This window comes from Carassius gibelio, chromosome B1 (genome assembly GCF_023724105.1).
Source record: "Carassius gibelio isolate Cgi1373 ecotype wild population from Czech Republic chromosome B1, carGib1.2-hapl.c, whole genome shotgun sequence".
In the NCBI taxonomy this organism is placed as follows: domain Eukaryota; kingdom Metazoa; phylum Chordata; class Actinopteri; order Cypriniformes; family Cyprinidae; genus Carassius; species Carassius gibelio.
The window spans coordinates 15808001-15868948 of NC_068396.1; the positions used below are offsets into that span (position 1 = coordinate 15808001).

A 60948-nucleotide genomic window follows, 5' to 3' on the forward strand; every position below is an offset into this window, starting at 1 on the left:
ATCCCAGAAAAAAAAAAATGTTTGTACAAAATAGTTTTGAGTTTGTACAGTCAAAGGTAGACACTGCTATTTTTTTGAACACACCCCTTTCAACTAATTGCCCAATTGCACAGCCTTAAGAGCGTGCATATCATGAATGCTGGGTCTTGTTTGTTTTCTGACAATCTACTGAACCTACTGGTAACTTGTTTGCCACGTAGCAATAAAAAATATACTAAAAACCTTGATTATTCTGGTTAGTCACATTGTACTGCTATTATTTTGAACAATACTGTATAAAGTTGGGGGTCAAAGTGTTATTACGATTCCCTGTCCCGCCCACTCCCGCTGACATTTTTTCCTGTCCCGTCCCAAACACGATTAATAGTGATTTTGTTTCCAATTCCTGTGACCCGCGGGAGTCCCAAAAAAAATGTCAGCCTCTAATACGTACCTCTCCCGTCTCAGTGCGTGCGTTGGTTGTATTGAATGAAGTTTGAAAGAGAGGGGGAGTTTTCAGGAGTAATGATATTACTGCACCGAGGTCGAAGTGCTATTAAGCGCTCTTCCACTATACATTATAGTCATTTTTATCCCCTTAGTAAATCTACACTGTTTTGTGTCACCATTCTTACTCATGTAACAATGCATGTAGCCATCTTTAAATAGGGAAAACATGGAAGTGTTTGGTGGCTTCTAAATTAATCTCTGTTTGGATCCTAAGGAATGAATGATGCTAAGCTAAACGCTATCATAGTGGCGCAGCACGCTACAGCGACTTGAGTGCACACAATGAGACAACTAGGCAGAGAAACATGTTAACCAATTCCTTTACTACTATAAACAGTCATATTGCTCTATAATTGCAATGCTGTAAAGACATTCTGACCACAATATAATTCATTTCATTTCAACATGCAGTTAAAATCTGTCAAATTAGCTGCTGCCAAAGTGAAGAGATGAACCATAAAGTCATTGGTTTCATAAAATTATAAATCAAAGTTTCTGTGAAGACAGTAGCGGTCCCTAGTTAAAAAAAAAGCCAATTGCAGAGAATAGGAATAAAACCTCTACAGGGGGGACAATTATGAACTGGATAAGTACATCAGAGCTGCCAACCAGGATTACTCTGAGACAGCTGAAAATATTGAATCTTCCTCTATCACTGAACCTGTTGTCACCTCATCCATAACTGTGATTAGCCAGACGTAAGTGTGTTATCTGATCAGCAGGATGATTCATTGGCTGTGGTCTATTAAGATCATCAGTGAATAACAACCTCCATATTTCAGTACATCCATGTACTGAATGGAACACCTATTCTCATTAAGTGTTGAATTTTTTATTCTACAGAACAGTCAACTGTTTTTTTTTTATGTTTTCTTGCTTGGTTATGAAGTTTCTTAGATTTTTTTATGCAATAAATAAGAACCAATGTTGTTTCACAATAGTTGATCACATTAGTGCTACAATTTATAATGTCTTACACTACATATATATTGCATATTTTAGAATGGCATTAGTCAAGGATAGAGATCAAGATATCACATATATGATTAAATCATATATATATTTTTTTTCAGTTTTAAATATGGATTGTCAATCCATAAATGGTATACTTTACAAGGAATTTAAAGCTTGTCTTTGATAACAATGAAAACTACAACCACTTAGTTTGTCTGAAAAGAGACTAAACATTTCTAGTTGTCTTCTAGTTGTCAGATTCAAAGTTTCTAAGTTTGAAAAACACATTTTACTATGCACAAGCATGTCAAAAAAAAAACTGAATGCCTTTTTTTGTGCATACAAATAAATAAGGCATTGCTCTTGCCATCTTCCCAAGGTCTAAAGAGTGATTTGGAGCACATCTGAAAATCATAGAGTTGGTGTTCCACATGTTTTTCATAAGGCCTGATGCAAACAACACAATGTGAAAAAAAGCTGAGGCATATTGTACAAAAATACATAAAAAACAGGATATTCATAGAGATTTAATGCATTCACAGTCCAATAAATAAATAAATAATAAAAAAGAAACTTTAGCTTTTACCTGTGTGGTAATCATACATGTATATTACGTATAAAAAAAAAGAAAAAAAAGGTGCTCATATATATATATATATATATATATATATATATATATATATATATATATATATATATATATATATTCCAAAACCCATTTATTTACAGTCTGTTTAGTTTGTAAATTTATTGTAGGATGACACACAAACCAAAAGATATGCAAATAGATAATAATAATAATAATTATTATTATTATTAATCATCATTATTATTGTTGTTATTTACACTCACCTAAATGATTATTAGGAACACCTGTTCAATTTCTCATTAATGCAATTATCTAATCAACCAATCACATGGTAGTTGCTAGTTCCTTCAATGCATAAAACACATTAAAAAAAATCAGGATATGCATGGAGATTTAATGCATTCACAGTCACAAAAAAATACAAAAAAACAAACAAACAAAAAAACTTTAGCTTTTACCTGTGTGGTAATCATAATACATGAATATTATGTACAAAAAAAAAAAAAAAAATGGGTTTACATATTTCATTTCAAATTGGTTTCTTGAACATGACAATGAGTTCACTGTACTAAAATGGCCCCCACAGTCACCAGATATCAACCCAATAGAGCATCGTTGGGATGTGGTGGAACGGGAGCTTCGTGCCCTGGATGTGCATTCCACAAATCTCCATCAACTGCAAGATGCTATCCTATCAATATGGGCCAACATTTCTAAAGAATGCTTTCAGGACCTTGTTGAATCAATGCCACGTAGAATTAAGGCTGTTCAGAAGGCGAAAGGGGGTCAAACATAGTATTAGTATGGTGTTCCTAATAATCCTTTAGGTGAGTGTATTGCCATGGCCGTAGATAGGCTTTAAAAGTTAGTGAGGTCCGGAGAGATGTTGGTGTTAAAGAATTGTGGGACCCATTTTATATTAAGTGGCCTTAACTACTATGTACTTACATTTTAATTAATAATGTAGTACAATGTACTTATTGTGTACATACATGTTTTTACATTGTACTTATATATAAAAAAAAGACATTTAATTACATCTGTATTTAATTTCTGTAATAACATTGATAATTACACTGTTGACCCATACTTTACACCTTAACCCACCCTTAAACTTACCCATACCTCCAACCCTCTCCCTAACCTTACCCCTATCCCACCTCAATAGCAACAAAAGTGTTTTACAATACAATATGAACACAATAAGTACATTGTACTTATTTTTTTATGTAAGTACATAGTAGTTAAGGCCACCTAATATAAAGTGGGACCGAATTGTGCTATAATACCCCCTACAAATACAACTCTTTATATACACTATAAACACCTTAAGAAGCCAAAATGTAGATGTTTATGAAAATTGATTTCTCTGTTTTGAAGGAATTATAATTTTTAAATCATACCCTATTTATTGCATCAAATTTTGTTAATATTTTACTATAGTTAGGGGTTAATAATTTTAGGTTATCAGCTGTTTATTATTCATGCAACAATACATATTACTGTTGTAGTTTTTATTAATAACCATTGCTATATAGCTGATAATTTTGTCTAGTGATCTTTTCAACATTTATAGCATGATTTTTGAAAATGTAACTACAACAATGAATGAAATAGCATAGACTTCTTCATGGCTAGTGTTTAACGTTACGTATTTAATTTAATTCTGTAACCTACTTGTTCAACCGATCTGTGTTAAACGATACTGTTTTTGATAACATTTCTGACAAATAATATCATGATATTTTTTGTATTTCCTGAATGTTGTATCCTGTCAGCAAACCTTTCCATGGTGCTTTTTTGTACTGACAATTTAAGTGCCGGCATTGCAGAGTTTCCAGATATTGCTAATAAAACAAACAGAAAACGAAAAACAAATAACCGAAATTACTTCAAATCTTTTACAAAAAATAAAATAAAATAAATAAAATAAGATAACGATATTGCTGACCATAAACCAAAACTATTAATTTATTATCTTTCTAAATTGTTAAATTTAGTGAAAAAGACTAGTCCAAAGACGTTTATAATAGCTGGATAGAAAACATGGAAACACCAAAGAAGCTTTAATATGTTGTTTAATAGACCACTGATGACTGCACAGAGTATCATTATAACGAATATAACTGATTGTATCTAGTATGATAAAACACACACACACACAAATGGGGGGATACCATAGGCGTAGTGGTTTTTATACTGTGCAAACTGTATATTCTATGGCCCTACACCAACCCTACACCTAACCCTAACTCTCACTGGAAACTGTGCATTTTTACTTTCTCAAAAAAACTAATTCAGTATGGTTTATAAGTGTTTTGAAAAATGGGGACATGATTTATGTCCTCATAAGTCACCCTCTCCACCCACCCTCACCACAAACCAAAAATTATTCAGACACCAGATATAATTTTTGATATATATAGCAAAACTGTAATAATGTGAGAACTGTTGAAGGTGTCTGAATAAATGTAGGTTTGATTGTATATTTCATTTTTACATTGAAGACTATCCAGTGCTATTTTACATTTAATTATTTGGTTTCTGTACCTTGACACCTTGGCACAAATAAATAAAAATAAACGAACATACAAATTAAAAAATTTCAAACAGGGCCCACTGGTACAACTTTCACCGGGTCCCGCTGACCCCAGCTACAGCCCTGCTCACACCTGTTTCACACATACTCCGTCTGCAGTGCATATGCAGTCCCTGTGCGTTACGTATGTGGTGCAGCACAGACTCTATATGTGACCAATCACAGAAAGTAGGGACACAAGTCGGTTCTGGGGCATTTTGAGTTATTCACAGATTCTGAAAGTGTAGTCTGCAAACTTTCCAACGATGTGTAACACATGGAAATCTGATAATATTTGGAGAAGTTGTGGCCATTTGAAGGTAGGCACTCAAAAAACCTCAAAAAGCAGAAAATAGCCTTTAAAGATTGTGCAGTTCTCACTCCTGCGAGTGACAATGGGGCTCATTTACATCTCATTTAGATAAGCCATACCCCCTGCATAGCAACGACAGACACAACGGGAAAAATCGGACCGCATACTATTAATAATAAAGGAGAATGTGCGTTGTAAATGTCAGTAATTTATCTTTTTTGACTTTTATAAAAATGAAATACTGAAATATGTGAGTTTTATCTTTTTATAAAAAATCTTTATCTTTAAAATGTGGCCATCATTCTTAATGTTTATGTAAACAAAAAGTACATATTGATGCTAATTTTATTAGTTATTTGGTGGTTTTCTACATAAAACTTGGTGAATTGATTTCATTGTGTAGCATTAGGACTTTTTTAACAGGAGTCTGTGATAACCGATGAGCTAGCTAATAACAATAGGTAGATATGGGAAGGTCTAAACATGGACTAAACATGAGATAACGTGTACGTGTTCTTAGAATGAACACAAAACGACAAACTTTGATGTTTATGAAAACTCACCCCATAAGAAACAGAAAAGTATTCTTGCAGATTCGAAGTTTGCACTGTGCGTCTGTTTGACTCTAAATGTTACGGATTTTCCCCATTTCTCTGTCTTTATCCCCATCAAATGTTACTATCGATATAGCCTCTGATTTCTTACGGTCCAACTCGTCTGACGCCAGTCCAATACATTCTTCCTCGTCGGTGTAACAGCCACGGTTCAGCTCGTCTGCGTTCATCTTTGCGATGTACATCTTCATTGAATTCTGATATCAGCTAGAGCTGGCCAGAGCGCTGCATACTAAGTAGCCACGAGTCTCTAGGAGGTCGGGGGCAATAACAAAAGAAACAAAAGCCGGCTTATCCAGTATGGAAATACAGACAGACAATGAAACGCCCCTACTGCGTGCTAGAATCTCCGACAAACTAGCTGATTTCAACCTCAAAATGTACGCTTTTAAATATACCAATACTGCTATCTCAAACACGAGAGGCTTCTTTGTGATATCAACTAACAGATTCTGCAAAAAAACGAAAATCACCAATTTTGAAAAAAAAAACCCGCTTCTTTCTCATTTTGCTCGAAAGTTGTGCTGCCGACTTGTGTCACTGGTTTCCGTGACGGGTCACATATGCTTTCACACAGGACGCATTTGCAGTTCGCTACTCAGTACGTAATCGATCGCTGCACTGCTGCAGATGCAAAGCTCCTGGAGCGCAAGTGGAATCCGTTAACATGGGTGCGTAAACAAATATGCAACGCATACGCACTGCAGACGGAGTATGTGTGAAACAGGCATAAGGTTGTTCGCACCTTGTGCAATGTGGAATTAGTTTACAGCTTTTTCAAGCACTTTGTGATGCATTTTGGAAACAGGAGATGAGCCCCTTTTCTAATGCATCACCTAGTTGATAAACCCCTTCTCAAAGACTTAGGCCCAATCCCAATTCTACCCCTTAGCCCTTCCCCTTTCCCTTTCCCCTTCCCCTCCGTTTCTCACGTTCACGTGAAGGGGAAGTGGTGCCTTGATTCTCTTTTGGTTGGAGAGGTAGGGGAAGGGGAAGGGCCAGATAGCCCTTCAAACGAAGATTTTTCAGGACCACACTTCAAACGAAGGGGTATGAATATTCTCGTAAACATGGCTGCTACAGCGAACAAAAAGACACATAAATGTAAGCTTTTTTGGCATAAATACAGATTTTAATGAAAAGTAATCGTTTGTTTTATGTTACATTCAATTGTAATTTCATATTAACATCATGTTACTCAAAGAAATGTTTGCAAAAAATCGTTAATATTTGCTAACGTCATATCATTACAGACTGCGTGATAGTGCCACAACATATGTCTGATCAGGGCGATAACTACATTAGACTAATCCCCCAAATAATTAGAAATCGATAAACCATTTTCTCAAATATTGCCTATGGAGGTTGTGTGTATTCGCGTATGTTTGTTTATCTTTTTAGAGTGAGTTTACTTAAAAACTGCGATTGTATCCTCTCGTCTCTGGAAAATATAATGTAGCGATTCAGTATTTGAACTGTATATAATAAAAGTCCTGGGGCAGTGTTGAAGTTTATTTTCTCCTGGATGTGTGAGCTGCGCGATTTGCGATATGTGTGTGTGTGTCAGTAAGCAGCTCATTAATACAGAACGATAATTAAAGCTCTAATGCACACCAGTACACCAGTATATGTGTGTATTGTAAGAGCTAGATGACGAATGATGGCGTGTGACATCATGGTAGTGGTGTACCAATCCTTAGGGGAATATTTTCTCCCCTACCCCTTGGCACTCTGTTTTAAGGGACAAGGGGAAGGGGTAGGAGGGGTAGGGGAAGGGGAATGGGTATAAAATAGAATTGGGATTGGGCCTAACTGTTTGTCAGTTTTATTTGGGTAACACACATATTCTGAATGCCCCCGGCAGAATTAGAATGAGCCATTTTAATGTATTTTAACGATGCCCGCATTTGGCATGTATGCCCCATAATACTAATCTTGTTGACCGTTATAATAGCATACATTTTCTGTAAAGATACGAATCAAAACAACTCACCTGTCGAGTAAAACACAAGAGAGATCGGCAATCTATTCTAGTTGAAGTTTGTTGTGAAGCTCTCTCCATCTAGAAAATGCATCACCGATATTGATCCTCACTCTTTCTCTCCTCTTTTCCCAAACTATTCTTGGGTCATTTGGTTGGCCCGTAGACTTACGTTTACGGGAGCTGTATTTGTCGACAGAACCATCGGCAGATGTTAAACATTCAATTCAATTCAATTCAAGTTTATTTGTATATCGCTTTTTACAATACAAATCGTTACAAAGCAACTTTACAGAAAATTATGTTTCTACAATATTTAGTAGTAGCTTATGGTGGTGACTCCATGTGCAAGTTTGACAGGATTTTTAGAAAAATTAATACAACACGTAGTCAGCCAGACAATGAACATTATTAATATTAATTAATAATTATTATATGATGCAGTCACACTTGTAGCAATATTTGTAAGTTCTGTTTGTTGATTCAAGGTTAGCATCATGAGGTCCTCTGAGGGTCAGAATCATCTCTTCTCAGATGTGCTGGATCCAGACTGGAGCTTGTGTAAATCCTAGTTACCACAGGATGTAAATCCCGTGGCAAAACATAGAAATAGAGACATCATTAGCATAGCTGCTGATCCAACAAAGTAAAATTAGTTTAACCCAAGCTAATTAATAAAAATGTACATTTGATTTACACACGAGATACATTATTCGAATGCTTGGCCAAAGAGATGCGTTTTTAATCTAGATTTAAACAGAGAGAGTGTGTCTGAACCCCGGACATTATCAGGAAGGCTATTCCACAGTTTGGTAGCCAAATGTGAGAAAGCTCTTCCTCCTTTCAGTGGACTTTGCTGTCCTAGGAACTACCAAAAGTCCAGCGTTTTGTGACCTTAGGGTGCGTGATGGGTTGTAGCGTGGTAGAAGGCTAGTTAGGTATGCAGGAGCTAAACCATTTAGGGCCTAATTGTCACGACCGGTAATACAAGGACACACGGTGAGAGATCCAATTGCAGGTAAGTCTTTATTTAAGGGGTAATCCAGAGAGTATAAACAGTCCAAGCAGGGGTCGATACCAGAAAAAAACAAACCAAACATAAACAAACAAGGACACAGGGCAAGAGCACGACAAGATGAAGGACATGAATTAACAAGGACTCTGTGACACATACTAAGACAGACCGGGTTAAATACACAAGAAGAGACAAACGCTAATGGATAATAGAAAGAGTGTAATCATTCGTAACTAGTGACAGCTGGGTGCAATAATTAAGCAGAGAACGTGAGGACTGTGGTTCATAAAGTGACAGACACCGTGGGGAAGGATGACATCTAGTGGATTCCCAGGGAACACAACCCAGACACTGTGACAATACCCTCCTCTACGAAGTGGCTCACAGACGCTCCACGACAAGACACAAAACAGACACCAGGAGGGAGGCGGACAGGTGGAGGCTCAGGGGGAGGGACGGAGGGCCAGAAAAGAAACATGGGAAACAGACACCAGAAGTGTAAGCACAAAACAGGGAGACCAGGAGGGAGGTGAACCAGAGGAGGTTCAAGGGGAGGGACATAAGGCCAGGCTAACAGAGGGGAACCAACAGAAAATACAACATAAAACAAAAAACACAAACCATGAAGTCCATGAAGGACATCACGTGGCGCACACCAGGGCGGAGCAGAAGACCACCACAACCGTTTGGTCAGGGCGGAAGCCCCCCATGGTGGAGCAGAAGACCACCACAACCGTTTGGACAGTGCAGAGCAGAAGACCACCACAACCGTGTGGTCAGGGCGGACGCTCCCCAGGGCGGAGCAGAAGACCACCACAACCGTATGGTCGGGACGGATGTCCCCCAGGGCGGAACAGAAGACCACCACCTCCTTGTGGTCGAGGACGGAGTCCTCCAGGGCGGAGCAGAAGACCACCACATCCTTGTGGTCAAAGCGGAAGTACCCCAGGGTGGAGCAGAAGACCACCACATCCTTGTGGTCGAGGCCGAAGGACTTGACTTGAAAATCACGGGTGACTTGACTTGACTCTGAAAGGTCAGCGGTGACTAGTCCTGACTCTGGAAGGTCAGCGGTGACTAGCCCGGACTCTGGAAGGTCATCGGTGACTAGCCCTGACTCTGGAGGGTCATCGGTGACTAGCCCTGAATCTGGAGGGTCATCGGTGACTAGCCCTGACTCTGAAGGGTCCACGAACACCTGACTCGACTGTGGAGAGTTCACTGGAACCTGACTTGACTCTGGGGGGTCAACAGGAACCTGACTCGACTCTGGAGAGTTCACTGGAACCTGACTCGACTCTGGAGAGTTCACTGGAACCTGACTCGACTCTGGAGAGTTCACTGGAACCTGACTCGACTCTGGAGAGTTCACTGGAACCTGACTCGACTCTGGAGGGTCAACTGGAACCTGACTCGACTCTGGAGAGTCAACTGGAACCTGACTCGACTCTGGAGAGTTCACTGGAACCTGACTCGACTCTGGAGGGTCAACAGGAACCTGACTCGACTCTGGAGAGTTCACTGGAACCTGACTCGACTCTGGAGGGTCAACTGGAACCTGACTCGACTCTGGAGAGTTCACTGGAACCTGACTCGATTCTGGAGGGTCAACTGGAACCTGACTCGACTCTGGAGGGTCAACAGGAACCTGACTCGACTCTGGAGGGTCAACTGGAACCTGACTCGACTCTAGAGGGTCAGCTGTGACTGTCATCTGATGCAGCAGCGCTGGGCAAGCAGCCATATTGGGCCATGACTCTGGACAGGTGGCCATCTTGTGCTGTTGCGCTTGACCGGTGGCCAATTTGGGTATTGGCGCTGGGTTAGCGGCCATCTTGTGCTGTGGCGCTGGGCTGACAGCCATCTTGTGCTGTGGCGCTCAAATGCGTCTAAATGAGCCATTTCGTCCTGAGGAACCGGGTCATCCAGCCCGCTGTTAAAGTATTCCTTTAGGGCCGCGTCATTATATCCCATGCCCTCAGCCAAGGACCAGAAAACCTGTGCCATGGCACCCACCTCATTGCCCTCTTGGTGGAGAGCGGTCAGCTTCAAATACTTAGCTCTCCGCTCCACCATCCTGGCTGGGGAACGGGAAACATCAAACAACATACCGCTGGATCTTGCTGTGACGGAGTCCTTCTGTCACGACCGGTGATACAAGGATACACGGTGAGAGATCCAATTGCAGGTAAGTCTTTATTTAAGGGGTAATCCAGAGAGAATAAACAGTCCAAGCAGGGGTCAATACCAGAAAAAAAAAAAAAACCAAACATAAACAAACAAGGACACAGGGCAAGAGCACGACAAGATGATGGACATGAATTAACAAGGACTCCGTGACACACACTAAGACAGACCGGGTTAAATACACAAGGACAAATGCTAATGGGAAATAGAAAATGATTGGTAACTAGTGACAGCTGGGTGCAATAATTAAGCAGAGAACGTGAGGACTGTGGTTCATAAAGTGACAGACACCGTGGGGAAGGATGACATCTAGTGGATTCCCAGGGAACACAACCCAGACACTGTGACACTTATAGGTAAGTCAATCAATCAATCAATCACCTTTATTTATATAGTGCTTTAAACAAAATACATTTCGTCAAAGCACTGAACAACATTCATTTGGAAAACAGTGTCTCAATAATGCAAAATGATAGTTAAAGGCAGTTCATCATTGAATTCAGTGATGTCATCTCTGTTCAGTTTAAATAGTGTCTGTGCATTTATTTGCAATCAAGTCAATGATATCGCTGTAGATGAAGTGACCCCAACTAAGCAAGCCAGAGGCGACAGCGGCAAAGAACCGAAACTCCATCGGTGACAGAATGGAGAAAAAATCCTTGGGAGAAACCAGGCTCAGTTGGGGGGCCAGTTCTCCTCTGACCAGACGAAACCAGTAGTTCAATTCCAGGCTGCAGCAAAGTCAAATTGTGCAGAAGAATCATCTGTTTCCTGTGGTCTTGTCCTGGTGGTCCTCTGAGACAAGCTATTTACAGGGGATCTGTATCTGGGGCTTCAGTTGTCCTGGTCTCTGCTGTCTTTCAGGGCAGTAGAGGTCCTTTCTAGGTGCTGATCCACCATCTGGTCTGGATACGTACTGGATCCAGGCGACTGCAGTGACCCTCTGATCTGGAAAAAGACTGGATCTGGTGGCCACGGTAACCTCGGAACAAGTGAGAAACAGACAAATATTAGCGTAGATGCCATTCTTCTAATGATGTAGAAAGTACGGAGTTATGTGAAGTGTTTCCGGTTTCGGTATACCTAATTAATGCAGCCTTAAAATCCAAACGGATTTGGATATTAAAAGCATATTAGTATGTTATGTGTATGCCAGGTTAAAGAGATGGATCTTTAATCTAGATTTAAACTGCAAGAGTGTGTCTGCCTCCCGAACAATGTTAGGTAGGTTATTCCAGAGTTTAGGCGCCAAATAGGAAAAGGATCTGCCGCCCGCAGTTGATTTTGATATTCTAGGTATTATCAAATTGCCTGAGTTTTGAGAACGTAGCGGACGTAGAGGAGTATAATGTAAAAGGAGCTCATTCAAATACTGAGGTGCTAAACCATTCAGGGCTTTATAAGTAATAAGCAATATTTTAAAATCTATACAATGTTTGATAGGGAGCCAGTGCAGTGTGGACAGGACCGGGCTAATATGGTCATACTTCCTGGTTCTAGTAAGAACTCTTGCTGCTGCATTTTGGACTAGCTGTAGTTTGTTTACTAAGCGTGCAGAACAACCACCCAATAAAGCATTACAATAGTCTAACCTTGAGGTCATAAATGCATGGATTAACGTTTCTGCATTTGACATTGAGAGCATAGGCCGTAATTTAGATATATTTTTGAGATGGAAAAATGCAGTTTTACAAATGCTAGAAACGTGGCTTTCTAAGGAAAGATTGCGATCAAGTAGCACACCTAGGTTCCTAGCTGATGACGAAGAATTGACAGAGCAACCATCAAGTCTTAGACAGTGTTCTAGGTTATTACAAGCAGAGTTTTTAGGCCCTATGATTAACACCTCTGTTTTTTTCTGAATTTAGCAGTAAGAAATTACTCGTCATCCAATTTTTTATATCGACTATGCATTCCATTAGTTTTTCAAATTGGTGTGTTTCACCGGGCTGCGAGGAAATATAGAGCTGAGTATCATCAGCATAACAGTGAAAGCTAACTCCATGTTTCCTGATGATATCTCCCAAGGGTAACATATAAAGCGTGAAGAGTAGCGGCCCTAGTACTGAGCCTTGAGGTACTCCATACTGCACTTGTGATCGATATGATACATCTTCATTCACTGCTACGAACTGATGGCGGTCATATAAGTACGATTTAAACCATGCTAATGCACTTTCACGGATGCCAACAAAGTGATCAAGTCTATGCAAAAGAATGTTGTGGTCAATTGTGTCAAACGCAGCACTAAGATCCAATAAAACTAATAGAGAGATACACCCACGATCAGATGATAAGAGCAGATCATTTGTAACTCTAAGGAGAGCAGTCTCAGTACTATGATACGGTCTAAATCCTGACTGGAAATCCTCACATATACCATTTTTCTCTAAGAAGGAATATAATTGTGAGGATACCGCCTTTTCTAGCATCTTGGACAGAAAAGGGAGATTCGAGATTGGTCTATAATTAACAAGTTCTCTGGGGTCAAGTTGTGGTTTTTTGATGAGAGGCTTAATAACAGCCAGTTTGAAGGTTTTGGGGACATATCCTAATGACAATGAGGAATTAATAATAGTCAGAAGAGGACCTATGACTTCTGGAAGCACCTCTTTTAGGAGCTTAGATGGTATAGGGTCTAACATACATGTTGTTGGTTTAGATGATTTAAGAAGTTTATACAATTCTTCCTCTCCTTTAGTAGAGAATGAGTGGAACTGTTCCTCAGGGGGTCTATAGTGCACTGTCTGATGTGATACTGTAGCTGACGGCTGAATGGTTGCAATTTTATCTCTAATAGTATCGATTTTAGAAGTAAAGTAGTTCATAAAGTCATTACTGTTGTGGTGTTGGGAAATGTCAACACTTTTTGAGGCTTTATTTTTCGTTAATTTAGCCACTGTATTGAATAAATACCTGGGGTTATGTTTGTTTTCTTCTAAAAGAGAAGAAAAGTAATCAGATCTAGCAGTTGTTAATGCTTTTCTATAGGATATGCTACTTTCCCGCCAAGCAATACGAAATACGTCTAGTTTTGTTTTCCTCCAGCTGCGCTCCATTTTTCGGGCTGCTCTCTTTAGGGTGCGAGTATGCTCATTATACCATGGTGTCAAACTGTTTTCCTTAACCTTCCTTAAGCGTAAAGGAGCAACTGTATTTAAAGTACTAGAAAAGAGAGAGTCCATAGTGATGGTTCTTCGATACTTGTAACAAGAAGTAGAATTTACAATTTTGGCTATATGAAGTTTACACAGAACTAAATAATGATCTGAGATATCATCACTTGGCTGAATAATTTCAACACTATCAACATCAATTCCATGTGACAGTATTAAATATAGAGTATGATTTCGGCAATGAGTAGGTCCTGAAACATGTTGTCTAACACCAATAGAGTTCAGAATGTCTATAAATGCTGATCCCAATGCATCTTTTTCATTATCGACATGGATATTAAAATCACCAACTATTAAAACTTTATCTGCAGCCAGAACTAACTCGGATGTAAAATCACCAAACTCTTTAATAAAGTCTGTATGGTGCCCTGGTGGCCTGTATACAGTAGCCAGTACAAACATAACAGGGGATTTATCATTAACATTGGCTTCTCTGGATAATGTTATATGAAGCACCATTACTTCAAACAAGTTATACTTGAAGCCTGCCCTCTGGGAAATCCTGAAAACGTTGTTATAAATTGAAGCAACTCCTCCCCCTTTGCCTTTTAGACACGGCTCATGTTTATAACAGTAATCTTGGGGGGTGGACTCATTTAAAATAATGTAATCATCAGGTTTTAGCCAAGTTTCTGTCAAACAGAGCACATCTATATTATGATCAGTTATCATATTATTTACAAAGAGTGTTTTAGTAGAAATGGATCTGATATTCAATAAGCCAATCTTTATCATTTGTTTATCCATATTGCATTTGTTTTTTATTTGTTGAACCTCAATTAAATTGTTAACCTTAACTTGGTTTGGACGTTTTTTGTATTTTCTAGTTCGGGGAACAGACACAGTCTCTATAGTGTGATATCTAGGTGAAAGAGTTTCTGTGTGCTGAGAATTAACTGACCTCTGTGACGGGAGGCAGCTAGCAGACGGTCGGTTTAGCCAGTCTGTCTGCTTCCTGACCTGGGCCCCAGTTAGTCAAGTATAAACACTAAGACTATGTGCCATATTTCTAGACAGAAGAGTGGCGCCACCCCAGGAGGGATGAAGACCATCTCTTTTAAACAGGTCAGGTCTGCCCCAAAAGCTCGTCCAATTGTCTATGAAACCTATGTTATTCTGTGGGCACCACTTAGACATCCAGCCATTGAGTGATGACAATCTGCTATGCATCTCGTCACCACGGTAAGCAGGGAGGGGACCAGAGCATATTACAGTGTCTGACATCGTGCTTGCAAGTTCACACACCTCTTTAAAGTTATTTTTAGTGATCTCCGACTGGCGAAGTCGAACATCATTAGCGCCGGCATGAATAACAATCTTACTGTATTTACGTTTAGCATTAACCAGCACTTTTAAATTTGGCAAGATGTCAGGCGCTCTGGCTCCCGGTAAACATTTGACTATGGTGGCTGGTGTCTCTATATTCACGTTCCGTACAATAGAATCACCAATAACTAGAGCACTTTCATCAGGTTTCTCAGTGGGTGCATCACTGAGTGGGGAGAACCTGTTTAATGTTTTGATCGGAACAGAAGAGCGGTGTTTTGACCCACGACTACACTGCCTCACCGTCACCCAGTTGCCCTGCTGCAGGGGCTCTGTTGCTGGAACCGGACAATGTACAGGAATCCCTGAGCTAGACGCATCCAAAGCCGTATCTAGAGCCCTAACATTCTTACTGTCCTCAATTAAAGTTTGGATGCGTGTCTCTAATTCTGAAATCTTCTCTGTCAGCCTAACTATTTCCCTGCATTTATCACATGTAAATCCCTCATCAGCGACAGAGATAGATAAACTGTACATGTGGCAAGAGGTGCAAATAACGATAGTAGGAGAAGCCATTACTCACCGTGCTTGATTAAATATTCTTACTGCGGTTGTTTGATGAACTTGTGAAAAACTGCAGCGTGAGAGAGGAGAGGAGAGGAGAAAAGAAAACGCTAATGACAAGCTAACGAGTGCTAACGCTTTGCAGGTGTACTGCAGTCACGGAAGAGTGAACGATCAAAGTTAATCTGATAAGATTGATCGATAATATCAGAAATATGGTGTGAATTAAGTTATATTTTACAACTTAAAAAATAAACAAACAAACAGACAGTGATAGTAAGAAAGATTAAAGTGAAAAAAATATAAAATAAAAACAGCTACACGGAGCTATGATTAGCTACAGAAGGCCAACAGGAAGTAGAGAAAACACTGTCCAACAGCGACACCAACAGGCAGGAGGTAGCCAGTTCCTTATAAGTAATGATAATTTGTAACTGATACGGAACTTAATAGGTAGCCAGTGCAGAGACTGTAAAATTGGGGTAATATGATCATATTTTCTTGACCTGGTAAGGACTCTAGCTGCTGAATTTTGGACTACCTGTAGCTTGTTTATTGAAGAAGCAGGACAACCACCTAGAAGTAAATTACAATAGTCCAGTCTAGAGGTCATAAATGCATGAACTAGCTTACATACGTAAACATCTCAGTTACCTATGTAACCTTGGTTCCCTGAATAGGGAATAAGATGCTGCGATGACGTATCGCTTTGGGAACAATATACCATAACGCCTGACGTACTTAAGATAGCTGGAAGACCAAGGAAAGAGTCTGCTCAAGCGGAAGAGACCCAGGAGCCAAGAGCCATCCTCACATCCAGACAAGTAGAACTCGATGAAAGTGCTAGGAGAGGACTAACCTGCCACAGCACAGGTATTTCCATACAAAGCTCTTTAAAGAGAGCCTGAAAAGAAGCCATTGCTCTTGTAAAACGAGCACGCACCTTAGAGGCGAAGTCACACCACACGCCTCATAGGCTAAAGATATAGCACTATCTGACCCTGCATAGCAAGGGAGAAAGCCTCCAACCACTTGCTAAAAGAGAACAGTGTTGAAGCAGCCTTAGGATATACTAGGCTTAGGAAGCAGTAAGACTTAACCGACCTTGGGGAAAAATCCATACAGGAGGAGCTGACAGAGCCTGCAGATCCTCATTCCTCTAATAGAGAATAGATGATTTCAAAAGTTATCTGACAAACCTAAATGGCTCAAATGGATGGCCTTCCAGCCCTTCCAATCGAAATAAATCCCAAAAAGGATCTGTGCTGGGTGGAAAGGCCTAAGCCGTCTCGTCCCTGCATAATGAAAAAACAGAGGGTGGCATCCTTCTGAAACACCTCTATGGGTAACGCTCAGCAGATATGGCAACCACATAAACCTGTGGCAGGTCCTTAAGGGTAATGGACTGGGTCCAGAATGTGCCTACTTAAGGGCATGCAGCGCCATGTACGAGTGGGCCAAAACGGCACAACCAAAAACAAATGTTCACTCAGACCAACCTTACTCTGAACAGAATCGTTTGGAAGCAACAGGTTGACTGGAAGGCAGAAGACTGGTCCTGTGCCATTTTTGGCTAGAGCGTCCACACCCAGAGGCGACGGAGGAGACAAGGAAACCAGAGCGGACAATACGCATTCTTGCAAAACAATCAAACAATCAACTTCCTCTCTGCCGAATTTTGCCATATGAGACTCACCCAACTGAGGGTGCAAGAGTATGTCCACTCCTGAGATCAGGTGACCCAGGACATGAACTGCTCTGATCGACAGAAACCTGGTCTGCGTCCAAAAAAGAACACGTCTCACCAACCTGACAAGGGGCGAGAGTGTAATCCTCTCTGACCAATGTATGAGACCACAGCAATGTTGTCAGTCCTTGACCTAATGTGACAGCCACTCAATTGCCATTTAAGGCCAGTTCAATGGAATAATAAAGTATTGGCAAACTTCATTCAAAAAGCAAACCTGAGGAGCATCCTGTGTCTCTTGACGATCTGGATGCAAGAGTACGCATCCTTAGACTGATGGTCAAAAACCTATCTCTGGTTCAGATAGAGACAGGATGAGCATCTGTGTCAGCATCTTGACATTGCTTAATCCAAGCACAAGGTTAGGTGACGCAAATCCAATCAACCCAAATAAGGTGGATGGTGTAACCATATGGGGGCCTGATCCTCCCTCATGAGGCCCTGAGACACCGGAGCTGCAGGAAAAACCTCTGAAACAGGAATGGATACTAAATCAGGCATGCCAGCACCAACCACAGAGTGGGGACTTGGATGTCAACATAGGCCCTGCATCAATGGCTTCAGGGCTATCCTCTCCATCTTCAAGCTAAAGGGCGGAGAACAGTAAAATCAGTCCAAAACGCAACAGCTGATAAAGGCGACAAACTTGTAGGTTGCCCACATTTATACAGAGTTCCAGCTCAATGCAACAGTGGAGCTGAAAAGAACAGAGGAATTAATCATGCAAACCACTGCATGAATCACCCAAAATCTCTAGTGCATAATAATGTATGTTGTAGTACATAATGTGGCCATTCCTGTGAAGCGAGTGTTGGTATCAAATGCGCTGCATCAATAACATGAAGTAGACTGACCATGGTGAGCATTAATAGTTTGCCATAAAAGATACTCTTACATATGAACTTGTTCACAAAGTAGCTCTGCTGAGAGTAACTCAGCTGGGATGAGAAGAATAATGATTAGACCAGTTAAGCAAATAATTTTGGTAGCTGAAGTGCCAAAAACCATTTTGCATGACAAATGTGTTGCAAAACTCCGCAGATCCAGCTCGTAGCACATACCACCATTTGTTCCAGCTCAAACAGCAGTGGAGCTGAAGAATTAGTATTAGCTGGAGAGTTTAGTGTTTGGTAGCATGAAGTGCCAAAAACCAAAGCGTACTGCAATGTCAGCTGTGGAATTCATGATAAAAACGTACACATGTAACTAAAGTTGGAAGCGTAAGTGCCAGATCAATGTACATGCATTAATGCAGTGCAGGAGTAGAGACAAGAAAACACCTGCTCACTCTGCAGATCGAGTCACTATGGCATTAGGTTATTCGTAAAAACAGCTTGCCATAGGAATCTACTCAGATGTGAGCTCCCCCACTGATTTGTTCCAGCTCAAGCATCAGTTGAGCTGAAAGAAAAATTAATAGCCGGGTAGACTAATGCTTGGTAGCACGAGGCAACCAAGGCCATAATGCAAGACAAACATCGGCTGCAGAATTCTTAGAGTCTGTGCCTAGAAGCAGTACACGAAATAAGAGCTGGAAGTGTAAGCACCAATTCAATGCACGTGCCTCCATCATTGCAGTGCAGAAGTAGAGATAGAGATAGGAAAACCCGTCTGCTCAACTCTACTACCTGAGCTATTATAACATTAATGTTACAACAGTTTGCCACTTAATATTTCAGCTCAACAGAGCAGCAGAGCTGAACAAATATTATATTACTCCGGCAGACCAACGATCAGTAGCATGAAGCGCCAAGACCATGGTGCACAACAAAATATCTGCTGCAGGGACTCCTCAGAGTCTGCATCTAAAAACAGTACACAAACAAGAGTTGGAAGCACAAGTGCCAAACCAAATGAACTGGTCTGAATTAGTACAGCAAAGCAGGTAACGTTAGGGAAAAGGGGAATTTTTAACCACCTTCTCACCATTATAGCTGGTTCTCTCATTTTTTATTTATTTATTTTTTAAATTTGAGAAAAAACTTTATCCAGGGAGGGAGTAGAGCAACTGTGGATTTTATATCAGTAAGCTTGCCCCTTAACCCATAGCTTATATCTACAGCTTGTGTTGCCTGCGAGCTCAAGAACCAGGTGCTGCTGTATATGCATCATCCAATCTGCAGCCAAAAGAATCGTTTACGAGCTTCCATAGTGGAAATAAGATATGACTAACACACGAGGTGTTCTTCTGTTGAGCGTGCGCGTTACGGGGAAGAGAGCGAGAGAAAAGGGGATTAATTCCATTCTCTCACTCACTGAATCGCCATCACCATCACCCCAAGTTCGAGCTTGTGTGGCGCCTCGGCAACCGCAGAACTAGAACAACGGGGGTTGAACAAACATCTCTCCTTCCTCAGAAAGAGTGCGAGCTTAGAGTGCAGCTTACTTATTTTCAATATTACAGATATCACGGATACAACAAAAGCGGTCTTCCTACCTGTTTCCTCGTGAGTCCGTGTAACATGCATCCATACATACCAGAAAACTCACTGTGTCCGACTTAGAGAAGTAAACTGATATAAATAGATGGCTTAGAACACAAGAATCTCTTTCCGGTGGGAAACAGATGTTTTGCTTCCTGAAAGAATTAAAATCTGATGAAATAGCACTCAGCACGCATATATAGCATACATACGCATGGGTGGTGCTAAGCGCTATTGGCCAATAAATTGGCGTGATGGTATAAGGGCTTCAAACATTCGTCACACCAGAGGTGTTCCCAAAGTGACACGTCATCTTTGAGTCTCGTTCAGCAAAATGAAGTAATCTTTTCTCTTCCCGTGTCTATGGGACTGACAGGAAGAATAAAAGACTCGGACCTCACCTGTCGATTCTACGTAAGTTGTAAGCGGCCATGCATTATAATTTTTTTTCTTCTTGTTTTCTCGTTATAACGACTTAATTTTCTCATTATCTCGACATAACGAAGGGCGTTTTCTCGTTATAACGACTTAATTTTCTCGTTATCTCGACATAAAGTTCGTTTTCTCATTATAACGACTTAATTTTCTCTAAGAAGTTACAAAACTGCGCCAACAGGTGGCAGTCTAGACCTGAATATAACTGATGGGGTGTTGTATACTATCCACTTTACTGTACGCGGACATTCCTCGTGATTGCTATAATTTGTGCAGTCTTGTTTATTACTGACATTTAATTAATTCATAAATGTTAAAAGCTTGAATATGAATATTTTGTGTATTAAGTTCCTGCTAGATGCATGAGTTTCACCAACACGTTCTGTTTCATAAAATAACTGCTTATCAAAACCAAGGTTGACATCACTGTATTCTGTTTGCACCTATATCTTTTATTTGTGCTTCTTTTAGGCACATGATAGGTAGTTAATAATCGGAGATGTTCTGTTTATCTACAGTAGGACGGGATTTAACGATGTAGGCTGATGTGCTTCTTTTCCTTATTACTAATCTTGTTAACCATATTGATGAGAAATGTGATGTATATGTAAAATCCATAGGCTAATCTAATTAAGTTTTGTTCTATAATGTTGTAATCGTTTTTTTTTTCTACAAACACACACACTGCCTGTCAAAGTTGAGTTCGTTACTATAGCAACAGTAAAACTGTCATGTCGTTATAACGAGAAAACAAACTTTCGTCATGTCGAGATAACAAGAAAAATAAATCGTTATAACGAGAAAACGACTTTTGTTATGTCGAGATAACGGAAAAATTAAGTCGTTATAACGAGAAAACAAAAAGGAAAAAAATTATAATGGATGGCCGCTTAGAACTTCTGTACGATTCAGAACCCATATGTTGTGTAATCCACATGTGCAGTCAACACAAAATGAACGAATCACTCCCTGAGTCAACTCGGTAGTCCTGAGTCATATTAAAGATTCGTTCAAAATTAACTGCACGCAACAGACTCCATCAATATTCAAAAATGGATATCAGACAATTAGTAATAATAATAATAACGTTCGTTATTTTGAATAGAAATCATCACTCATAGCAGCCATGCATCTCATCTCCGGTTTATTTGTCTTCGTATACCCACGATCCGCCAGGGCTAGTCCAATGGTGCGCACATTTGAAGAGATAATAATTTTATGACATGTTTGTAAAATATTTCATCATACAGAATAACATTTCTATTAATTTTACACTGATTTATGCGATCTGAAGAACTAAAACAGTTAACAGAGATAGCGATTACTCTCCTCTTTTTGATTCGCGTCATCTATATATCAGTGCAATATCATTAGTTTGTAAAGGTGTCAATCATCTCACGTGAACCACGTGACCAAAAGGATGTCCTTCTGCAATGAAGCTGTCTGTGTCATTGCAGTCTGTGTCATTGATCAAATATATGAAAGACAAAAGTAAAAAAAAAATATTTGATTCCAGCTTGTTAAATGTGAATATGTTCTAGTGTCTTCTCTCCTCTGTGACAGTAAACTGAATATCTTTGAGTTGTGGACAAAACGAGAGGATCATTTGAGGACCATTCCTGGGCATTTGGGGAAACACTGATCCACATTTTTCTGACATATAGACCAAACAACTAACCGATTAATTGAGAAAATATTCAACAGATTAATCAACTATTATTTAAATAATCCCAAATCCATAATCATTACGTACAAGTGCATTGCATTGGAACCCCTGTAAATAAGCCTCCCTCTCTATTCCTCTTTTAAAAAAATGTTCTCTCTGTTTTATCATTTAGTAAACTTTATAGATTTCAACCTTATTATTCATTCTTGATTCTCTTTAACAAGAACTTAGATTAATGTATGAATTGAATAGTGATTGTGTGACCTATATGAGGGAACAACCAGTGATACCCTTGGTAGTAATATCAAATGATAGCCTATAGCGATGTCATCAGGATACGCATACACCGGTAGGCAGTGGCCCACCGTGACCACGATGTGATCACCCAGAATTTATAGTTTACCCACCTCTTTTTTACCACTACACCTCTGGCTGTATTGTAGTGCTGGAAGACAGTAAACAGAGAACTAGGGCTGCTGTAAAATCTGCTATCGGTCATTTATCTGCATTTAACGCATCACTTTAAGCTGGCTGGAATCTAACATAGATGTGTAGTTTCCATTTTTTTTTTTTTATGTTGGCTGCTTTCTCTTAGAGGCCCCAGAGTTTTGTTGACAAATGGCATGATTTAATAATTTAGGATTTAACAACAAGTGTTGGCAAGTGGCTCAAAGCTTGTGTAATAAACTTTTGATGGCTTCTGCTCAAAATGAAATCAAATGAGGGGTATTCCAGAGAAGGGTTGAATGGACAGATGAGAATTTTCAGTGGATGGATTGTATGTATATGGACAGCAAATGTTTAAAACCATTGGTCTGTACTTTATTTTATAATGTTTTTTTATTTTAAATAAGCAGTACACTTCTTTTTTTTCTTTTTCTTTTTCAGAAACATGACCAAAGATATTTTTCCAAGCTCTGCATAATTTTTCTCCATGTTTAAGTTATAGACTGCAATGCCTATGGCCATCTATTACTTTATTATTTATTTGTTTTATAATAATACTTATTCCAACAAATAACATATTTTTATATTAAAAAGACAAGAAAATAAATATAGAAGGTTCAGTTCAGAGTAGTACATGACGCTGGTTATGGATTGCAGGAAAATGAAAAAGAAAACATTCCCAGATGGTTTGTTTTGATGCTTCTGCATGTTTGAACTAGTTTCCCAAGTCTGTCCAAGACTGAAAATTATCCAAGTTGTCCACCTTGGAGAACATCTGTACACGTTTAAGAGCATTGATTCATAGTTTTTCATTTGAACACAACTTTAAAGGGATACTCCACTCCAAAATGAAAATATTGTCATTAATTACTAACCCCCATGTTGTTCCAAACCCGTAAAAGCTTTGTTCGTCTTCGGAACACAATTTAAGATACTTTGGATAAATACCGGGAGCCTTGTGATGTTATGAAGCGACGAGAACGCTTTTTGTACCTGAAGGAAAACAAAAATGATGACTTTATTCAACAATTAGTCTCCTCTGTGTCTCTCCACATCACTGTAGCACCATTTTGGAGAACATCGTCGCTTCATAATGATATGGTTGAACCACTGATGGCAGATGGACTATTCTGATTATATCTTTCATGGTTTTCATCCAAAATATCTTAAAATGTGTTCCGAAGATGAACAAAGCTTTTACGGTTTAGAACAACATGGGGGTAAGTAATTAATGACAAAATTTTAATTTCTTTCAGATTTTTTGGGGGGATTTCAGGCCTTTTTTATGTAAACAAAAGTTTATTTGATGTCTTTCAACACCGTGGCTACAACACATGCAAGAAAGTGATGACATTATACTGTGGCTTGATAAATCATTTATTGATGTGCTCTGTGAATTAGTTTTAGAGTTTTAATAAAATGTGTTGTGTTTAAGGAGAAAGGAACATAAGAAATCAAGCATGTCTTGCAATGAACTGTATAGTTTCTAAAACACAGTATATAAAAATGTAAACATACACACAGACACACACACATATATTGAAGAAGGACCTGTAAACCAAGCAAATCAATATAAGTAACACTGATTAAAAATCATAAAATATTCCAAACTGATTATGACAGCTTTTTTTCTTCTGAAGATAGCATGTTTACTTTGCTTTTAGCCATTCATTATCGTTAATGTAGATCTGATAAGGAGAGAAGATTGATGGCTTAAAGCTGGAGTAAAGCATTCAAAGTACATCACATACGTAAGTTGAAATGATGGTAAGAGGTGGGAGTATGGGGGGGATTTGTGGGAAATGTGGTCATAGACTTTTACAGAGTTTGGATTATAGGAGTTGTTAAACTGGCTAAGCCATAACTGCTACCTCACTTGTGGTTTTAGAGGCCCTTGTCATGGTTCTGGAACCTTGAATTGGCAAACAGGTGGCCACATTTAACAACTCAGCTATTGGGAAAAAATATCTTCGTTCCAACAAAGCCTTAGATCCACTTATTCAAAGTAACACATAAACAAAATATTTGGCCACAGTATTTTGGTCAGCCTGACACACTAGCTTGAAGAGTCTTGATGTTGAGGTTCATACTTTGCATAAGGCCTTTTCTGTAATTTTAACTCGTTCAATGTCAACATACTGAAAAAGCAAGAAGTGAGATTATAATATTATAATTATATATTATAATAACTTAAGACATTGTCTCATTACAGCAAGCCTGAAATTGTGGGTGGGTCAATACATTAGTACAGTACATCGGTAATAATGTAATGTAATCTTATGGGTATTTAGATACATCAAAATGTACAAGAAAGTGCTTGATTTAACACACACACACACACACACACACACACAGACGTGACCCTGGACAACAAAACCAAAATCATTAAAGGGGGGGTGAAATGCTATTTCATGCATACTGAGTTTTTTACACTGTTAAAGAGTTGGATTCCCATGCTAAACATGGACAAAGTTTCAAAAATTAAGTTCTACGTTTGAAGGAGTATTTTTGTTCCAAAAAAACCTCTTCCGGTTTGTCACAAGTTTCGGAAAGTTTTTTTCGAGTATGGCTCTGTGTGACGTTAGATGGAGCGGAATTTCCTTATATGGGTCCTAAGGGCGCGTCTGCCGGAAGAGCGCGCGCTCCCGTATAGCAGAGCACTGAGAGGCTGAGCACAGCCTAATCAGAGCAAGAGCGTCGCGAAATGTCACAAAAGAAGTGTGTTTTTGGTTGCCAGGGCAAGACAACCCTGCACAGATTACCAAAAGAGAGACAGCATTAAGGGACCAGTGGATGGAGTTAATTTTTACAGAGCATCAACGGAGTTGTGCAAGTGTTTTTGTTTGTTCCCTGCATTTCGGATTGCACATCGTTTATTTCTTAAGGATAATGCAGTCCCAACGAAAAAGGGTCACGATCGTGTGTTGGAACCGCAGGCGGTGAGTAAAACTGCTTCAAATATCTCTGTGTTGTTAACTTAGCTATCAGCGCGTAAGCACATCAAGTAAACAACATGGGATGTTGTCATCAAACTGCACTTTCCACATGTACAGCTTAAAAAAAAAAAGAAGAAAAAAAAAGACGACATAAAGTGGAACTTAGTCATTTTCCAAAACCGCTAAGCAAATATATACAGTTTCAGTACATACCACATAGAGACCCCTTTGCTGATGCTGCTCTTGTTAAATTTCAGCCTCTGGATCTGTGTCACAGCTTCCAAACGCTATCAAAGCAAAAGCCTACTGGCGCTCGTGATTCTTTAGCTCCGCCCACACGTCACGCCTCTAGGCGTCACGATTTTTTGCACCCTCAGATTACATATTTTAAAATAGTTGTATCTAGGCCAAATACTGTCCAATCCTTACAAACATTATATGAAATAAAAGTCTTCAATTTTGAAAAATTGACACTTAAGCCTGATTTTGTGGTCCAGGGTCACACACACACACACACACACACACACACATTCAGTGTACTTAGAAAGATAACTGCATAGCTTTCTGTTTCCTAGTCCCCCTAATTCAGGATTCTGAAAGTATTTGGCAAAATTAAAATGAGATAATGAGAACAACATCTAATTTAAGTGAATCAGCAAAAAAAAATAAAAAAATAAATAAATAAAAAAATAAGCAAAATAAAAAGAAAAAGAAAAAAACACACACAGAAAACAAAAACAAAACAAAGATAAGATCAAAGCTAACATAATAAAATGTTTGTGTGTTGTATTATAGTTATAAATTTGGTAATTAGCATTATTTATCAAAAATAAAATTAGTCTTTACAGTCATCTTGATTCATACAATAAATATTTTTTTCCCAAAAACACAAGCATTCAAATAGTACCCTAAAACAAAAAAGCACATTGTAAATGAAAGAAGTAAAGATTTTTACATTTGTAAAAAAAAAAAAAAAAAAGACAATATTTGAATTACAAGATTACACTTGAATCTCTGCTTCATCCAAGATTTCTCTTGGCAGTGTTGCAATTTTTGTGTAGCATCCCAAACCTGTTTCTGAGACCACTGGAGAGGTACTAGGTGTCCTAACGGTAAGTACTGACAGTGAGGGGGAGAAACTAGGAGTCATTGCTGAATGAGTCAACTCTGTGTTTCTAGTGTGTGTCTTGGTGTATGTAGGCATTCTGACCAGTGGTGATCTTCTATATGGCATTCTGGGAGGGACAGCACGTATTCCTGGCTGGGCAACGGCTGTGATGAGAGGAGGTGGGCGTAAAAGGCTCTGACACTCTGGCTCCAAATCTCTGGCACTCATTCCTTCATTTGGAAGCATCCCAATGTCTGTAAAAACAGAGGCCAAAGATTGGAAGCGTGGTTGCCAGTTGAGAAAATAGTCCCAACTGTAGCTTCCATGTAGCTGTTCCTCAGAGGAAATCAGATTGGTGAGTGAGCCCTCAACTAAACCTTGGTCATCAGACATAGACATGCACCTTCTCATGACTTCCTCCACTTCCTTCATGTTGACCACCTGAGGAAGCATTCCTTCACCCCCTCCTTCATCCTTGAAATTATGGAGACTTTCAGAACTGGGCATGTCCACTATTTGGACTATACCTATATTGGCACTGGAAGATGGGTCTTCATATACCGAGTGGAAGGAGAGTTGGTCTGAGTCCCCAGGGATCCCTGAGTCTGAGAGTTGTGCTGTGACAGAGCTGAGTTGTTTAAAACATGCAAACTTGTTGATCATTTTGATCTCTTGATCTTCAGTAGTCTCTTCCTCAGTAGATCCTCTTCCACTCGAGGTTTTTGAGTTTGAGTTTCTTGAAGGGTTTGGGATATCTATTCTTCCCCACATGTTAAGGTTCTCACTTGTTGTTGCTAAAGAGTCAGACTCGTGGTTGAGGTTAGCAGATAAGGAAGTTGCTTTCTTTACGGATTTCTCTTTGAACCTATACCTTAGAACAATGTAAATGAAGCTTATTAAAAGTAGGAGGAACACTATCAATGACACAGTGAGACTGGCAGTGTGGACGCTGAGATCAACACTTGTCAGAGCCTTTGCTAAACTGGATATGTTCACAACTACATGGCAGATTGACGTCTTGGAGTCTAGTTTGGGGCTGCTTGCTAGAACAGTCAGGTCCTCTATTGTCTCATTTGAGATGGGACTTCTTTTCGGATACACAGAGTTTGAGATATATAGGTAGCCAGTTGTTTTGTTGACACTGAAAAATGGGGATGGGTTGACTAAAGAGTATTCCACCAAACCATCCAGACCACCATCATGATCCATAGCCATCAGCTGGCCTATACTTTGGCCAACCTTGACATTGGTCGGCAGAGAGAAATGATACACGTTCTGTGTGAAGATGGGGCTGAACTCATCAATGCCTTCAATTTCGATTTGTACTCTCAAGGTTGCCACTTGATATCCTTTGTCACGTGCCTCTACCACAAAGCAGAAATCACTTTCTCCTTCAAAGTCAAACGTCTGTTTTGTATGGATGTCTCCAGTAAGAGGATCAATACCAAAGGCTTCTTTCTTTTCTGGGTTGCTACTGTCATAATCCACGAAACACGGGGTTAAAATGGAATACGTAAGTAGTCCGAAGGTTCCTGCATCTTCATCAACAGCATTTACTGTGCACACATGGGTAAAAGCTGGCAGGTTTTCAGGCACAGAGCAATTTTGGGAGGGGAACATGAAGAATGGGGAATGGTCATTCTCATCCAGTACCAATATGTAAACAACGGCAAAAGATATCTTTTTGTCACTTGGGTTACCATCTGATGCTTGAATTGTTAGGGTAAATTTACTATCCTCTTCATAGTCCAATGTACCATTAACTTCAAGAATACCTGTTGCAGGGTCCACTCTGATCAGGCCTCTGTTGTTACCTGAGATGATGTTGTACGTTACGGTTCCATTTGCCCCTAGATCAGGATCATAGGCAGAGACATAGATAAGGGCTGTCCCTAAGGGGCTGTTCTCAGAGACCTGTGCATGGTATTCTGGACTACTGAAAACAGGTGCATTGTCATTAATATCAAGGACTTTGACTGATACCAAAGTCGAGCTGTTAAGGGGAGGGCTTCCCCTGTCTGTTACAGTCACAGTCAATAAATAAGTGTCTGTGGCCTCCCGGTTCAGATTATCACAGAGCACTATTTGGCCAACAGTTCGGCTTTGGGCTTTACCTGGAATGCTAACAATTTCAAGGCTGAACCGCCTCTCGTCATTTCCACCTACGATTGCATACTCCAAATGGGTGTTTTTATTTGAGTAGTCCTTGTCCTCTGCGAAGAGAGTGAGGAGAGTACTTCCAACAGATACATCCTCAGGAACATTCACCTTGTATGAGTTCTGCGTGAAGAATGGGGCATTATCATTAAAGTCCACCACCTCTATGTCCACAGAAGTGACACTAAATAGGTTTGGGTCACCGCTGTCACGTGCCTCCACCAGTAACCGTAACATGTTTCCATTTGCAACATAGCTCAGAGGTTTGTTGGTAAACACTGAACCTGTAGGCAGTAAAAAATTCACATTAATTCTTATTTTACACAAAGCATTGTTTTATTCTTTATATCCAAAATACTTTCATTATACTACCATTTCTGTCATCTAGTGAGTTAAAATTTCTTGTATTGCTGTAGTTTGTGAGCGAATAATTTTTTTAGAATATTACCATTGTCAGGATCAATGTAGAATCCTCTTGCCGGGGAAGAAAGGAGCCTGTAAGAAATTCTTCCATTTTGGCCAGAGTCTTTATCAGTTGCTGATACGGACACAACATATGAGTTTGCTGATGTCTGCTCCGGCAACACAATCTGGATGTGTGTAGCAAAATATGGTCAAGTAAGAAAAGCATAGACAGTGCATGATATTATCCTAAAATTCTAGTGGTGGCTTGTCGGCGGAGGCAGGGGAGGGACAGCTTCCCCAAAATTTTGAGGTGAAAATGGGAGGAGGACGATTTAATGATAATAAAGTTCACAATTTAATTTTTTTCATGTCTCAGAATGTGTGTTTTTTTTTTTTTTTTTTTTTTCACAGCTGTAATACCATAACATGTTACTAAAGTTGGAAAGCGCTGCACATCGCAAATGTGCCAAATCTGCTGATGTAATTACAACCGCTAAATGATAGAGAAGGGGAGGGGGACGCTGGGTGAGAGCTGAGCTCTCGTGCCTCCGTTGGTAAAAAATTTTTTTGCCAATCACCATTGAGTGTTCACTTTCAGCTCTGAGTAGTGTTGAGAAAAGAAACCTTGCAACGCAAGGGAGGCTAGGCTCCTTTCTGGTATATCAACCAATCATCATAGAGACATAAATTACATGATATTAGTTTGTATGTTTCCCACTGCACTGATAATGAACTCATGAGTAGTGATATTGAATATTGGATCGCTAACAGATTTACCAAGCTGTCATTCAAACGGTATATATACGAATTAAAAATAAAGGGAGAACACGTCTTAGCCGGATATAGGCTAACATTACAGCAGTCGGCTCTTTTAACACAGACTTTTAAAAAGGGATGGATGTTTCCTTCAAGTTATAGGCCAGGTAAGTGAAATTATATTATCTTGCTGTGTCGTTTTCTTCAGGTTTTCTGAGTAAAAGCAACCAAAAAGCAATTTTAAAATGGTTAAGCAAATAATAATAATAATAGTAATTGGCAGTTAGTGTGCCTCCTCTGTTTTAAACCCCACGAGCCGCCACTGTACAATACTAATATGCATAAGGAGGTAATGAATAGCCAGTTGTTCATTATTGAAAAATAAACATTGACAAAGTAATCAAGGCCCCTTACAATAGTTTGATATAATACATTTACCTGGTATGACTCCTGAGAGAAGACTGGAGGGTTATCATTGACATCCAACACCTTGATTGAGATTTCAGCCTCAGTTTGATGAACAGAGTCTGATGCTTCCACTCTCAATGTATAGACAGCTTGATCTTCATAGTCCAGACTTTTAGTTGTGGTAATTATTCCAGAGTACTGGTCAACTGCAAAACTTCTACTGGTCTGATCCTTCTCTATTAATCTGTATGTTGCAGAAGGGCTAAGGTCTACATCATTCGCAGTCACTTGTGTGACAATATACCCAACAGGAAGATCTGTGTAGATTAAAAGAAACACATATTTTCAGTTTGTTGTTCTTCAACACATTGAAACTTTTTTAATAAAATGAGAAAAGTCTCAGAATGTTGGCATTTGTACAAGAACAAATACAGAAAAAAAACAGATATGTTTCATACTTTCTGCAATGGTCACTGGTTCCATGGATGGAATCGTAGGGCTGTTGTCATTCACATCTACAACCTGGACACGGACAGTGCAGGTGCCTGTAAGGGGAGGACTCCCCATGTCCTCAGCCTGAAGAATTAACCTGTATTGTAAAATACATATGTAAATAAATAAATAAATAGAACTTCCTAGCCTGTTGAGCAACCAGAAAATGAAATAATGATATCTAAAGGGCATCCATGATTGGTCAATCAATTTTCAATAGACCATTTCGATCTAAAATTAAGTGAAGAAGAAGCCAAGAAGGTGTGTCATACTTGTAGGATGAAACAATTTCTCTGTCCAAGACAGCATTGGTGGCAAGAATCCCACGAACAGAATCGATCACAAATGCATTATTGTGATTCCCATCCACAATGAAGTAGCTGATCTGCCCATTTACACCACTGTCAGAATCTGTCGCTAACACCTAAAAAATTAAAGTCTGGTATGTAACTTGAAAATCATTTTCGTTTAACTTATGATCATACAGATTTAATTTTTATTCACAGTAGCCACTTATTTGATTTTGAAGTTATATAAAGTCTCTTTGTGCTATTGTGTGTATCAGTTGCATAGAAAAAATTATTCCATAATTCCATTCCATAAAAAACAATTACCATAACAATCATGGCATTGTGAAACAACAGCGCAAGATTATTACCTGCATGACATAGGTGTTATGAATTTGTCCCTCCCATACAGCTGTTCTATAGTAGCTTTGCTTGAACACTGGAGCATTGTCATTGACATCCAGTAGAGTGATAGCCACCCTGGCATAGGATGTTTGGTGTCCATTTTCAGCCAAAACCACTAGGTGATTTTTATGCTGTACCTCAAAGTCCATCAGTCTCTGCTCCCTAACTGTGATATCACCTGTCAAGGGGAAATTTACAAAAAAATAAAAAGATTGACAATGCCCCTGGATCACTAACTTCCTACTACAAAACATTTTATACTACAAAGCATTATACTGTTTATTCTTATACAACAACTGTTTGTTATATTTACTTTCTCAATACCAAAAATATTTGTTATAAAAATGACTAAAAATGAAGGATCCCCGAGTTATTTTCTTTATTTGTATTTATTTTATTTTTTTTGTAATTATTATTCTATTGTCAACAAAATGGCCAAAATAAAAGATTTAATAAATAAATAAATAAATAAACTGCCATTCTTATTCTTATTCCTTATTATTATTCATAAAATGTATTTATATATCATCATCATTGCAATAGCACTAATAATATTAAAAATGTATTATTTCTATAAATACAATTGCTAAATAATAATAAAAATAATGGATTTTAAATACATTACATTATTAACAATTATTATCGTTGAATACTTTTTTTGACAGGAGCCTATGTGGGCATATTATATGCATAATTATGGTGGTTTTATTTATATAATTATATTAGTCTTCTCTTATAAAAATATATATATATATTTTTTATTTTTATTTTTTAATATATATATATATATATATATATATATATATATAAGAGAATACTTTTTTTTTTTTTTTTTACACTTTTGAAATATGATGGTTCTCACCTGTAATTGGGTTAATAGTGAAGGCTTCATTTTCATTGCCACTAAAAATACTGTACTTGATCATTCCTTCATCTGCTGTCTGATCATGAGCTACAACATTTGCCACCCAAGAACCTTATAATAAGAAGTGGTAAACACAAAAACAGTCAGTCTAATATCCACAATATCTGACCTCACAAAATACGGACCTCTAATTTGACAACTAGGTAAATCAATTGTGAAATGTAAAGAGGAACCTCTCGAAGGTAAGAAAATATATTTCAGATTTGTGAACTAAAATATTGCTCAAAGAATACCTGTCTTGCTGTTCTCTGGCATCGTGACTTCATAGAGTTCTTCAGTAAACTGTAACGGTGGCTCTTCACCATTAAGCTGAATGAGCACAAGGCAGCTAGAGCTGAGAGAAGGTCTACCTAGATCCGCAGCCCGTATTCGGAGCAGCTTTGTCCCATACACCTCATCACTCAGGGGGGCTTTCAACCTCACAGCTCCAGACTCATCAACCCAAAACATCTCATCTTCATCTGCTAAACTAAAAACTACTGTCCCATTGTCTCCTTGGTCTGGATCCTGGGCTGTAACCGTTATAATGGGTTGACTGGGGCGTGTGGTTATGGAAGAAACTGACACCCGTATGGACTTGTCGCATGCCGGTGGATTGTCGTTAATATCTTCCACTTGTATTGTAACTGTAGCGACTGAGCTGCGTGGGCCCTGGCTGCAGCCGTCAGAAGCTACAGCACGGAAAACATGCTGGGAACGAGTTTCACGGTCCAATGGCTTTGTGAGCCTTATCACACCAGTAGAGCCATCAACATAAAAGTTTCCAGAATTTTCCTCCACCAAGGAGAAGGTCACTACACCGTTGGGCCCCTCGTCGGGATCCCATGCCATCAGATGTAGGATCTCTGAACCTGCAGGGAACCCCTCGCTAATGCTGGAATGATAGCTTTTCCGAGTGAATGAGGGGCTGTTATCATTTTCATCTGAGAGGGTGATGTGCAGCAGTGCAGTAGAGCTCAGAGGTGGATGCCCATGGTCAGCTGCAGTGATGACGAGTGAGTAGTTGGATCGCTCCTCTCTGTCCAGGATTCTCGTGGTGCTGATTGCTCCAGTAACAGCATCAATGCTGAAACACTCTTTATCTTCTAGTAGCCGAAAAAGAGACATAAGCACTGTAAGTAGACACTTTGATCTTCTGAGACGGACAATACACACACATTGCATTAACATACAGACATCTGTTTTTACTGTACATCTCACAGAGAGAAAATGCAGGAAAACATCTCTCACATATTCACTGGTTCCTCCTCATCCCTATTCTTCCCCTCAACCCTCCTTTCCATCATCCAGCTCACCCAGAATGGTCAACAGTACAAATATAATGTTCCACATGAATGCAAGAGATATTTACAATGATGTTTAGTGTCATTTGTATTGTCTCAGGTTGACTGGTACAATGGTCTCAATTTTGCAAGAAGTAGACTTAAAAAAGGTAATATAGATCCTAAGAGTTCAAATATATTTTGCTCACTGTAGAGGGTGTGCCATTTCCCATTGTGTTTCATGCAAAATGCCTTTTGACTCAAGAGGTGATTACGCTACATGATCAATGCAAATTCCAATTATTACTTCCTTTCACCATCTTGGGGGATGTTTGTCTTGGTCTGAGTCCTTAAGGAACTGTTTTCAAGATGATCAGGGTGATTCTGCAGCCAGAATGAGCCCATTGGATGAAGGGTGTCCACACACTTCATACTATGCATTTTTCTAAAAGTCAGGTATGCATCTTACTCTCAGATTCATCTGTGAGAATTTGATGTTTTTTATTGATTTGATACCTTTGAATTGGTTGTGTAATTGGCATAATACATATTTAACTGATTGATAATACATTGTTTCATTTGATTTTATTCTGACTTACTCTGAAATTATTTTCTCAAGTAGATTAAGTGAAGGTGTATGTTTCCGCAAATCAGCGTCCAGAAAATTCAGCATTGCCATTACAGGAATATATTAAATTAGAAAATATATTAAATTAGAATATTAGTTATTACACTATATTAGTTATTTTAATAATATTTCACAACTATTTAAATATTAACCATCTCTAGATTAATGTAATTATAATACGAGAGTAAACTCTTTAAATTTTAAGAAAATGGCAAAATAAATTGTTAAGATTGAACTCATAAAATTTGAAGAATAAAGTCAGTATGGTTCGAGATATGGCTTGTTAAATTTCAAGAAAAAAGTAGAGATAAAATGTCGAGAATAAAGTCATTAAATTACAAGAAAAAAAGGGTTAAGTGCATACTAGATCTCGGGTTAGATGGAGCTCATAGTTATGCATCTATCGGGTGTGAAGAGTAGGTTACTAGCATAACCACTGAATATTGTTTGAGTTTTGTTCAAGTTGTATGTAGTTATGTATCTATCGGGTGCTAGACAAGTAGGTTACTAGCATAACCGCTGATTATTGTTTGAGTTTTAACTAAGTTGTACATGGGTAACTGTAGGGGGCTAAACAGAACTACTATTTAAAGAATGGTAAGCATGGGCGACCTGCTAAATAGATTTAGTCATAACCTCAAAGCCCATGTAAAACAGCTGACGTGAGGCACTCTGAGTGACATAGATTCCTAATGAACAAGTAAATATAAAGTAAAGAGTTAAACAGAATAATCAAATGTCAGTCAGAATAATAATAATTAGTAAAACAAACAACCAATTTGCTTTTCAACCTAAATTCGAGTCAGATTAGAGTTTAACTTGAATTAAATAATGTTGTGCGTGGAAGACAGAACACGCAAGAGACCTTCAGCCACTATTGGATACCTTCCTTGGGGCAAGTTGCGTGGACCTTACAGCACTGATCCTCACATTAGGATAGATTTTCTTTAAGTATACATTTTCATATATATACATATATACACTACTTTTCAACAGTTTGGATCAGAAATGTTTTTTACAGAAATGAACACTTTTATTAAGCAGGAATAAAATGTATCAAACAATCCTGAAAATACAGTTTTCATAAAAAATATATAGGGCACCCCAACTCTTTTCAACACTGATAATAAAAATAAATGTTTCTGAAGCTCCAGACTAGCACATTAGAATGATTTCTAATGGATCGTGTGATACTGAAGACACTGGAGTAATGGCTGCTGAAAATTCAGCATTGCCATTACAGGAATATATTAAATTAGAAAATATATTAAATTAGAATATTAGTTATTACACTACATTAGTTATTTTAATAATATTTCACAACTATTTAAATATTAACCATCTCTAGATTAATGTAATTATAATACGAGAGTAAACTCTTTAAATTTTAAGAAAATGGCAAAATAAATTGTTAAGATTGAACTCATAAAATTTGAAGAATAAAGTCAGTATGGTTCGAGATATGGCTTTTCAAGAAAAAAAGTAGAGATAAAATGTCGAGAATAAAGTCATTAAATTACAAGAAAAAAAGGTTGAGATAAAATGTTGAGAATAAAGTCATTAAATTATGAGAAAAAAGTAGTTCCACTTTTCTAATGTGATATGCGATGAGAAAAATTATGAAAAGCGAGTTTGGCTGAAGACTGTTTTGAACCCTAGTCAATCGCATCACATGCTACTTCACTGTGAAATTCTCTCTGTCACGGTGTGGTGTGGTGTGGGAGAGAACTTTAATCTTGAAATGGTTTTATTTTTTTAATATTGCTTGACCCTCATCCTCTTCAGTAGTTTTTACTGTTTTTTTAATATGTATATAAAAATGCAGCCTTGATAAGCAAAAGCGAATTCTTTTAAAAACATTAAAAAAAATCTTACCAACCTTAAACTTTTCAGTGTGTTTTATAAATGTACAAGTTATTTACACATTAAGTAGCAAATACAAATTTTGACTCTAAAATCATAATATATCAAGCAGGCTTTAGAAATGGTTCAACAAACCATTATGATGAAATTTCTTTTTTAATTGAATAATTATTTTCAAACACAAATACATATATGTGTTAAATTATAGGGCCAAATTAAATTGCTTACCTTTTATGGAGTACTGAATCGTTCCATTTAGTCCATTATCAATATCTGAGGCCTGGAGGATGTGAATGACTCCTGGTGGCAAGTTCTCTGGGATAACTATGTGCAAGTCAGGCTGAGAAAATTCTGGAGTGTTGTCATTATCATCCAGGACAGAGCACAGGACTGTTGCAGTGCTGGACAGAGATGGACTCCCACTGTCCTCTGCCTGAACTGTAAAGCAGCCAAAAGCACATGAGGAGGGTGACCATATTATTTTAAGATTTTGTAATTAACAGACAATTACAACCTTTTGAAAACACTGACAATATGTCCTGAAACAAAGAAAAACAAATCGGCTTGAAAGGGTTATAGTTAACTGAAACTAAACATTTATTTTCCTGAAACAAACATGAACTAAAATGTATTTCATTCTCCATTAATTAATTTCCCATGTTTATAGCACTATTCCAACCAATTACAATTATACGAACAATATTAATACAGCATAAAATGTATTGGTTACTGTATCATTTAAGCATGAAAAGAAATAATAAATAATGAAAATATAAAAAAAACTGCACCATTCAAACCATGCATGCTAAAGGGCATAAATGGTGGTCTGTGCATGATTTTTATGCTTGTTTACTGGAGAGATGAGTAAGCTGTAGTAGTACATATAGGGATAAGAGGGAGGGAGGATGCAGGCAGAGAGCAGATCTCACCTCTGAGAGTAAAACTGGACTGGACCTCTCTGTCAAGCCGAGTGGAGGTGCTGATCTGACCAGTGTGGGAGTTTATTGTAAAGAGCTCATATCCAGGACCAGGTAACAAGCTGTAGCTAACAGCAGAATTTGTCTCTGTGGGAAACATATACACACTCTTCACAGATTGGTCACCGATTCAAGTAGTTTATGATTATGACTGCATGACATCACGACAAAGAATCTTACTATTGTATCATATTAGTACCACTGTATTAGTAATTGGCTTTTTAATGCATGTTTTCCTTCATTTTCATGTTGAGGGTGCCAATAAATACAGAAAAAACGAGTGGTTGACTGAATGAGGTCTGTTTACCATCTTACCAAGCAAAGTGATATTTCGGAGCTTCTAATCAGTTCTCTGAATTGAAAACAGCTTACAAAAAAAGTCTACAAAATCCTACATTTAACAGCATTGCCAAGAAAATACAAAGAAAAAGTAGGCAAAAATGATACACAAGAGCTGGCTTAGAATACAACCAACACACTGGTGCAGAATTTGGTATATGTGGAGCACAAGTGTGAAAACACACACACACACACACACACACACACACACAGTGAGACAAAAAAGATTTATAATCAAACACACACAGTATGCTACGACACTGACACTCATTCAGATACACACTTACAGATACACACAGACATGGGAAAATGATAGACAGTTTTAGGTTTCATGTTGTTTTTGAAAAACCTTTCAAGGTAACACTTTATTTTGCTAGTCCACTTTAGACATTCTACTAACTACTGTATATGTAACTTTGTTTCTACTGATTATCAGGTTTGGGAAGGTTTAAAAATGTAATTTAATGCAGATTATAAAACACATGCTTTAAAAAAGTAGTTTGTAACTTTTCATTAGATTACAAAAGTTTTTTTTAACTAACTAATCTAAATATATTTATATTGCACGTATTTTTCTTCTGGAAAACATGTTAGAATTAGCTTATGATGGACATTACTAAATGAAAATTCCACATCATCCTGCTCAAAAGATTACACCCCTGCTATTAATGCACTGTGTTTCTTTCTTGACCATCAGAAAATGTTTTAACCTTTAGTAATAGTTTTTTATGAGTCCCTTAATTGTCCTTTGTGCGAGAAGATGGATCTCAAAATCATTGTTGGAAAGGGTTCAAATATGCAAAATATACTGGAAAACCAAAGAATGTTCAGAACCTGTAGGACTTTCTCTAAAATAGCAGGCAGTTTAACTGGTAAGGACAAACAAGGGATTCACAAACAACTATCACAAAACATGAAAACAGTGGTGGATCATTCATGTAACAGACAGTTAAGATTTTTTTGAATCAGCAATTTTAATAAATTCAGTCATTTTGTCTATATGTAAACTTTTGTTATTTGAAATAGCTTATTCAGGGCAGTACTAAGTAAAAATAGCATTCAATTTTTATGATTCTCTCATTTTGAGCAAAAAATGTAGCATATTCTATGAGGGCTATGAAATTTATGAGCAGAACTTATGAGGACACCTTTGCAGAATATCAAATCACCAATTGCTGTTTACCTTAATTGCCTGTTACAGTGAGACGAAAGAAATAGAAATTATGTCACACTAATATATAATAATGTTTCCCTTTTCAAGAATTTGTTTTAATGAGGCCTCAGGACATCAGGTGTTTCACCTTAAATTTTTTTGATTTGTGTTGGCAAACAATAAGAACATGAATTTTAATAAATAAATAAAAATATGGTGTTCATAGAAAAAGTGTATTGCATTAATGTATTTTTAAATGAATAAATAGGACAAAAAATGAGTGTCAGGTCACTGACTCACATGATGACACACACCAAACTCAAAATACTCAAAAACACATAAGCTGGAAACTTCAGCAGCCGCAAGCGTCATATATCACCTTAATGAGTGTACTAAAATCAAACTGCATTAATGCAACAGCAAGAGACTGTTGAAACAATTACTAACAATATTAATCTTCATCTGATGAACAGCAGTGATTTTGTGAGGCTTAACGTAATGGAAGATAAAATCAAAGAAAAACCATAGGCTACATTGCTGAAAGGAGTGAATTCTGGGAGAAAAAATAGCCAGCCTTTATTAGCCCAGATGGCTTGAGTTAGTGAATCATCACACACAATTTCAAATATCCTGCAGGAGGCCTGACTGCTGTTCTAGAATAACGTCAGAAAGGAGAGACAGGCAGACACTGATATTGTGGCTGAGGTTTTTTAAAAGGCCCTGGTAGATTTGTGAATATTTGGACTAGGTACAAGACACGCAGAATAACACATGGTGTATGAAACAACCCCCCCCCCCCCCCCACTACCTTAAGTTACTTATGCTGAAATGTTTTGCACACTTGAAGCTACATGGAGACTTGCTTCTAATACAGAAACGTGTAACTTAAAACAATAAATGACAATGCTATACTATCAGATAAAGAAAACTATAGATTTATACTATTCAAATCAAACTTCACAAACTGTGTATGAATACTGACATTTGTGAAAGTGGTTATTTCAAAAGCCAAACACTGATTAAGAGCAAAATAACACAATCTTAATGCAGGTGATGTGAACACTCTCAGTTCAGGCAAAAAAATAAATAAAATAATTTTTGGCATAATGCAGAAACTATGGCAATTTTAATTAACCCATCAAAAAAAGCACGGAGGAAATTGGAAGCTCTGTATAATGCTGTGTCTGATTATGGCAGCTGCAAGATGAAAACTGTGAGTAACCATATTGCCATCTTGTGGTGGTTTCTGCAACTGTTTTGATTATCAACAGATATTTTTTTTTCTTTTATATACTATATAGATTTTGAAGTCTTACCTGAATCCAGGTCAACTACAGTGACTGTGATAATGATCTCTCCGGGTTCTCTGTTCTCCATGACGGTGGTATTGTAAATGTGCTGCTGGAACACGGGAGGTTTGTCATTAACATCCAAAACCTTCACTGTGAGTGTCTGAGTAGATGACAGAGAGGGTATGCCACTGTCTTTGGCCTGGATAGTGAGGATATGGACATTCTGGGATTCATAATCCAGGGATGAATTCAGGTACAGATGCCCTGCAAGACAGAGAGACAGAGAGACAGAGAGACAGAGAGAGATTATCTATCTATCTATCTATCTATCTATCTATCTATCTATCTATCTATCTATCTATCTATCTATCTATCTATCTATCTATCTATCTATCTATCTATCTATCTATCTATCTATCTATCTATCTATCTATCTATCTATCTATGATTTTCCAGCAAGGATGCATTCAATTAAAATTTACAACACAGACTTTTACATTGCTAAAAAATAAATAAGATAAATAAATTCATTAATTAAAAACTAAAGTAGTTGACTTGTTAAGCATCTAAACTGTTCTTAACATTAATAATAATAAAAATAATAATAATAAAAGCACTAAATAAAACTACATTACACTGGCTTCAGAGTAGTGTTGCCAAATTGGGGATTTTGTCACCAAATGTAGCTATTTTCTCATTGTAGCTGTGATTTTTTTTCTCTCTTTGCGACAAGGAGCTGTTTTAGCTATATTTAAAATAAAACTAAAGATTTTTTGTAGATTTTTTAATTAATTAAAAGTAATTAAATTTATTTAATTTAATAATTTTTATTTGGCCACACCTTGCTGTAGGTCTGTGACAGAGTGTGTTGACTGAAATAAGTTTTTATGAATAAAGTTTTTGCTAACTACGTGCCCAAGGTTTCTAACACTCTATTGAGGGACCAGGTAGTGAACCTGCAAGAGCTGCCCCTGGAAGAGGCAGACCCAGCCCTAGCTTTGTTCTGTCCTGTACGTGCACTGCGACTGTACGTGGATAGATCTCAGAGCTTTAGGGCCTCAGAGCAACTCTTTTTCTGTAACAGAGGACAGCAGAAAGGATGGCCCACTGGATAGTGGATGCATTCACCTTGGCCTATGAAGCACAAGGTTTGCCCTGCCTGCTCAGGCTGCGTGCTCACTCCACTAGGGGTGATGCATCATTTTGGGTGTTTTTATATAGCCTTGGTGAGCATAAGAGTCTTCTTTTAAAAATATTTAAAAAAATTTACTGACGCCAAACTATTTAAAGGGAATCTATACACATACAGAGACTGCTTTTTTTCAATCATACCAAATAAGACCATGAACATTTTTAACTATATTTCTTTAACTTTAAGTGATTTTATCCTAGGCCTAGATCTCCATTAATTTACATCCCTAAACCCATACCATAATAAATCACTTACCTGTGCTTTCCATATGAAAATAGCCCATCTCATTGCCTGAAATTACACTGTAAATGACATGCCCGTTACTCCCTTCGTCTTCATCTCTGGCAATCACATGATGAACCAAAAGTCCCACCTCAGTGTCTTCTGGGACATAAGCCATTTCAGTGGAGACAAATGTGGGACTATTGTCATTGATATCCAGCAGAATCGCCTGAGCTATGACTGATCTATGTTTCCTATCAGAGGGCTCTTCTGCGTTGTCCCTGACAGTCACTCTAAATACAATGTTCTCAGTGTGCTCACGGTCCAACCGTCCATTTGTTTTGACAACTCCAGTGTGAGGGTCGATGTGAAAAGGCAGTCCCTTTATGGCAGGGTTGGGGTCATAGGTCAAAGAATAATAAAGCTCACTGTTACGCAGACTTCCATCACCATCATGTGCATTAAACACATAGACCGTAGTTCCATTGGTAACATCCTCATAAACACCGAACACAACAAAGTTATCATTACCAGGAAACCAGGGGGTGTGGTCATTGACATCAACAACACTGATTGCCACAAATGCAGTGACATTGAACGTGGGAGGGGCTTCTGCACGTACAACCAGGAAGTAGCGCTGTGTGACTTCGTAGTCCAGATGTTTTGCCACATAAAGCTCACCACTAGAACTTTTGATGCCAAACTGCAAACTACCATCACCCTCGACAATAGAATATCTTAACTGCATATCTGGTGCATTAGAAATCCCAAGTGATCCAACGATAGTTCCCAGTTTTACATCTTCCAACACAGTGAAGTATTCGAGGCTCTGAAAATCCTTTGAGTTTCCATTTTGTTGGTCTAAGGCAAAAACCTGGAATAAAAAACAAAATTTGTGTAACTATTTTTAAAGGGTTAGAGAATGAACCTGAGAATGAAATCCGTCTATCTTCTACTCAGCCTCAAAGTATCCTAGGTATATGTGACTTTCCTCTTTCAGAATTATATTAGTTATATATTAGCTCCTTCAAGTCTTTCAGTGGGATAAGTGGGTGTTTGTTGTCACCTGTTCAGAAGACATGAAATAAAGTGCGCGCAGCTGTAATAAAACGTCCCTTACACGCCTCCGGGGGGTGAATAAAGGCCACCTGTAACGAATCCATGCAGTTTTGTAGGATAAATATCCATTTCAAACATGATAAAAACTTTTTTCTCTCTTCTGCTGACTGTTTGGAACCAGAAGACATGCAGGCAGAAGTTGGTAGACATGCGTGGCAAGCATGCCTCTGGAAAATGTAGGAGCAAAGCAAGGAAAGTAAGGAAACTTTAGCAAAGGAAAACCAGTCTCCTCTTAGCTTATCTGACGTTTTCTTTGCAAATCCTTGTTTTGTGCTTCTAATTCGTGACCAGCATTTTGTTTTGTTATAACATCTGCCTGCGTGTCTTCCGGTTCCCCACAGTCAGCAGAAGTGAGGAAAAAAAGTGTTTATTACGTTTGAAATATGGATATTTATCTTACAAAAACACACAGATTTGCTACAAGTGGCCTTTATTCACCCCCCAGAGCCGTGTAAGGGACGTTTTATTACAGATGTGCACACTATATTTCATGTCTTCTGAACAGTTGACAACAAACACCTGCTTACCCCCATTGAAAGGCTTGGAAGAGCAAGGACAATTAATATAACTTTGATTATATTCGTAGAGGAAAGTCACATACACCAAGGATGCCTCAAGGGTAAGAAGAATTTTCATTCTTGGGTGAACTAACCCTTTAAAACATTTACTACAAGAAACTACAGGTGAAATAGCCTACAAGTGTTTTTTCTCGCACTGCTCATTGTTTGGACTAATAAACATACAGGTATTTATTTTATTGCACTTCATCTATATGTGTCTGTAGATGTCAATTGAAATACATAGAGTAAAAGACTATTTTTTCAAAATGAATTTTCCTCATGCACTGAGTTAGAAATTTTCACTTAATTAGCATCTACACAGACCAAACTTTCTAGTTCAATACATATCAATATTCTGAAGGTTTTCGCAGGTTCTTTATTTATTTTTTATTTAGAGTACAGTAGACACTGCCAGAGTGAGCATCTCATCAATTGTGGAATTTTGTTTATCTAAAGCAAACCAAGAGGCTTGTTATTGGTCGACCTTGAAAAGTTCACAACACACACACACACACACACACACACACACACACACACACACACACACACACACACACACACACACACACACACACACACACAGTGTTGTTATATGCCAGTACCAGCTCCACTAACCTGTATGTGAACAACTGCATTCTCCTCCAGAGGAAAAAGACCATCGTCTGTGGCAACAACTCTCAGGGTGTAGTGTTTCTGTGGGTTTGCGGAGAATCGTGATGTCACCCTGACATCACCATTACGGTTATCAATCCTAAAGTGGCCCAGCCGATTATCTAAAAATATAAAGAAACATTAGACATCTCATACTAAATCACAATATTTTTTCCTTTGAGCAGGGTGATATAAACACAAATGACCCATGAATTAAAAATAAATCTTCTTCTCATCAGTTTACCTTTCATTGTAAACTTGACAGTTCCATTCTCTCCAGCATCCAGGTCTTTTGCAAACATAGTGATTAAAACAGAATTCACAGGAATGCCTGCCCACACCTGCAAAAAAAACCCACATAAACAATTTGCATATTGTACATGCATTTGGCATTGAAGGTAGCTTTACTACAGGGTCACGTGGTCCTTCAGAAATCATTGTAATATGCTGATTTGGTGCTCAAGTAACATTTCTTATTATCAATGCTAAGTTGTTAATCTATTGTTAAATCCAAGGAATTTTGTTGAATATAAATTTCACAAGAACGGAATTTATTTAAAATATTTTTTGTAACAATGTATGTCTTTACTGTCACTTAAGATCAATTTGATGTATGCTTGCTGAATAAAGGCATTGAATTCTTAAAAAAAACTTACTGACCTCAGACTTTTGAACTTTTGAGAATACATTACAATATAAATACATTGTACTTTTAGAATTGCAGAAAAACATCATTGAAACATATTACGTCTAGAGATCACTATCTACAGAATAATAGATAGGTAACTAGGAATTACACAAGCTTCAGTTTGAATGGAACTTTGAATTTAATTTAACTTCTTATGCTCAATGTACATTAACTGTTTAGTAAACCTGTTAATTTAATTTAAATAAAATCTACAATTATGTTTTGTATTGCTTGTGTTTTCTAGAAAAAGTATTATTATGACCTGTACGTTTAGCTCTTTAGTGGCAGGTAAGTGTGTGAACTGTGGGGGGTTATCGTTGACGTCTGTGACAAGGATGTGAACAGTAGTGGTGGTGTTGAGACGTGGTCGACCCTGATCTGTGGCCATCACCCTCAAAACATGCTGTGCCTGCTCCTCACGATCCAAAGCCACCATGTTTATGATCTCTCCTACAGCCAAAAATAATAAAAAAAGTAAGAAAGAAGACAGAACAGGTATGGAATTTATTTTGAAACATTTATTTTTAACTGCTAGGAAATTACACAAATAATTACAAAGAAATAGAACGAAAAACACTGAATTTAAGATGTAATTTTTAAGTATAAAGAAATAGTATTTTCTTGTAAAATGTACTCCAATGATATGTTTTTACAAAGTAGATTTTTTTTTATAATATAGAACAATATCCATAAAGTAAAGGTTAGAAGGTTATTTTATTTATTATGAATATTTTATTTAAGTTTAGTTTATTTTTAGTTATATTAAAAATACAAAATAATATAACACAAACAAACAAAAAAATTCTTGCAGAACTGAATACTTCAATCGATTTTTTTATTTATTTTTTATTATTATTCATTTTTAGACGCCTTTTTTTTCCACAAAGCAGTGTATGAAACATAATATGGAAAAAAATTAACAGTAATTCTAACCTGTTCTGGGGTTGATGCGAAAGTATTTTCCCTCAGACAGCAAGATGTAGGACAATACTCCATTGTTATGTGAATCTCTGTCTGTAGCTTTTACTCTTCCAATCATCCCATGAGGAGACGGTCCCTCCTGCAAACTGAAGAAATACACATCCCTACTGAACACAGGTGCATTGTCATTCTCATCCTGAACCGTGACAACCACCGTTGCTGTGGCCTCCGTTTTGCTATTTTGTGTCCTTGCACACACACTAAATCTGTAGATGGGTTCCTTTTCATAGTCAAGACTCTGAGATATAAACATCCATCCAGTCTCTGGGTGGATTCTGAATGGTGGGACGCCAGAGAGGACTTTAAGAGAGTAAGTAATGATAGGGGGTACTTTGTCATGGGTCCCTCCATGGTGCGATCTGGTTCCATGAGCACGTACCTGAATCATTCTAGTGTCTTTTGGAGCGCTTTCTCCAATTTCCACTTGATAAACCAAAGTTTCAAAGATTAGTGTGTCTTCCACCGAGCCTAAGGAATCCATCTCTATTGCAAGATGTAATGTAGAGCTCAAAGAAGGGTGGCCCTCATCCTCAGCTATGACATTGAGCTCGTACCTCTGGCTGGAATCTCCTGAGAGGTTGCCGTTCAGCATTAGAGTCCCAATACGTGGGTGAATGGAAAACAAGTGGCTCTCAGGATGCAACATGTAGTGAATTTTGCCATTAAGGCCGCTGTCAGCGTCGTGCGCATGTGTGATAAAAATTGGCGTGCCTGGAGGGGTGTTATGAGATATGGTGATGCGTTCTGAGGTCTTCTGGAACACAGGAGGGTTGTCATTGACATCAATGATGGAGATATTGACCTGAGCACTGCTATAGATAGGAAGGGTTCCCATGTGGAACTGTATGTTCAGAATAACATAAGAGAGGGACTCATGGTCCAGTGGCTGGGCAGTGGTGATGATGCCCGACTTGGAATCAATTGAGAAAAGCCGCTGAGGATCACCTGAGGATATGATGAATGAGACTAGCTCCACTGAATCTGAAATTACAAGGAAAAGGACCAGCAAAATATAATTAATATGACATGAAAAATAAGTGTTAAAGAAATAATTTTGTGCACAGTAAAAATTCTAAAACAAAAAATAATGAAGTGTGTTTTATAAGTAAACATGACTTCAGCCTTACTACTTCAATATTTTGTTTTATTCAATCTGTTACTTGACATTTGTTTGTAATTATTATTGACATTTGCTAGCTATTTCTGAGAGAAACTTGGTCAAATAAATCCTACACAATTTTTGGTCACATGTTATTTTAAGGTATAATTATCGCTATAAACAAACCATTAACTACGTCTTTTGTCTTTAAAAAAACGTCTGAATTGTTTCTTATTTATGGGCAGCCATGTCGTCGTTAAGTGTAGGTATTGGGTAGGTTTAGGGATGCAGAATATGGTTGTGTAGCATAAATGCTTTATAAGTACTTATAAACAGAAAACATGTTAATAATCTAATAAGCAACCTGTTAATAGTGAGAGTTGGTCCCTATATTAAATCGTTACCCTTTTTCAGTGAACTTTTAAATTTAATGACATAGATTACCCAAAAATTATTTAATTGTTTACACAATCTTATGTTGTTCCAAACCCATAGGCCTACTCTTTTATTTTTCCATGCAAAAACAAATAATACAATAAAAATGATAATTTTCAATAAGTCTCCATTAATTCTCCCTTATATTAAAGTGTCAGGATTTTTTTTTTAATAAAATAAATATTTGTATTCTACAGGTGAACTTTTTAAAGTTTTATTTAAAGGAATTTAATTTGCAGGTCAAGTATGAAATAATCTTATTAATAGGTTTTTTTTTTTTTTAATACATCACCTATTAACTGTAACATAGATCTTTAATGTCACACAGAATGTATGCTTCTAAATGTAGAACTTATTGACACACTTACCCTTACATATGTATTTAAAGTGGTATTACCATTATCCTATTGTTTGACAGTTAGACGGATGGAGAAAACCAAAGCCCCCAGAGATTAAGGGACCCACCCCCCTCTCCAAATCAGAATTTCTGAACCTTCATTTGACATGAAGAGAGGGTTAATCAGCTCATCTAAATGTTAACCTCAACTGACTGTCTACTGCTGAAGTGCACTCTAAATATTTGTGTATGTGTATGCATGTGTATAAGCCAAAAACCAATGAAAATAGCTTAAATTAACAAAAATGAATACGAATAATTCTATATATATATATATATATATATATATATATATATATATATATATATATATATATATATAATGCTTAATTTTACTGCAAAACCAAATCACAATCTAACAGTTACCAGCTTTTTACGTAACCTTTTAAGCATTTTCACAAAAGCACATTATATGTACTTTGATGACAGCCTACTATTATAAAATCTAAATCTAAAATGTCCTCAAACTAAGTAGATGTGAATCACTGAGTATGTGTGATGAAACCAAATACCTTAATGGGCATAAAATACTGTTCACTAAAACAACTGACTGTACACTAGGAGAAACAGACCACAGCAAATCTCATTATCCTAACAACTCTGCCAACTAGACTGATATTTAACCCTCCGTTCAGGTCATCCCTGACTCGCAAACTGGATTAGTCACTGGGGTAACGATGACTGGAAATAGTATGTTACTAGTGGAAAAGCAAGATGTAAAAAAAAAAGGGTGGATGTATTTTGACACCTTGGACTGTAATTGATCTGGTGTTGTAGGGCTTTCAATTTAATTTCATATTTAATTTATTATAGATACTGGAAAAAATAACAAGCATTTTAAATAAATTATATATTTTTTTCGTTTCATTTTTTTCTAATTCCGTTTTGTTTAAAATGGTTCGCGTCTCCAATAAGCATTTATCCGCAAATGACTTAAGCTGTTAACTTTTTTAATGTGGCTTAGTTAAAACAAACCAATATCCCGGATTAATTTGTGAATGAGTCAATCTTTTGTTCGTTATCTGGCTCGGCTCGGTGTTCATCTTCAATTCTCTCTTCACAACAGTTTAGTCAGTGTACTGTTTGAGTACATGAATTACTCTGGGATAGTGGTTTGTTTGAACTCAGAGGGAGTGTCAGCCACATTAAAAAAGTTAATGGAGACGCGAACCATATTAAACGATTCAGATGATTTGGTAAACTGGTTCAAGAAGATCCGGGTTACATCGAATGATTCGTTCGCGAACCGGATATCACTAAACTGTTGTGTTTTGAACTCTCTCTCAACAGACACGTAAGAGAAGACAATGCTGAATAAAGTCATAGTTTTTGCTATTTTTGGACCAAAATGTATTTTCGATGCTTCAAAAAATTCTAACCGACCCTCTGATGTCACATGACTACTTTGATGTTGTTTTTCTTACCTTTCTGGACATGGACAGTATACCGTTCACACAGTTTCAATGTAGGGACTGAGAGCTCTCGCACTAAATCTAAAATATCTTAAACTTTGTTCCGAAGATAAACGGAGGTCTTACGGGTTTGGAACGACATGGGGGTGAGTTATTAATAACATAATTTTGATTATTGGGTGAACTAACCCTTTAAAGCCCAGATTTACTAAACAGGGCAATTAAGCATTAGAACACAATTCCATCAAAGTGCCAATGGGAGGGGAAATTCTGCAGGTGACTTACTGACAATTCCTACATTAAATAACATAGACGCAGCCAGAAAATTTCCATAATGACCAGTGAAATCAACCAAGAGCAGTGCAAATTACTGTCTGCTTTAAGACATGCTTTTTTGGGTGTTAAATAATGGCACAAATACCAGTAATTTGACATGTGCCATTATTAGTAAATCGCGATACGTGATTCATTTTAATACTCTCCTCCCATAAATTTTGCGTCTGAAAGGGAAACTCCTACAAATGCATATTCAATAAAGTCAGGTGCAAAAATAATTGTGTCCACACCTTTTCAGCGCTAATTCTTCACTGCGTGTCTTTAGGAAATCTTGACATTACTATTTTAATGGCAAAAGTGGGTTTGCGCTAGCGCAACCTGTTAGTAAATCTGACCCTTATTTTATTTTATTTTTTTTACATTATATTACATTACATTTTAGTTAATTCTTTAGTTAACAGAACTGTCTTCACTTGTGAAATGGGGCTTGAGGTGTGCTTATTTTGCACCTGATTCAGATGAGATTACTTTTCTCTGGAGAAAGCAATTTATATGAATTAGAAGTCTTGTATTTCAGCAAGAAGCACTATTTAAATAAAAAAAAAATCCTAATGATAAATTTGTTTATTTAAAAAATGCTATTTTTCAAATGGTATAAAGTCAGTGCATGATCTGGGTTTGGATAACACATTTGCCTCCTTCGAACAATTAATCCAGAAATTTGCTTTTCCTTGTCACGGTTCAGGGTGCTTCATCGTCTTCCCTGTTGTCTGTGTCCTGCCTTTTTCTTTAGCTCGTGACCTGGGCAATCAGTGCTGATACATCAGCACTGGTGTGTGCAGATCACGAGCTGATTGCCCTCACCTGTTGCTTGTTCCCATTCTCCCTTATATTCCCTGCTGTGTCTGTCCCTTGTTGTCAGTAGTTTGTTTGTGTTTTTTTGTGATTGTGCTGCGTGTCTGTTCCCTCAACTTTTTCTGCTGTTTCGAATAACAATTTATTTGTTTTATATAATTTATGTTTAGATATTTCTATTTTGCGGGAGTCCCTTGAATCATTTTATTCTCCGGCATCCCGCACACACACGAGTGTCTACACGCCGGCGCCCGCACCAGCACTCGCCCATCTTGTCCCGCGCCACGCTCTGTTGTGTCGGGTCTCGCGGGTGCAGGTCTCTAATCCACTGGCACTTAACTCGACAGTGCGTGTGCTACATCCTTTTTACAATCTTAAGAATAGATTATAAAACACTGATTATTTCAGCAATGTAACAAATAGAGACCTTGGCTTGTAACTATACTCTAATTACTATTTTGAATCAATTATTCTGTTACTAAAAAAGTCATCAAATTACAATTATGCATTACTAACTGCCCTACACTGGCAGTCATAACATTTCTCAGAAAAAGCAAGGAAAACTCACTGGCAGGGGTAACAGCCTGAACCAAACCAACAGAGGAGCCCACGGGGGCATCCTCGGAGATAGAAAATTCGTATTGGGCTTTTTGGAAGATGGCAGGAGGCTGGTCGCTCTGCAAAATGTTCACAGTGATGTTAGCAGGATAAACTGCAGACATGCCTCCTCCATCCTGAGCAGAGACAGACAGCTTCACACTGCTGCTGCGCAGCTGGGAAAGGGAAGAGTTCAGCAAGACGGAACCTGAGGAACACACAAAACCTACATTAACATCATAGCGGACACTTGCACAAGGCTGTAGCTATTACAGCAGCATAGATGTCTGATCAATTAAAAAAGAAGGTTTAATTTTAAAGAGATTACAGACTGAAATTTAAGAGTAATTAGATTAATAATCCTAATAACACTATCTTGATTTTAATGTGTAATAAAAGCTGATTCTTTAACTTCTAATAAATAAACTTTTTTTACTTATACACTATCTCCGTCTCTTTCCAAATCTTTTAAGAACAAACCTAAACACTAGTTAACAGGAGAAAAACAACCCATCATTGGAGGTGACATGGTGGATATGTTTGAGGCTAGCTCCACTTTTGACAGATGGTGGGGGGCCTTCTAGATTCTGTCACCTTGATCTAACTTAAAATCCTTAGCATCTGTTGATTTAAACCAGGAGTGGTTAATCTTAGGCATGCGTGCCCCCACTGGTTCACAGAAGGTTAAACACTGGCGTGCAAACAACAGAGATTAATGTTTGTATTTTATTTAGTTGTTTGTTTTGGAATTTTCTAGCACCTGCATGCAAATAAACAAATAATAATAAAAAAAATTTGTGTTCCACTGATATTCAGTCAAAACTGACATGAGGCAAAAAAAAAAAAAGTCATAAGAAAAGTGAAAAATAAAAGTTGTTTTAGGCATGTTTATAAGTTTCATAAGGGCCAATTCTCCATCTTTATTAGTTTACTGTTCAAAAGTTCTTATTAAGATGCTATAATGTTTTTAAACAATAATAAACAAGTCACAAACCTTGCAAAATTGTGAATCTGAAGAGAGGTTTCAAAGAGATCTATGCTATATTGTGTTTGCTGCTTTGTCATATTCACTGTCCACTGCATATTTAAAGGGGACCTATTATGCAAAAATCACTTTTATAAGGTGTATGAGCACAATTGAGTGGCCGCAGTGTGCAAAAACAACCAGCCTATAATGGTACTTATCATACCAAAACATTTTTTTTGAATCCCAAAATATTATAATATAAATGCGCAGTTCCATATTTCTCCCATTGTATATACACCACCATCTGAGCTGCTGAGAACACTGTGGTTAAATTTAATTTTCAAAATAAATATCATGGAAAAAATGATTAAAGTCCATTAAATGTTTAGGGATCAATACCAACGCTTTGTGTGCAAAACGTCAGCTCCAGACAAAGAAAGTATCATACATTTGTTTTCCAAATTGCCTGAAAGCGCTTCTTGGCACTCTATAAGGCTAGTGGTGCTAAAGCTAGGCCTGTTTTCACTGATGCTGCCTTTACATGCTACCAGAATGATAGTATATACAGGAATGTGGATGTTAAAAATTGTGTATGAATGCAACGTGAAGTCGACCGTTGAATTTGTCGAGCTCATAATCATATGTGGGACTTATAAAGTTATTGAGCACAGGCTTGTACTAATAGTGAAATATTTATTTGCAAAGGCTAACACCAGTATTGCTGAAGCATGAGCTCTTGGAGCTCCACCCTCTTCTGGGGAGCACCATCTCATTTGCATTTAAAGGGGACACACACAAAAATGTTTTGGCTCATACCGTAAAAGTGGCAATTTTAACAAGCTATAAAAAACAATTCTGTGGGGTATTTTGAGCTAAAACTTCACATACACACTCTGGGGACATCAGAGTCTTATTTTACATATTGTAAAAATGGGAATAATAGGTCCCCTTTAAGAAGTTGCTATTTGAAGTACAGATTAAGATATTTTTGCTATGTTTCCGGATGTTGATAGTGAAAGTACCCTTAATGTCTATGGGAGGTGAGAGAGCTCTCAGGTTCTAACAAATATATATTTAATTTGTGTTCCGAAGATGAACAGAGGTCCTACGGGTTTGGAACGATATGAGGGTGAGTAATTAATGACAGAATTTTTGGGTGAACTAACCCTTAAAGTTCACTTTCTTTCAAATTGATTAATTTTCAAATGATTTATTTCCAATAAATAATTAGTGATGAGGATGGCAGATGTGGCCAGAGCAATAAACTTGCAATGCCCATACTGTAAGACAGTGCTTCAGCAAAACAGGAGACAAAGCTGATCATCCTTGAAGTGGCAAATCATGTATATCTCCTTAGATGCATTCAAAAACTTGCAAATGCCTTGGTGGAAGATTGAAGGAACATCTCCATGAGAATAAGATGCACTGTAGCACTTAAAGCAGTCACTTTTTTCAGGGACTCATTATTCTATTCCTGTTTACCAAATACCTTTTAAACTTGTTCAGTTTACATCTCAGTTGTTGAACGTTTTATGTTAATACAAATATTTATGAAGAAATTTACTAAGAAAACATTAAGAAATTTGCTGGAAATAAATGCAGTTGAATGTATTCTCCGATGAGTCAAATTTTTAGCTTTGCCCAAAGCCTGGTCATCTAATGGTTAGACAGAGACCTGGACAGGCCTACAAGCCACCCACTGTGAAATTTGGTGGGGGATAGGTGATCATCTGGCTGGAAGTGCTTCAGCAAGGCTGGAATTGGACACATTCATTTTCAAGAAGGACCTGATTCTTTATTTTCTATGGTGAAGGAATCAAGCTCCATACAAGGTTGTCCTAGAAGAAAAATAAATGTGCTTCCTTCGGCTCTGACAATGTTCCCTGAATCTGAGGAGTGTTTTTTTAACCAGAACAATGCTCCATGCCACACATTAATGTCAATCAAGGTTTGAAATTTTTGCACCAGAAGTAATATAAAGCCAACCAACAGCAATGTGAAAGACAGGAGGAGAGCATGCCAAGACACAAGAAAGCTGTGAAAATCAGGGTTATTCCAACAAATATTGATTACTGAACTCTTCCCAAGTCAAGCCATTAGTATTGTGTTGTTTAAAAATTAATATGAACTTGTTTTTTTTTCTTTGCATTATTTGAGGTCTGAAAACACTGCATCTCTTTTGTTATTTTGACCAGCTGTCATATTCTGCAAATTAATTGCAGTGTATTATTTTATATGAGTTTTAAATGAGTTTCTCGTGTTTTACACATTCATGTTTCAATGTAAAAGGAGGAACATTTGCACAGGCTTCTGAGCACTGCTTAAGAGTAAACACACTTAGGGCATACAGTAAAGTATATGATTGTTCATATATGTTATAATTAAAGACAGAACAGTGATTATAATGGGATTATGTAAAAATAAATCACAGGCCCTCCAACTTCATTACAGAGTAATCTGATTACTGTAATGCGTCACACCAAACAACATAGCTCAGCAGGAGGTCTACGTATGTGTGCGAATAGTAAAGGACACTGACAGTAACATGCACCATACAAATAATTTTAATAATAACAGTTATCTGTATTTTCTAAACTACTATAGTGATTTTGACATTTGAAATCTGTATTATAGACTATTACTTAAAATAAATTAGAGAAAATTAAATGTATATATATATCTATGTCATTTTCAGTGTACTATAATTAAAAATTATAGAATTGCTCAATATATCATGGCATATTTGTACAATAATGGTTTCAGATTTAAAGGGAAATATTTTGGCAAAATTAAATTTTATGGATATACTCTGGAAACTTTCACTCTATGTGGTTAACTTAGCAACAATTGCAACATTTTATAAGATAACCGAGTACATGATATAAAGCAGAATTACAGATTTTTGTAGACCCTCAGCACTGCATGACAGTCCACTTCAAACAATCTGCACTCAAGTTTAGTCAGGATTTAGAAAGGTGCTGTGTAAATCCACAGGCCTCCTACTGTGATGTGACAAAAGCAATTACTGTATCTGTTACAGAAGACTCTCAAAGCCTGACCATCAAGAAAAGTGTGCACTATGTTGTCTAAACAAAATATACGAGTAATCTATGCTATCCTATGTACTACAGTATAGCATATGACAGTATGACAACAGAACCATTTCCTTCTTTTTAAATCTTTCTATTTAAGGCTTTTTAATTTAACTTATTTAAATTATATTTAAAGTAAAAATAAGGGATTCTCTGAAATGAAACACTGTTTTGGAAAAACTGATTTAAGTCCCAGCATGTTACCTGTTGACTGGTCCACAGTGAATAAAGAGGCAGATTCTCCTGGCAGAAGCTCATAGGTAATTTTTCCATTGTTCCCAGAATCCCGGTCAGAAGCAAAAATACTGAGTAGCTCAGTGCCAGGTTGGGCATGGATGCTCACACTCGTGACATATTTCTCAGGACTAAAAACAGGAGCATTATCATTCACATCCTCCACATTGATGTGAACAAATGTCTGTGAACTGAGCCCATCCTATTTAGAAAGAAAACATAATTACTAGCTTCTTTTTCACTTTAATGTCAATTTCCACAATGCCAATATTAACAAAACTCACTTGATCTTCAGCTTTAACTGACAGGTCAAAGGTCACAAGGCCAGCTTCATGATCAATATCTTGAGACACACAGATTTCCCCAGTAACAGAGTTGATGTGAAAGTAAGGGTGGTCATCCTTTCTGCTGAAGCCATCAAAGAGGGAGTATTGCACTGATCCAAACTCAGCATCATCAGCATCTGTGGCAGTGACCTGGACCAGATGGAAATGTATAAATAAAACAAATCTTATCTAGACCTGCAGCAGATACAATCCAGTGTGAGAATTACTCAGAATCCCATGCAATGTTGTGGTCATAAAAAATATGTTTTTGAGATAAAACATTTAACATATTGTATATTTAACGCCAATAAAATCTGTAACTATTCTGTTTATACATAAACTGCACCATTCTTCCCAAACTAGGTGCCTGCAATCAATCATTTGTGTAGTATGACCACCAAAATGAATGTGCGGGCAAGCATTATCTCATTAACATTCTTATGGTGTTCGCTCAGCATAGGTGTCTCAGATTAACATTTCCAGATTAACTCTTTTAGACCACTAAAACCTTTTGCGTGGAAAACATAATTGTGATTACTTTCTGAGTATTTTCAACTGTATAAACACAACGACTTTGTTTTCCTCACGACCCTAAGACAATTCACACTGCACCAACAGATGCAGACATACAGCAAACCTGTTTTTCATCAGGTTTTGTCAGATCAGTGTGTTGGCATCTGTTGCCAATGGTCAGCGCTGGTCTTAGCTGATTGAACATGTTGCGTCTGCATTTGTTGGGTCTTGGAATGTCTGAGAAGTGACATACTATAATTGGTTGACTGCGTTTGTCCTACCTTTTTATAGAAATATATGTTTGTTTAGTTTGGTTGTTTAGTATGTTTACTATCAATCATATCGAGTATGAATTTGGTGTCAAGTTGCTAAAACGTTAAATAGTTGAGTTTTCTGATTTCTGATGTGGCTATATGGACAAAAGGAAAGATATCTAAAATATCCCCTGAAGACACACAATTATCTAAAAATACACAGTCAAGTACTATGTTGTTGTTGTTTTTTAAATTAATTTGTTTAATTAATATATTTATATACCAACAACTGATATTTTTTGGTGTAGGGTTAGGGTGACATTCATGCATAAATTTTAATACAAATAATAGGTTTCTATTAATCAGATTCCTTTTTATGTTAAAAAGGGGATGGATCTGAATTTCTTGTATTATTAGGAAATACATTAAAGATTGAAAAATTTCCTTGTTAAGCTATTTCATGGAGTCTTCGAACTTTACACTAAAGATTACTGAATATCAAAACATCTAACAAAGTATTTTTTTTCCTTTCTAAATTTCCTTCCTAACTAAATAGTGGTGTGTATTGACAGAATTTAAATAATAACAAATCAAATACAAGTCTTTTTTAAGTAGATGAATTACACAGATTGGAAAATGTTGCTTAGCTTTTCTAAATCAAATTTTCTGTTGCTGAGTCACTGGGGTAATTTTTTTTAGTTTTGTTGGTGTCCTACATGTTAAGCGGCGGTACTGATTCTTATTATCACCTGTCGTATCTTCAGCAGCACCATATGATCTAAGCCTTTCTGTCATAAAAAAGATTTCATACTAACATTTATGAGCCCAGTAGTGGGTGGAAGACTGAGACCTGTGTTCAAAGTCTAAAAGCAACTGTCTGAGATCATAAATTAAAGAAACACTCTTTGCACGCAGAGCTGATTGCGGCTATGATCAAAAAGAGAGATATCTAAAATTATATCCCGTGAAAATATTTTAAGTTTTTCATGGACATGGAGTCCTACAACAGATGGCACCCAGAGAACCTTGACATCATAGAGTCAGTCTGAGATTATATTAAGAGATATAGAGCATTAAAGAGCCTTCAATCCACAGAAGAACTGCTGCCACCGCTCCATGATGAAAACTTTCTTAAAAACTGCAAAAGTGTACTTAGTATACTGTTTGTACGGCAAAAAGATGGTCACACCAAATATTGTTTTGATTTAATTAATAAAGCTCATTGATATAACTAAAACATCCAAGGTTTTGTTTTATCCCTTTATACCTAATTAATAACTCTAATATATTTTGAAAAGTAATTTATAACTGTGATGGCAAAGATGAATTTTTAGCAGCCATACTTCAGCTCTCAGGAACACGTGGCTCTTTATAAATCAATCTAATATCCTAATAAAATTGCCTTAAATGTAAAAAAAAAAAAAAGTTTAGCAACTTTAGTAACATTTTAAGTTTTTGAATGTCACTTTTGATCAGTTTAATGGATCTAAGGGAAAAGCATTCCAAAATATGGTAATGCATTCATATGTTCTAAAAAGTAAGCAACTATCTAAAGTGATTCCAATAAAATATTGAAACTCCCAATTCAGTTTGATTAGTCATGCCGAGTACTCTTGTGCCAGGCGACAGTTTCACACACAAGGAGGCAAAGCAGTGAGCACTGTGTTGTGGCTATTTTGCAACACAAGCTGTCTTTGTCTCAACAAAAAGTCTTAGTACGGTCTCTGTTATGAGAGTGAGTGTGTATGTTGTTGTGATAGCAATTGAGTGTTTCTTCTGACCTTGTGATCCCTACAATGATTAATCTGTTGTGCACAGGCTTCATCCACAATAGCTGGATAGTTCGTTAGTTAAAGCGCTGCCCAAAAACAAAACATGCCTCATACCTGTCTTGGCCATGTTACACTTCATTTTAGTTTTTTGGATATATTTTTTATATAACTAGAATAGTTCACCCAAAATTTTAAATTCTGTCATCATTTGCACACTCTCATGTCTTTCCAAACCTGTATGACTTTCTATCTTTGTAACAAATTAAGAATTTTTTGAGAATTGTCTTTTTTTTTTTCAAAGTTGTCAAAAATGATTCAAAGTTTATTTTAGTAGATTTTACAAAACAATACTATTTCAGTCTTACTACTTTAAAATGTCATGTTTAATTCAGTGTTTTTACTTGCAATTACTTTGTAATTAACTGTGAAATTTGCCAGCAATATCTGACTGAAAATTGTTTCTTCATTGATTCATTGTCAATTTACAATACAATATTTACAAAGTAACTGTTTAGTAACCAGCATTGTACAAAATATCTTCTGTGTTTGCAGAAGAAAGAAAATCATTTTGGTTTGGAACAACACGAGGGTTTGTAAGTTATGACAGGATTTTCATTTTTGGGTGAACTTTAATACTGACTTAAGCTTTGACTATCAACTAAGACATTTTTTCTTACAAGACAAAAACATGAATGAATTTGACAAGAGTAATAGTGGCATATTATTTTTAAACTGGTTGAAGTACAAATTAATTTTTACCTGTAAGATGCATGTCCCAACAGCTGTGTGCTCTTTAACAGTAACGTTATAGATTTGTTGTTTGAATATAGGTTTATTGTCATTGACATCTGCCACATGGATGGTCACGGTGGCTGTAGAGGACAGAGAGGGGGAACCGCCATCGGTAGCCACCACCAAGAACCTCAGCTCTGTCTCTCTCTCATGGTCTAGGCCTGCAGCAGTGGTAATGAGACCTGATGTTGCATCTATATTTAACAACTGCTCCTTCTCTGGCTGCATAATAGAGTAGATGATTCCAGAATCTCCTTCAAGATCGCTGTCAGTGGCCTTGACTCGGAAGAGAGCTGTCCCCTCATGCACATCTTCAGGAATGCTCTCTTCATAGATGTTTTGGTCAAAAACAGGTGGATTGTCATTCACATCTGTGACCTGAACCTGAAATGTTGTTTTGCTGCTCAGAGGAGGAGAACCAAAATCTCTGGCTGTCACAGTGAGTTCATACACGTCCTTTATCTCTCGGTCCAGTGGGCCATCCACACAAAGAACATAAAGAAAATCATCAGTGGATTTGAGGGAGAACATCCCATCCCCACCTTGGAGGTGCACATCAATCTTCTTGACATCTCCTAAATCTGGATCTGAGACTGCAATCCTTGCAACATAGTCTCCAGGTCTCGCTCCCTCTGATACTTCAGGAGCTCCGGCTTCATTAAGAAAAAGGATGCTAATATTTGGGTGGTTGTCATTGACATCCAGGACTTTAATACTTACAAATGTGCTGGAGGATTCAGGCTGAATCCCAGAATCCCATGCTGTCACAACAAGCTCGAAAAATGACTGGTTTTCATAGTCCAAAAATTTATTGACACTAATGATACCCGATGAGCTATCAATAACGAAAAACTCATTTGGGTCACTTTGACGGCGGTTGATCTTATAGGTGACCCAGCCATTGCTGCCAAGATCTGGGTCTGTTGCAAATACCTGACAAACAGGTGTCATTAATGGGGTCTTTTCCAATACAACAGCATGGTACTCTGTTTGATTGAACACAGGCTGGTTGTCATTTTCATCGAGTACAGTAAAATGCACTTGCAACTGGCCTGTTTTGGGTGGCAAACCACCATCGAATGCCTCAATTGTGAAACTGTAGAAGCTTGTAATTTCTCTGTCTAATCTTGCTTGCAGAATAAGGTCAAAATTGAACATACCGCCTCCACTATTGCGGATCTCGGTTTTAAAAAGTTTCCTCATGTCTCCGTCTGTAATTCTGTAGCCCTGGATGCCATAATCACCCTCATCCTGGTCCTGAGCTCCTTCCAACTCAAAACAGGCTCCTGGAGGGCTCAGTTCAGACACGTTCAACTGTACTGTTTTCACTGGGAATACAGGGGAATGATCATTCACATCTTTCACCTCGATGATTACTTTAATAACCTCTCCTTTTAAAGTGGCGGCCGCGAACTCGTACTTATTTGTGCGCTCTCGATCCAACACAACGGCGGTGGAGATGATCCCGGTGTCTCCGTCGATCTCAAAGTCCCTGAACACATCCGAGTCTCGGCTCTCAGATATAAAAAATCCAGAACTTTGGCTTTTCGCCGGCAGTCCAGCTCTTATATCCCCGACAATAGTTTTTGCAGGTAAACCTTCCTCTATGGAGAGACTGAGATTGAACACCTGTGCGCAACCGTCCTCACAAAATAATGTAAATAAGAGAAATTTAAGTAAAGTCTGTACGTAAATCTCCATTTTCATACGAAAAGTATTAGTATAAATTTGTTGCATTCATTGCAAAGAGGAAACAAGTCTTCGCTCTCGCTTTTGGCTGAAGTTCACTCTCCACAGCGCGTTTCTTCTGGGGGCAATGTTGCTCCTTGTCTTAACAGCTTTACAGCCTTCGCCCCTTCGCTGCGCGCCGCGCGCTCGCGTGCGTGTGTGTGTAGGTTGAATACAGCGTCGCCTACTGAATGAAAGGTGAATGCGGCAAATGAGAAAAAAAGTCAGTATTATGAGCTGTTACGTAGTGCAGCATGACTGCCTGATGAGTCACGTGATGTAAAGCATCTTAAAGCAGGTGAAAAAGACCTTCTGCCAATTACAATTGCTTAATTATTATATTATATTATATTATATTATATTATATTATATTATATTATATTATATTATATTATATTATATTATATTATATTATGCCTTGTTGCGTCATGCAATACATCACTAGGCAAATAGACTGAAATATGACAGTAATTTAGGCATGTCTGGCAACCAACAAATGGGCCTATGTGTGTTTAATATCCTTAAAAGTAAGGTTCTATGACATTTTAATATGCAAGCTTCTTGGACACCTCTTTGCAAACTAATTATATTAAACTTAGGAGACATTTGTGTGCCATGGTAGTGGAAATTAATTTATTTGCATCTTTTTTATGTGAACCCATTGAACCATACTGAAACAACTTCGAGAGCTAGAAAAACTATGAGACCTATATGAGAAAAGCAATTCTCATCCTGTGGCTCCTCTTAGTGGATAACATTAGTAGTACAATAATTTGTCTCTTGCGCTTGAGCAGGAAATCTGAAAAATGTTAATGCATTTAACAAGTCCCTAATGTGATGACACATATATACTTTGTAGAAATTTCACAGCTGTACTGTAGGAATGACTCGAATTAATCAGAAGCCAGCAAAAATCAAACACAAATAAGGAAATTTAGATAATCCAAAA

General features: G+C 37.6%; 1 protein-coding gene across 1 annotated transcript; it reads right to left on the bottom strand.

Annotated features, from left to right (window-relative positions):
• Nucleotides 1–23803: 23803 nt before the first annotated feature.
• On the bottom strand, nucleotides 23804–60155 carry dchs2 (dachsous cadherin-related 2). The gene is made up of 20 exons (XM_052544763.1): nucleotides 58239–60155; nucleotides 54899–55090; nucleotides 54585–54816; nucleotides 50293–50529; nucleotides 45203–46231; nucleotides 44532–44719; nucleotides 43826–43922; nucleotides 43546–43703; nucleotides 41285–42125; nucleotides 39862–40101; nucleotides 37006–37140; nucleotides 36305–36514; nucleotides 32557–33408; nucleotides 32261–32374; nucleotides 31365–31576; nucleotides 30979–31130; nucleotides 30673–30803; nucleotides 30245–30531; nucleotides 29094–29235; nucleotides 23804–28929 (listed from the first exon to the last, which is right to left on the bottom strand). The coding sequence occupies exons 1-20, from the start codon at nucleotides 60006–60008 to the stop codon at nucleotides 26381–26383; spliced, it is 9768 nt and encodes a 3255-aa protein (XP_052400723.1). The 5' UTR covers nucleotides 60009–60155; the 3' UTR covers nucleotides 23804–26380.
• Nucleotides 60156–60948: the final 793 nt, after the last annotated feature.

Excerpts from the sequence above, each read along its gene's own strand:
- dchs2 (XM_052544763.1), bottom strand. The coding sequence starts at position 60,008 with ATGCAACAAATTTATACTAATACTTTTCGTATGAAAATGGAGATTTAC. Across the intron at positions 55,091-58,238 it reads TTGGGACATGCATCTTACAG|GTCACTGCCACAGATGCTGA; the intron begins GTAAAAATTAAT and ends CATCTGGTCCAG. Across the intron at positions 36,515-37,005 it reads GTCCAGTTTTACTCTCAGAG|TTCAGGCAGAGGACAGTGGG; the intron begins GTGAGATCTGCT and ends GCTGCTTTACAG.